Source organism: Rana temporaria, chromosome 1, assembly GCF_905171775.1.
Source record: "Rana temporaria chromosome 1, aRanTem1.1, whole genome shotgun sequence".
Taxonomy (NCBI): domain Eukaryota; kingdom Metazoa; phylum Chordata; class Amphibia; order Anura; family Ranidae; genus Rana; species Rana temporaria.
Genome location: NC_053489.1, coordinates 327,909,504 through 327,981,592, shown reverse-complemented (window position 1 = coordinate 327,981,592; position 72,089 = coordinate 327,909,504).

Genomic DNA, 72,089 nt, shown 5'->3' with positions numbered 1-72,089 from the left:
TTCAAGTGCAAACCGTCTTTAGCATATAGGCTGCACCCCAATGAAAAGTCAGCCCAGTGCTCTAGAAACCCAAATCCCTCCTTCCTACACCAGGTCTTTAGCCATGCATTCAGCTCTCTAATCTCCCCCTGCCTTTCCTGTGTTGCGCATGGCACAGGCAATATTTCAGAGAATATCACCTTGGAGGTCCTTCCCTTCATCTTGCAGCCTAGTTCTTTAAATTGATTCTTAAGGAGCCTCCACCTTCCATGTATACTGTCATTGGTTCCAACGTGGACCAAGACAGCTGGGTCATGCCCAGCCCCTCCCAGTAATTTATCCACCCGGTCCACCACATGCCGAACCCTGGCACCAGGGAGACAGCAAACCATTCGGTTGAAGCGATCCTGGCGACAAATTATTCTATCAGTCCTTCTGATTATAGAATCCCCTATTACCACCAACTGTCTAGGCCTACCTGCACTCCCCTCCCCACCTCTACTAGATGGGTTGCTCTCCCGGCTGTTAGGGGTAGCAGTAACATCTAGGGCTGCCACCTCTGTGTTTGCCACCTCCACATCATCACCCAACTTGGCAAATTTGTTTTGATGCACAAATACAGGACTGGCCTTCCCTTTCTTCACGCCCCTTCCACTCCCTCTAACTGCATTAACCCATCTCCCTATCTGATAATCCTGACTTTCCCCTCCACCCTCCACATCAACCTTACTGACCACTTGCTCAGCGAGCAGAGGACCCCTTTCAAGGTTGTCATTTCTACCCAGTGTTGCAACTTGCTCCTCCAGATCTCTAATACGAGCTTCCAGAAGGGCAACCTGCTCACATCTGTCACAGCGGTATCCATCTTGGAGCTGTTGCACCAATTTTGCATACATGTGACACACTGTGCACTGAGCAAAACCTTCAACCCTGCTAGCACTCATTTCCCAGTTACAATATAATTACTTGTATGAAGATTAAGATAATACTTACAGTTTTAGAAGACTCGTGTCTTAACTCTTGTTTTAAACTCCTGGTTATTAACTCTCCACTTGTAATCAAAAATTCCACTTCTGATCAGAAATTCCACACCAGATCTTAGCAAGGAGCCAGCTCTTATGGAGTTTTTACAGACACTTATATACTCACCTGTTAACAATTAGACACTCCCCTGTTAACAATTAAACACTCCCCTAAATTAGCAGAAAGGAAAAAAAAAGCTGTTTAAAAAGTGTCAGAGAAAAAAAGACAAACAATTGAACACTTGCAGCAGAAACAGTTAAAAGCAGCTAAAAGCAAATCCTGGTTATTAACTCTCCACTTGTAATCAAAAATGCCTTCGGGATGCTCTGACCTGGTTTGTGAAGTTGGACATCTGCACAAAATATACAGCCAACTGTAGCAAAACTTGCATTTACAAAGGAAAAAGAAAATGCTATTTTAATTCCTGGCAAATTACTGCTTCAACCACTGTTTGTAAAATGGATTCCCTTCATCTATACCAGACCCTTATCCTACATGAGGATTTGGTAAATATGTTGATGGGGAACCCCATAAAATGGAGTGTCGTTCCACCTAAAAATACATACCAGACCCTTATCCTTGATGGGGGTCTGGTATGGATGTCAAGAGGGACTCCATGCAAAAAAAAAATTAAAATAAAATGGTGCAGGGACCCAACATTTTCATTATTTTTTTAGATGTTTGCATGGTGTCCCCCAGAAATCCACACCAGACACTTATCCAAGAAAGCATTCTGGCTAGCCAGGAAAGGTAGCAAGCCTGTGGCATTGTTACCATGCTGCTGATGACCAGGGCCTCTTCCCCAGAACCCTTGGACAGGCGTTGTGGGGGACTGTGAGTGGGGACTTATAAGAATCTGGAAGCCCCCCTTTAAAAAAAAAAGGAGGTAATAGTAACCCTACTAATTTATTTTCAACATGCGACTGTATCCATGCAGCCCCTGCATCTGCATACATCTCTATATGCTTGCACACAGCTCAGGGCAGATGCAGGCAGGAAAGATGGCAAGTGTGTGGCCTCCCTCTTGAACCATACTATGCCTAATGCTCTCAAAATGACAAGGGCACCTTGCTAAGGGGTACCTCCTGGCAAAGCATCTTGTTACCATGTTGCTTGCTGATGACTAGGGACTCTTCTCCTCCAGAACCTTTTAATGGGCATTGTGGGGGTCTGTGGGCGAGGACTTATAAGAATCTGGAAGCCCCCTTCAACAGTAGGGGGTGCTAGGGTGTTTAGAGGAGGGGAGGGCTTGCTAGGAGGAAGACATGTTTTGCTGTGGGTGGGGTAAGGTAAAATGAGGGAGATATTTTGTTCTTGGGCAGCGGGGAATAGGAACTTTATCCACACATTGTACATAGAGTATCACAATTGCCAAATTGTTGTCAGCATATTGTCATGAGCTCCTGTTTGTTGCAACCATATCGTTTTTGCATTTGTTGCCTGCATATTGTTACGGATGGATCTTTTCTGTCTGTGTATTGTAAATACTGCCCATTTACTACCTGCATATTGTAGCAGTTGATTAATTGTTGCCTGCATATCGTATATGATTTTCAGTTTGGCCATTTTTTCATACATAGAGTGAAATCACTGCTGTGTAGAGGATCCTATTACTATACCTTTGTCCCCAGTAGGCCTATTGCTATTGGTCACTATGTGCACTACTATTACACTTTAGCGTTTTTTTTTCTAACCATCAATATTATATTTAAATCTCTAAGGCCCCGTACACACGGTCGGACTGAACCGATGAGAATGGTCCGACGGACCGTTTTCATCAGTTCACCGCAGAAGTGGCCTTATGGTCTGATGTGTGTACACACCATCAGTTCAAAATCTGATCGGGTCAGAACGCGGTGACTTAAAACACACGACATGCTGAAAAAAACAAAGTTCAATGCTTCCAAGCATGCGTCAACTTGATTCTGAGGATGCGCGGGTTTTGAACCGATGCTTTTCTGTACTAACCATCGGTTTGGTCCGATCGGGCAGTGGTCCATCGGTTCGGTTTTGAAGCATGTTTTAAAAATTTGGACCGAAGGAAAACAGACCGATGGCCTATACATTGGTATTGGTCCGATGAAACTGAACTTCGGTTCATTCTCGTCAGTTCAGTCCGACCGTGTGTACGGGGCCTTAGATAAAGTAAATCCTCATGGTCAAATTTTTTCTGCCCACTATTTAAATCAAACATTAATACTGCTAATAATTGCAATGTGTAGAGAACTGTGAACAGGGGTTTATTCCAAGCTTTCCAAAAGGTTCTAATAAGGTATGTATTAGACATAGGCAAGTATAAAGCCTGGTACACATGGTAAGTTTTTGTTCGTTCAACCCAGCGGGATGAACAAAAAAAACTGAAGAGCTTGCAGTGGGGATCTCTGTACTAACATTGCATAGTTAGTACAGCAATCTCCCTGCTGTGCTTTTGTGTTCTGACAGGGGGACCGCACCCCCCACCCAACATGCTGGTTCAACAAAAGCGAATTGTGAGATCAGCTTCTGTCAAACAAGGACCTGTACACACGTCCCGAATTTCAGGTCTATTGTGCCAGCTGATTTCTGACAATATTTGGGCCGTGTGTATGGGGCTTTAGACAATGAAGTTGTTTGCATATGAGTGGGCCATGTAAGCAATCCAGTCTATACAATCAATAAATTCTTTGAATTTTGAAATTTACCGGTACATGTTTCTTTAGGGATTTTATGATTATTTTAATTTGTGGAGTGGCAACACCTGAATGGCATACGTCTGGAGTTGCACTTAAATAGCCATATCTGATGAACATTAAAATATCCCAATTTGATCCATGTTGAATTGATCATACATTTACCCTGGTCATTCCAAATGACCTATAAGTGGTAATATTTAAAAAATACATAAAAATATCTTTTGAGTATTGTATTGTACCTTGGCATTTATGTAAACGTTATTGCCGTGCATACTGTCTTCTTGGAAGAAAAAAAAAATCTTGACATCAAAGGATGATACAGGCTGCAGATGGAAAATGATCATATTATTTTGGTTGTCAGACTTTATTTATTTTGGCAGAATATAATTCTGCAGGATTTTAATCAAGACCATATTGCTTTATTTCAGCAGTAACTCTTGGAGACTGCAGGGACAATTCATTCCTTGGGATTAGCAATGCAGCATTTCCTGACCATTTCAGTTACTGCTGCCATTGTAGTCTTCTAACCAGCCAGTACACTGTGCAGTTATGTTGCATTTCACACAGAGAGCATCTGATATTACAGAAAGGTGGTTTCACTGGCTTAACTCTGTAATGAAAAAATAATATTAAAATAAATATATTTACTGTACTTTCTGTGAGGACACTGCAGATTAGAACCGATAACTATATTAAACATTTTTCAGAAGCAAAAAAGAGTAAGCAAAATGAAGAATGCCAGAGTATGAGAGACCAGAATGTTACTGCAAGTTTCCATTTTTTAAAGGGTTAGTCAGAACAAAGAAAAAGTCCAGATTTCTGAGATGCCAATAAATAAAATCCCCTGTAGGTTTCTTATAAATACAATACTTAAACCTTTGCAGCTCCGTTCTCAGGCCTTTGTAGCTCAAGTTCCAGCAACTACAAGAGGGTCTCACTTTCCTTGGCGGATTCTTATTTATGTTACATTAATGAGAAAGCAGAGACGACTCTTGTCACGTCCACACTTACCTGTTATTCTGAATCGGCTGCAAAGGCTATGAATGTGGTTTTTCAGTAGCACATGGTTCCTAAATGCTCTGAAGAGATTGTTCATCCCAAATCACCTTTCAGATAGCTTACTCAGTCACAACTCACATGAGAGAAGATCTGGCGATGTTTATTCGTCGTATGATCCGTAGAATGCAAGTTACAACAGTTAAAAGAACGATTCTTCCATGCAGGTATAGAAGATACACACAGGTCAGATGAATTACAGCATTAAAATGACTGATACAGAAAAGAGGGGGAGGAGACTGAGCAGCATGGAAACTACGGAATGCCACAAGAGACAAACTAGATAGACATTAAAGAGACAGTACATAATAAAAATAATATCATGTAACATGACACCTGTCATACTTCATGTTGTCATGATTGTTACAATATCTTTCTAATTACTGGAGAAAAGAACAGAAGGATCCTGCCAATGAACCAAAACATACCACATGTACACAGGGACAGGACAAGGGGTGGGCAGGAGGGGGGCTGTGGTAAGCTCAATTTGCTACCAGGCTAACAGGAGTAGTGACAGCACCATGAATACTTCTGTAAGTCCAGTGCTGGAAGTGGCAAAAAGTGGAGGAGAGAGCAGGGAGGAGGTGTGGGCAGTGTTCTCTCTCTACTTCTTCTTTCAGCCATTTCGGCCTGGAAATCACCTCTCAAGCCAGCCCAGTGTGAAAGCCCAAGTGCTTTTAAAATGGGGCGGTGTGCTTGCGGGACAGGGAAAATAGTCCTGCAAGCAGCATCTTTGAGGCGGTGTGTTAGAGCGCTCCCAAAATGCCCTGCCCATTGAAATGAATGGGCATCGCTGCCAAAACACCTGCAAATCACTTTGGCATCGCCGCAAAACGGGCGCTATTAACCCTTTCTTCAGCCGCTAGCGGGGGTTAAAAGCACCCCACTAGCGACCAAAAAGCGCTGCTGTAACAGCGGTAAAGCGCTGCTAAAACAAACGGCGCTCTAACGCTAATGCCCGCACCACCCCAGTGTGAAAGGGCTCTTATGGACCTTCAGGGTACATTCACAACAGCGGCAAAATTGGAATGCAGTGGCTGGTGAATGGTGGGATGACAGCAGTGACAATGCACCAATCGTGGCACATCACACTGCTCACTTTTTCGAAATGTCACACAGTTACATTTTATTAACTTTACTGCCTTTCATTACACTGCAGCTAGTAGGATTGCCTCAGACTTTACTGCACTAAAACGCAAAAGTAGTGCATGTGGTACTTTTTCAGAGCATGCCACCACAATGCAGTGGTGTGAACCAGCCAGGTGAGAGACAAGGCACCCCATCATTTCTCCCTAAACTGTGCAATTACATACAGCAGGAGGTCCCACAAAATCACTGTGTACTTTCAGGTCCATGCAAAACCAGATTAACCCGGATCTGGAGCTGCGCAGTGATTTTCACGAATAGATTACTGCTGGGGGTAGAATTCCCTAAGCTCACATATAATGAAGGGGGAAAGGGGGCTCTGTTTGGCATCTTTGCCCTGGGTGCTGGGTGACCTTGTGCCAGCACTGCATGCTTCACTGTTTTCCTAAACCACCTAATATACAGCACTGTAACTTTCTGCACAATATTGCACTTTATTTAATTACTGTGGTTGAAATTAAAGACATGAATATGTTTTATGAATTTAGAAACCCCCGGTTTAATACCCTCTATGCTGTTTTACTAGTATCCAGGTCTCCTGACTGGGGTGGACTTCAATGATCTCCAACTGAGACAGTAAACTAAGCAATACTAAGATATAATAGCCTTGTGGAATAGGGGGGCCTTAAAAAGGGATGTACTGTATTAGAATGTTTTTATTTCTGAAATATAATTTTAAAAGATGTGGGGGTGCCATTTAGTGCAGTAGTAGAGTGTGCCCAAGCTCCCGTGATTACACATCCCCAGGGGGCAGTTCAGTGGCCTCTTGACATTGATTGAATGATGGTAGCTGTCATTCACCCTATGAGCATGGCAACAGCTACTGAACAAAATACTCTGTAGACAGCTAAAGATTTAAGTATTGTAATACAAAATGCTTTTTTTTATTTTCCAGGACTGTTTATTTTTACTTAAAAATGTTTTTTCACCGCTAATACCGATAATGAGATCAGTTAGAGATACGCAAGCTGGATGAGCTTACTGTCAATTAAGCCCTGGTAACACATTTGTGCTACATTTGTGCATTTGTGCTATGCTATGAACCAAAATGGGATGTCTTCTGGCCACTTGTGATACTTGATTAAAGAGGATCTAACCCATGCTGATCCTGCTATTAAAGACAATAGAGTAACACTAGAAGAATCTTTACTGATGCTATAGGTGTCTACCTGGGACAGGGAAAACACTAAAACTTTCATTATATTAACCACTTCCAGACCTTAGGTGTTTTTCAGATTCGGTGTTTGCAAGACTAAAACAGTTTTTTCTGCTAGAAAATTACTTAAAACCCCCAAACATTATATATATTTTTTTCTAACACCCTAGAGAATAAAATAGTGGTCATTCCAATACTTTTTGTCACACCGTATTTGCGCAGCGGTCTTACAAGCGCACTTTTTTAGGAAAAAATTCACTTTTTTGGATTTAAAAAATAAGACAACAATAAATTTGGCCCAATTTTTTTATATATTTTGAAAGATAATGTTACGCCGAGTAAAATGATGCCCAACATGTCACACTTAAAAATTGCGCCCGCTCGTGGCATGGCGTCAAACTTTTACCCTTAAAAATCTTGATAGGCGATGTTTAAAAAATTCTAGAGATTGCATTTTTTGAGCTACAGAGTAGCTCTAGGGCTATAATTATTGCTCTCGCTCTAACGATCGCGGCGATACCTCACTTGTGTGATTTGAACACCATTTTCATATGCGGGCGCTACTCGTGTATGCGTTCGCTTCTGCGCGCGAGCTCGTCGGGACGGGGCGCTTTAAAATTTTTTTTTTTTTTTTTTCCTATTTATTTTTATTTATTTTATTATTTTTTACACTGAAAAAAAAAAATAATAATTTGATCACTTGTATTCCTATTACAAGGAATGTAAACATCACTTGTAATAGAAAAAAGCATGACAGGTCCTCTTAAATATGAGATCTGGGGTCAAAAAGACCTCAGATCTCATATTTGGGCTTAAATGCAAAAAATAAAAAATAAATAAAAAATGTAATTTTTTCAAATGACCAAAAAAATAATTTGTCTCTTTAAGAGGCTGGGCGGGACTGACGTTTTGACGTCACTTCCGCCCAGCCGAGCTATGGGGACGGGCGAAGGATATTTTTCCTTCAGTCTCGTCCCCGCTCACCAGCCGACAGCATCCGATCGCCTCCGCCGCTACCGACGGCTCCGGTAAGCAGCGGAGGGCGCAGGAGAGCGGCGGGAGGGGGGGGGGCCCTCTCCCGCCACCGATAACGGCGATCTCGCGGTGAATCCGCTGCGGAGACCGCCATTATCGGATTCCAGACCGCGCACACTAAAGATTGATACCTCGGTTGTGACAGCAGCTGCTGCCGTTACCGAGATATCAATCTTTAAAAATAGGACGTACATCGTCGTGCGCAGGTCTGGAAGTGGTTAAGATGCTGCTTATGTCTGCTCTACAAGAAGAAATCTGATCTAAATCCTGGGACTATTAGTTTTATGTTCTATGTGCTACCATTTGGGTATTTCACCCACCCCTGATCTATTTGTTTCTGCAATAAACCTTTAAATACATCTATGGACTGCCTTTACTGCAAGATATTTGACTGAGTGACTTTTGGGCACAGATTGAGCCAAGAAATAAAGAGATATATGTTGGATTGTTTTAACATGGACAGTTATCTACAATATATTCTGTAATGTCTGTAAAGAATATTCCGACCCTACCGGTCAATAATGACTCTTTTCAATGATTAGCCCTGGCTAGTGAGTTGTTAATTGATTCTGGCTTCTGAAAGACCTTTCATTGTCTGCTATTGATGATAGATGTGTTGTGACTCTAAAGGTCAGACGTCTGTGCAATGTGTATTGTGCAGGTGAATGACTTATTGTCGGAGACGTAACGTCTGGGGGATAATTAACTCCTCTATGTAATTATTTAAAAGAATGTGATTGAAGCTCATCGTGTGATGTATGGGTGGGGTGTGGTTTTGTTCCTTTGAGTACTGTAACATGCTGTAACTGCTTAAAAAGCTGAGAGTGTACCATTAAAGTTGTCTTTCATTTGAAACCAGAACAGAGCTGTGTGTCTCGTGTCTGGGGGAAATTCTTATGGGTCGTGTTCGTTTGCCTGATTGTGGAGTGTCGATAAGCTGTCTTGGGTCTGATGGAATATCGTGAACATATTTAACCCCTGTCCCATTTGGGGTTCCGTTACAGTGGTGGCACAGCAGTGGGATAATTCCATCGCTTAAAGGACAGCTACAAGGACTACTGGAGAACCGTGGCAGACCAGCCAGCAACCATAAGAAGATGGACGTGATCACAGAACTTGTCCAAATGGATGGAGCTGAAAGACCCAACATAACGGAAAGGCCCAGCGTAACAGACAGGACACCCGAGGAGGCAAGTTTTGATCGGGCTGTTAAACTAAGACTGGCACACTATGGTCCTAACCCTCCCCCGGAGATCATAGACCGAGTTATAGCTGCTGTGGACGCAAATTGGCTACGGCAAAAAGGTTCTGCAGCAGCAGAAGGCACAGCAGCACCAACTGAAAGGAGAAAGATACATTTTGCTGCTTTTAAGAACTTCATTGAAACTGAAGGGGAGATTGATGGGTACCTTGCTGATTTTGAATGGCAATGTGCCCTACACCGGGTGCCCACAGAGGAATGGGTTACCATTTTGTCTGGGAAATTGTCCGGTCGGGCCAGTGAAGCGTTCAGGGCCATCCCAGACAAAGATATTATGAACTATGGACTGGTAAAAGAAGCACTTTTGACCAGGTATGCCGTCACACCAGAGGCATACCGCAGGCGGTTCTGAGAGACGAGCAAGCAGACTGGAGACTCATATACCGAGTGGGCATGCTGCCTACACCGCACAGCATCCCACTGGGTCGATGGATGCCAAACAGAATCCGGGGAAGAGGTGCTGCAGGTGTTCCTGACAAACTGTCCTGGGAAGTCAGAGAGTGGGTCCGGGACAGAAACCCTTTCTTCTTGTCTGAAGCAGCTCGCCTGGCGGACGAATACACAGACGCCCGCAAACTGGACAACTCTGTGGTCAAGACAACAGCTCGGGTGGATTATCGATCAGCGGCACCCCCGCAGGCTATTGCCTATGAACCCCAGTCGGACCGTCCTACAACACCACCTCCAGCGGCCACTTATCCTCAGCAGCCCAGGTTCAACTCCCAGGACTACTCACAGCCCATCAGGTGTTTTGGGTGTAAACAGCTAGGACACAGAAAGCTAGACTGTCCATTGAATCCACCCAGGCAGTCACAGTCATGGAGACAGACAGAAAGGGGGAACCCCCGCACACCTATGCCTGCGGCCAACTGCGTTGAGGAGGAAGAACATTGGGGCGTTCTGCACGAGGCAGATCTGATACAAGCAGCTAACCAGGACAACAGGCAGCAACACAGGCAGACTGTCTGGGTCAATGGAAAGGTAGCCAATGGACTACGCGATACTGGGGCCACGATGACACTGCTACAGAAGAAACTCATCCCAGAGAGCCAGCACACCGGAGACACTGTAGCCGTAAGAGTAGCGGGAGGCACAGTCTTCCGGCTACCCGTTGCCCAGGTTCACCTGGATTGGGGGGTTGGTTCGGGACATGTGACTGTGGGGGTGATGAAGCATTTGCCAGCGGATGTACTACTGGGGAATGATTTGGCCCCCCTTGTTTCGGCGTACGCCCCGATGTGCCCCGCTGAAGCCCACACAGTGACTACCTGTGCCCGACCCGCGTTGCTGGAACCAACTCGCTTGCTGCTGAGACCCGAGTAAGACTACCTTCCCCGACATGTACTGTAGATCCGGCACAATATCACAGTCTAAAATGGGAATGTGACAAGTTGGCCAGTGAGAAATCGGAGATGCAACAACACTACGTCATGTATGAGATGTCCTGTGGCTTGAATATTGAAATGCACAAACAGGCTGAAATTGTCAAAAGATTAAATGGGATTTGCACTCAGGTTGTGCCCTATCTCTCCCAAGAGCATCAACAACAGGTTTTGGGAGCCATTGAGAGAGCAAAGCAAGTGACTGTTCCAGAACTGAATTCCATTATTCACCTTCACCATCAGCTACGACCCAGTAAGCAAGATGGCAATGCTGATGGGTTATCCTGGCAAACAGACGTCATCCCGGCCTCCTAGTTCCGGACATCCCCAAGTTGACCCGAAAAGGATCAAGCCGGGTCTGCCAGAGTGTTCCACAAGGAGGGAGCCATGTAACAGGAGTGACTTTTGGGCACAGATTGAGCCAGGAAATAAAGAGACATATGTTGGATTGTTTTAACATGGACAGTAATCTACAATATATTCTTTATTGTCTGTAAAGAATATTCCGACCCTACCGGTCAATAATGACTCTTTTCAATGATTAGCCCTGGCTAGTGAGTTGTTAATTGAGTCAGGCTTCTGAAAGACCTTTCATTGTGTGCTATTGATGATAGATGTGTTGTGACTCTAAAGGTCAGACGTCTGTGCAATGTGTATTGTGCAGGTGAATGACTTATTGTCGGAGACGTAACGTCTGGGGGTTAATTAACTATTCTATGTAATTATCTAAAAGAATGTGATTGAAGCTCATCGTGTGATGTATGGGTGGGGTGTGGTTTTGTTCCTTTGAGTACTGTAACATGCTGTAACTGCTTAAAAAGCTGAGAGTGTACCATTAAAGTTGTCTTTCATTTGAAACCAGAACAGAGCTGTGTGTCTTGTGTCCGGGGGGAATTCTTATGGGTTGTGTTCATTTGCCTGATTGTGGAATGTCGATAAGCTGTCTTGGGTGCTGTCTTGGGTGGAATGGAATATCGTGAACAGATTTAACCCCTGTCCCATTTGGGGTTCCGTTACACCTAGGGATAAGAATAATCTCAATTGGGGGTCCTGCTAGTGGAGGCACTACCAGAGAGATTGTACTATGGTCCCATGCTTCTATTTTTACAGGGGCCCAGCCCTAAATTTATTACAAATGTGAATTGTGTTTCAGTAGCCTGAAGAGAAAACATGAGAAGAGTCTTTATTTGACAACAGGTGTACACATACATTTTTATAACATAAGGGAAGATTAAATTAAAGGGGTTGTAAACCCTCCTTTTAAAAAAAAAGAGAAATAACAAGCATGTCATACTTACCACCACTGTGCAGTTTGTTTTGAACAGAGTAGCCCCGATCCTCAATCTCAGGGGTCCCGCGGCAGCGCTGGTAGCTCCTCCCCACATCGAGTGTCCACATTGGAGAAGGCTCCCGAGTCCTGCATTTGTGTACATTCACACAGAATGCAGGACTCAGCCACACCCCCCAGCCCGCGTAATTGAATGTGATTGACAGCAGCAGGAGCCAATGGCTGCGCTATTATTAATCTATCCAATCCAGAGCCGAGACAACGGGCAGAGAAAGAGCATGTCTCCGCCGAGGAGTGAGTAAAACGGGGGGCTAGGAGGCCGGTCACTTTCAGAATTTTTTTCACCTTAATACATAGGATGCATTAAGATGAAAAAACACGAGGGTTTACAACCCCTTTAAGGAGTTGGTTTATGATAAACTGTAAGTGAGTTGTTAATGCAACCAAATTGACAGGTAATTGCAATGCAATATTTTGATTAGAAACATACTGCACATAGGCATGTAAAGCTAACAAAGAAATTAACGATAATGAACAAGAGGCATTTACATTTATAATAAGAATACCAATGTAAAAGAAGTATACGCATAGCTTTACAGATGATGGATATGGATAAAAAAAAAATGAATGTAAATCAAATAGATCATGTTACAATAGATGGAATACATTTAAGTACATACAAGGAGAAAAAGTTGAGGTGTAAACTGTGACACTGTTCATATAAAATGAGATGTAAATAGAAGAAAAAGAAAAAGAAAACCTGTGGAAAAAAATGGGTAAAAAAATACATAGGAAATAATTAATAAATAAAGTTTGAGGTAACAATATAGACAGTAAGTGGAAGGTTCAGATGTGGGAGGAGGACTGAAGCAAATTAGGAAAGCAATTGTAAAGCTAGCAGGCCGACAATTGCATACTGAAAAAGGGCAGGAAAAATCGACTTGTATGATGAAAACTGTCAAATGATAATGGAGGTGAAAAATAGAATGAAAATAAAAATGCTGAATAGACGAACAAGAGCAAATGCATAGGAATATAGAGCAGCACAAGAGAAGCTAATAAGTTATACAGAAGAAAGAAGCGGCAATGAGAAGGCAGCAAAAGAAGAAAATGGATTATTAAAAGCATATCAACAAAGAGACTTAGGGAAAAGAAGAGAAAAAAAAGTAGACATTTGTAGAAAAGTGACCACAGAGGAACTAAAAGTCAAATAAGGAAAGACTAACTTGGTGAGGAAACGCTAAATGGAAATACCATAAAAAAGGAACAACAATTTAAATTGAATAAAGATCTAACCGAAAACAAAAGCCAGAGTTAAGATACTAATACAGCATATATATTGGTAAATGGAAAAAGATTTGTAGTAAATGCAAATTACACGGACATGTCATTGTTAGGGATAAAGTAAAAGATTTTTATAAGGTAGCAACAGAGTGTAGCATTATATGCAAGAGAAAGCAGAACTACCAGCGTGGACTGAGAAAAAAGGGGAATAGTGGAGTATATTATTATAAAATTCCAAATTCTAAAAACAATTATAAATTCAATATGGATCTTCACATATTATGGAGACATTTTAGAGAACAATCTGACTGCTTTGAGCATGAAAAATTGCCAAAATATTACAGAAGTCAGGAAAACTGGTAAAACTGCTATAATTCAGATTGGTTAAAATATTTTTGATACAAGAGGGAAATTATGTATTCAGGATACTCTAATGCCTCGTACACATGACCATTTTTCCCGTCTGAAAAACTGCCATGACAGCTTTTGGCCGGGAAAACCGGCAGTGTGTATGCTCCATCACAGTTTTCCCGACATGAAAACCGCTGGGATTCCCGGCGTTTTTTAAGCCGGCAATTTACCTATGGGAAAAACCTGCGGTGGAGCATACACACGGCTGGGTTTCCCGACCAAAGCTCTCATGGCAGTTTTCCTGCCAGGAAACCCGGCTGTGTGTAAAAGCTACCGAGCAGGTTCTTGGTTTTCCCCTCTGTTTTGCCGGCAGACTTTTTTCCGCCGGGAAAACCAATTGTGTGTACAAGGCATTACACTGTTAGTCAGGGCTGGATCAACTACAAGGTGACCTAGGCACTTCTGAATTGCAATGTCTGCGCTGACAAGGACTGCTGATCTATTCTCACTAGCGGCAGCTGTTTACAAGAGAATCCAGATGAGGAAAGAGCTTGCAGGAGTTCAGTTTATGTTCCCTGGTATCTCCAAGACTTGTAAAGCGTTTGCAGGCAAAGATGCTGTTGGAGGAAATAAGAATATAAATATGCAATTTTCTTGTAACAGATCATTAAGCAGTTTGTCTCCCTGTCTCTTAGCATCATCAGCTATGAGAAATTTTTTGGAAGCAAGGGACAAATTACTGCTCCTCACCCATAGGTGTATGCAGCCTATTGCATTAGGGTGTGCAATATACTTCCCTATATCCATTGATATTTTAAGTACTAGTTATGGAACTTTTAACTGATATCGAGAAACATAAGCATTTGATTTTGGAAGAATGTTTTGAGCTATTTTCCCAAGGATTTTTTTTCTACATCTTGTCCCCTTATACATTTTAAAACCTTCATTCCTGTCCTTACCACCCATTTTAGGAGATTAAAGGACCTGATCGCCACTGCTAATCAACAGTGGTGGGATAGGTTTTTTCTCCAACAGTATAATTCCTGTAAAATTTCTCCGAGGGGTCTTAGGAATTTAAAACAATGTAGTTTTTTGCACTAAGACCTGCTCAACGAGTGGTCATATATTTTAGGATTCTGCACCACCAAATGGATGGATATTATCATCCAGCAGAGAGAAAGGAAATTTCTTGTTCTGAAAGAAAAAATCCACTGCTTATGCACTGATATTTGCAAGTTTGTTCCTCATTTACCATAAACCTGGCTACTCACGCTAAAGAGAAATATCATTCGACGTGAGGATGACCTGATTTGTAATAAACTTGGCCAGTTCAGAAGAGATCTAGATGATTATAACCTTAAAAGGGTAATTTGTTGGAAAAAGCCCAGACATAACACTGAAATAGTTCCACTCATGTCCTGCCGTCCTTATGGCAGGTAGCTTATCCAGCAGGGCTCCACCAATCCCAATATGGGATCATTACCAGTCATTTCTAACCCTCAGGTACAACCTGTTCCTTTGGTTCCCACACCAAAGCAACAACGTTATAGCTAATCCCCTAAACGGATCCCCGCTCTCAATAGGTTGTTCAGCCAGGTAATTTCAGGTGGTCCTGCTAAAACCGGCACATCAGTACCCCTATCCACTTTGGACACCTCCAGGCCGATCATAGCCCATTCGAGCATACCCTCAGTATCCCCTGCCTCATCATTCCATCCATCCCCAAGACCCCTAAGTGTGTCTGAGAGCACAACAGTACATGATAATAACCTTGTTTTTTTAGGGACCGGCCTCTCTCTGTGCCTCTCAAAAAGAAAACACGTAGAAGAGGATGGAGAGGGGGCCAGGGTAGAAAGAAGAGAGAAGACGAAAATTAAAATGAGAAAACTGTAAAAATTTACAATTTGTCTGGCATGGAACTATCTCCCCAGATGATGTTCCCTAGAACGAAACGTGTCGGGGGTATAACTGATGCCATTGTCAACTTGATTTTTTGAGCGCTTTTTGCATCACTGCAAATGTGAGTGTATTTCTTCCTTTTTAATAAATACTGTGGAATTATTTGCAGAATTACGCTATGTGCGCCCCTTTTTTCTTTTTTCTCTTTACAATCTATTGGATGGTTACCATGGTATAACATTCAAAATACAATTTGGAGCTTCTTCGTTGAGCCTTCATTCTCTATTTGAACTGGATTTGCTATCTGGGTCTACAGGACTCATACATCTGAGGTTTCATCAAGACATCTAGGATATTCCCTTTATGGTGTAATGACCTCTGACAAGCTTAATTGACCTAGTGGGTATATGCTTATCTGGGTTCAATCATTCCGGTAAGCCTTGAGACATATGGTGGCGGATCTTCTATCAATTTTTCCAGTCACTAAATTGAATGAGTTTATTTGGACTTATTTGAATTTTGTTTACACATTTAGTTCTGTTTTGGATCCTGTTTTTCATCACGGTGGTCACATATGGTGTTGACTATCACTTATTTAATATAATTTATCATATTCATTATAGATTATCTCTTTCAACACATTTTAGCGCTACACTTTTCTTTGCATATAATTTTCATTGCAATTTTTTGATCTATTTTGCTGTGTTAGCTGCTGCATTTTTTCTTTTATTTAGACAGCGCGGTATTGTTTCCCATTTTATGGAACTATCACCCTTTGATTTTTCCCTTAGGGACTTACATTTGCATCCACTACCCATCCAAATCCTTTTACTTTGTTCAAAGATTTGAACAAATTTATTAGAGATTTGACTGTTCAAAGGTTTTATAACATACAAGCTACCAAAAACTCGAAACCTTCAGATATACGAGAACCCGTCAGCCCAGTGTCCACCAATATTTCCCCTGATGATACAGATCTCACTGTTCTACAGGAACTTTATGATGAAAACTTTCATGAGGAAGACTAAGGCCCCATGCACACGAGAAGCAATTACAAACACCTCTAAACTCACGTTTTCAAAGGCAAAAACCGGCGTTTAAAAAGCCAGTTTTTGCCGCGAATTGCACAGCGTTTTGCCACGAATTGCACAGCGTTTTGCCGCGATTAGCGGCGTTTTACTGCGTTTGCTGCTGTCAGTGCTTATCTCAAAGACATTGTAGACCCTCCCAAAGTTTAAAACGCAAAAATAAAAGGCTTCTGAACCCAAAATTTTGCGTCTGAAAAAACGGACATAAACCCAACTGCTTTAAAACGCCAAAAAACATGATTGTGTGCATGGACATATAGGATAACATTAAATGTGTTCAGGGGCAGTTGAAAAAAATGCCCAAATGCCTCTGAACTCGAGTTTAGCAGCGTCTCGTGTGCATTGGGTCTTAGAGGGGCTCAACATGTTCCTACATCCCCCCCATTATACATACCTCCCTATGACCAAAGTCCATTTTTAATCCCACCCATTGCAAAAGCCCCTTGTTACAGTCATTTTATCAAGTAGTTTACACAGAGTTAATTCAAATGTGCAAACAGGATTCTTCCCATTCTCAGTTCAGATCTAATCTCAGCAGTATGGAATGTCAGTCTTTGGAACAGCTTACCAAGAATGATAGTATTATAATCAGATCAGCAGATAAAGGAGGAAGTATAGTCATCCAAGATAAAATTGAGTATTTAGATGAATCTCTGAGACTTCTGTCAGATACTGGCACATACAGAGTACTCGCTCATGACCCTACTAATCTTTTTTTCCATTGAAGCTGCAGACATCATTCAAAGGGCCAGAGAGGATAATATAATCAGTAAATATGAGGCCAATTTTATTAAGAAAAACTTCTATAGCACTCCATACTTTTACCACTTACCTAAAGTGCATAAAAGTCTTAGGCCCCGTACACACGACCGAGGAACTCGACGTGCCAAACACATCGAGTTCCTCGGCGAGTTCAGTGTGGAAGCCGCCGAGGAGCTCGGCGGGCCGACTTTCCTCATTGAACAACGAGGAAATAGAGAACATGTTCTCTTTTCGGCCCGACGAGTTCCTCGACGGGTTCCTCGCTGAAAAGTGTACACACGACCGAGTTTCTCGGCAGAATCCAGCTCTGACCGAGTTTCTGGCTGAATCCTGCTGAGAAACTCGGTCGTGTGTACGGGGCCTTAGTAAACCCCTCGGACATCCTATAGTCGCTTCAATGTATAGTGTCACCAGTGGCTTTTCAGTCTATATAGATCAATTTTTGCAGCCTTTGGCTAAAAATTTACCATCCTATATTCGTGATGGGCCCCACAGTTTAGGTATGTTAAAACCATACACCTGGGAACCCACATATTGGTGGTTGTCCCTATATGTATCATCCCTGTATACTTCAATTCCTCACGATGTTGGTCTTCGAGCAGCTGAACATTTTTTATCTAAAGACCCACTCATTAATTTTAGACAAATTTCGTTCATTTTAGACATTCTGCCTTAAACATAATTATTTTGATTTTAACAATACACATTATCTCCAAATTAATGGGACAGCTATGGGGGCAAATTTTGCACATAGCTATGCTAATTTAATAATGGGCTATTGGGAACATCTATTTCTTTCTGCTGACCATCCCTTCGCCGCCCATATTGTGTATTATGGTCGATACATTGACGAGGTGGTCATAATATGGGATGGGACGTCCGAAGATATTGAGTCATTTGTCCATTATTTTAATAATAATAATAATTTAGGATTGTCATTTACCTATGTATCTGATCAGCACTCATTGGCCTTTTTAGATCTTGAGCTATGCCACGATGAAGGGTCCATTTTTGTCCGCAACTATGTAAAACCCACTGCGGGCAACTCCTTTATCCACTTCAACAGTTGCCATCATCCGAAGTGGGTAAATAATATACCTCGTAGCCAATTTTGCAGTCTCAGAAGAAACTGTACCAGGGACAGTGATTACGATTTTCATGGCGCCGTGCTTACCAAAAAATTCCTTGATACCCAGCACCTTTAATAGACATTATCGACAGAGCAATACTGTCTCTAGCATTAAGACTATATCTGAGAATAGACCTCCCACACGATTCATCACCCAGTTCCATGCCAAACATAAAATAATGGAAAAAATTCTAGTTAATCATTGGCCAATACTTCTTGAGGATCCTCACCTTAAGTCCAATATAGCAACATACCCTAAGGTAGCATATCAGAAGGCCCGAAACATCAGGAGCAAAACTACCCCAAGCAAGATTCCATCCACTAAGGTAGCTACCTCGTTGACTATGATTCCTCTCCATGGTATGTTTCAGTGCAGGAAATCTTCTTGCTTGACATGCCAATTTGTTCAACATGGCCAAAAGTAATTTGTAATTAAAGGTAAAATGTACACGTTTAAGGACTTTTACAACTGTTCCACTGATTACATTGTATATTGCCTTACCTGCCCTTGTGGGCTTTTCTATGTAGGAAGGGACCATCAGGGCCTTGAGGGCACGCTTCGGTGAGCACAGAATATTCATCGAGAATGGACGGGACCATCGTAGTGTCCCGAGACACTTTCTCTGTCACCATAAGAAATCCACTTCAGGTTTGAAAGTGTGGGTACTGAAATCTATTCCAGATACTTTACCTGGAGCCAAACGCCATAAACGACTTTGCCAGCAGGAATCCTTCTGGATATATTCCCTAGGGACTTTAGTACCCGGAGGGTTAAATGAGGAAATTGAAATTCACACTCTCCTGTGAATCACATACTGTGCCATACCCACTTTTATTGCTTACACCCATTTGTATACAGGATACAGTGTTACATTCACTAATACTGTACATATGTCTCAATGCACATAGTAAATACACAATATTCACTGTATCGTTTTAGTATTTATGTATAGGGAGTCTTCGTTTATGTGGAATATCAGTGCAAAATTGTGGATATGTGATCCATTTTAATTAGGTGTAATTAGTTTTATTTAGTCTTAACATTTATATGAGAATTTATTTTACTTAATGTATATGCACATATATTTTTTTAAGTGTATTCTCATACACACTGGCACACATTTATTGACATGTATCACCTGGTGGAGATGCTGTTTTTATGATTGCTCCTATTTTAGCGGTTGTTCCGCTTTAAGACCTTTTTATATTGTTTATATAATATTTTTAGTTTCATTTTTCTTTATTCATTTTTCTTTTCCCATTGCTATTCCCCTTTATCTGATTTTCCTTCCCCTTGGGTCTTGGTATCTTAGCATATTTATTTTTTCTTCTGTTTACTGCCTCTATTTTGTGTGCTGGGACCTGTTGTCCCATTGACAGTCACAGCACATAAATAGCACAATAGCTGCAGTACTGTGTTAGGCCTTTAGAAGGAGCTGAAGGCTCCGAGCGTGTAGCCTAGATTCTCAGTGGTTTGCCTCATACTGTCCTTCCCCTGGTGCTCTTTCTGGTTCCGCTTCCTGTGACATCACCGTCTGAGTTCCACGCTTGTTCTGGCCGGCTTCCTGATTACAACAGGATGAATTTCTACACTCTCCTGCCTACCCGTGAGCCTGGATGCACCTGAGACCGGACCGTGATTACAGCACACAGCTGAGCCCATTTTTTATACATGTTTGTAAGTGAATTTCCTTTTAAACTCAATAAATTGTGATTAACATATTGCACTTAGGTGGCGCTTCCTGTTTTGTTCCCCTGTCTACCCCAAAGCTCAAACACACACTAACGATCACTCACTATGTTCATTCAGAAAGGGAAGGGGCTAGTAAATACATATTTACCGACCACTTCCCTCACTCATTCTGAAACATCTCCACAGCAACAGCCAGCAAGAGAGGAGAGGAGGGAAGACAGAGGTGCTGCAGAGGGAAGGAGTGGTGAACCAGGGCGGTAGGGGAAAACTGTGCTGCACAGGGTGATTAGAGTGTGCCTGGGCACACCCTGTGCGCACGCCTAAGTCCTCACCATAGTATGTTAAAGGTCCCAGACTTTCTGTGCTAATCTGCAATTCTTCAACTCCTAACTATCAGATAAATGAGTTCACAAAGTTACACTGGCAAGCCTTAGAGTACAGGGATGCCTATTTTTAGACTCTGCTTGTACCATGCAACAACAATACTAGCAACTTTGTTTTTTCCCTAGGAAACTGCTAATACTGATAATGAGATCAGTTAGAGATACACAAGCTGGAAGAGCTTACTGTTAATTAGGCCATGTTAACACATTTGTGCTGCATTTGTGCATGTGTGCTATACTGTGAACCAAGATGAGTCCAAAAAAGTGCATTTACTATTTTATGTAATGCAGCACACTACAACACATAGTACTGCTTTATATATGTTGTCGTCTGCTGCAATGCAAGTCTGTTGGAAAGATGTGTTGGGGTGCTATTTACAATGGAAGCAAGTTATGTGTGATACTGTGCATTCTGGTAAGGTTTTATGGCTGTGCAATGGTGTGAATGGAAGCCTGGAATACTAGAGGTGAGCAGAGTGTTGCACAGGTGAACTAATTGTGGCTTGAGTGGAAGGCCCATGGAACATAACCTGCCTAGGCAGATGTTTGACCTTAATCCTGTTTTCATTCATTTTAAAAGGTAAATCATACAGTAGATGCCTCACCCCCAGCACCCCCTCTCAGTCTCACCTGTTACTGATCCAGCACAATACAATTGACTATATAGTACAGCCACTCTGGGCCAGTGTAAGGAATTGGCACTCTCCTTTCATTCCTATGGACCTTACTTAGCATGAGCTCATACTCAAACGCTTCTTAGGAATGAGCAGGAGTGCATAGTGCATGCCAGGGCTCACCTGGCAGCATTATAACAGGTGACTGGGTGCTCCAACTAAATAGTGAACTATATCTCTCTGGTTCAGTGATAGGTGAATACAAGACTGGGATGAAAGGAGGGGGCATGGGCAGGGGGGTGGAGAGGGATTATGACCTAACTGTATTATAACTTGAATATGCTACAAAAAGTGCAGTTGATTTTTAAAAAGAACAGTGGACTGAAAAGCATTTGACAGTGACATTGTGATAATGGAATTAAATCAGAATTTTCTAGGTGAAAATATGATAAAAAGAATCAGAAAAGGTTGGCTTGAATGTGAATGAGAGAAAGGTTAAGGACGAGGTTGTGACCAGGAAAAGAAGCAAATAGAACTCTGTAAAAGAAATATGTTGTTGAGAGAATAGATCACATTTTTCAGCTACCTGCATCCCATAACAAATGAAAACAAGAATGTGTCCTGGAATATAAAAGCAAGAGTAGCTACTAGAAAAGTTGTCAGTATTCACAAAAGAATGCTATAAGATCAAGGATTTTGTAACAGAAATCTAAAATTCAGATTTCTAGTACTATTCTTTTTGTTACATTTGCAGTGGAGTCCATGGTACTAATAAAAGCAGTGGTGGATAAATGTATCAGAGAGGAGAAAGAAGAATATTCAAGAGGATGTTTGGAAGAGAAGCAATAAAAGAGTAATGGAAGATGATGATAAATACAGAATTATACAACTATGAACAGCTAACATAGATGGTAGATATAAGAAACAATGGGCCAGATCCACATACAAATGGACAGGCGCAGCGTATCAGAGATACGCTACGCCACCGTATCTTACCTGGCTTAAAGGAAGAATTCACGCCGTAAGTTACGGCGTAGTGTATTTCTGGCGGCGGATTTCAAATTGGGCGGGTTAGGTGCAGGTTTAATTTAAATGAAGCACTTAGACGTGAGTTACGTCCATCCCTATTCACGGACGACTTACGAAAAAAAAAAAAAAAAATTCAATTTTGACGCGGGAAGGACAGCCATACTTAACATGGCAAGTCTATCTATATGCCGCAAAATACCAGCTTTAAGTATACGCCGGAAAAAGCCGACTACAGACGACGTTAGAAAATGCGACGGCCGCGCGTACATTCGTGGATCGTTGTAAATCGCTAATTTGCATACCCAACGCGGAAAACGACGCAAACTCCACCCAGCGGGCGCCAAAGTATTGCATATAAGATCCGAAGGCGTACAAAGCCGTATAATTTGGTTGTGAGTGTCACCGGCGCAAAAGAAAATAAAATGAATATGAATATAAACCGTGATCTGCTGCAGTACTGTGTGCCCTTGGTGGGGGTTAATAGTGCATAGGAAAAAATGTTACTGCGCTGATCTAATTATCCAGAGGGTTTAGTCTCTGGAAATGTGAGCTGTGACTTAATATAATACACCCTCAACCATAAGTGGAATATATATATCAGGGCCACAATGTGCCCAATCTTAAATGTGAGTAACCTAAATACAAACAATCTGTGAAAATATATAAATTAAATTTAAATCATGCATATGTGACACAGTTTTTGAATCACAAATATAAATTGGTGTATCGGCATACACATCAATCAATATGCCACAGTGCTCCTGTGAAAGAGTGGCTATCGTTGCTGCTACTAGCTGGCTAAATCATGAAAACAATACAGTATACTATATAAAACACACAATGTGCAATGTGCCAACTGCACCGTGAATTGTCCAATAACTGGTATTGGAAACAGGTAATCCCCAAAAAATTATGTATAAAAAAAAAAAAAAAAATATATATATATATATATATATATATATATATATATATATATATATAGTTATCAAACAACCAATAAAAAGTGCAATGTGCTAGCTGCACTCAAAATAGTCCAATGACAAGCAATCTTGATCCTATACAGTAGGTTCCAGCAAACAAAAGGTTCAATGTTGGTGGTGCTGTATACAGACAAGTGCCGCTATCTCTTCCACCCGATAAAAATGTGCCACCATCACCAATGGTTAAAATCAACACTCACCAGACCCCAGATATTAATAGGCTCCAAGGTGGCGTCTTTTCTTTATCCGTCAGTGGGTGTTACCTCCTTTTTTCTTTTACAAGGTATCCTTAAATCCTCATCATGGTGTAGTATGTTAAAAATATATTTATTTAAAAAAGGTAAAAAATAACACTTACAATATAAAGTGCCTCTGACCGGCACTGAGTGTCTTTGGCAGTGTCAACCGTTAAAAGCCGCTGACCAGCATTTAAATGGCGTCCTAGGAGGTGTGCATTTTCTCCGCATGTGTTGCTACAAGGGGTCCTTGCGTGCTAATGTGCTTCACCCTCTATGTGTGTGTCCAGGCAGCCTCTACGCGTTTCGCTATTTGCGTCGTCAGGAGAGATGTGGACACTACTGTTTCAACTGAATTTATACCCTTGTGTTTTACCTGTAAAGCTGCAAAGTTGTCACTGGAAACAGGAAGTCTTCCGGCCACCATCTTAGCTAATGGCACAGGAAGTTCCAGTTCTGCCATCTTACTTCCTGGATACCCAGCATCTATGCAGTCGTTTGCCATTTCGTCTGCTAGTGCTGGATATCATGGGTTGGGATGTGCCCAGCAGCCCGGGTGGCTATGTATGTATAGCGCTGTGCGCGCTATTACCTCCGTTTTTTTCCCCTGTCCATCCCCCTGTATGCAGGCGCTCATCGCCCTGTGTATTTTCCCTTAGTGGCTTATCGCCGCAACAGGAAGTGTGCGTGCGGCCATCTTGCCTCCATCACAGGAAGTGCCCGTGCCGCCATTTTGGTTGCTGGCACCCTATGTTATTCTATGCCTGTTTTGGATATTCATTGATTCCCCATACAGGGTGAGTCCTCAGGCATTTTAACTACTGGAAATGATCCCCGAATAGCAGTCAACGTGTCTGGTTGACGCTGCCAGGGACACTGTACAATAAAACAACTTTTTATTGCTCAAATTCTGTTACTAAAAATTGTATTTACTAAAAATTCAAAACCATAAAAAAGCAGGGAAAATTATATAGTTTTCGTTTCTTATGCTGCAATATTTTTATAACAGTCTGCAATCTAATTTTTATACATATACTGCAACATTTCTATACATAGACACTTCTCTGTTTATATCATTACTAGTATCTTGACCGTATGTTACTAATTTCTTAATACACATTAATGTCTAATACTTAATAGTGAATATTGTTTCTTAAAGGGGAAATGTAATGTGGGATACCCAAATCATCAAAAATCTTCCAAAAAACAATTTACATCTAATTCCACATTCATTCCCCTGGGCTTGGGTTTCGTTCCTCGATACTTCCCTCCTTAAATTTAAGTTCCTCCAATTCTGTTCAATTGGGGGGGTGCCTTCAGACCACCCATGCCGGTTTTTCAGACCAGCAGAGGGGGGTGGAATCACAACCCCCAAGAAGGAGAGGGTGCAGAGGGGGAAGCAAAAAGAAAAAGGGTGGGTTAGGTGAAGGGATCTTCAACCTAACTAACATTGAATTCTCCCAGGAGGAACTACTGGTATTAGATAAGGGCATTAAGTTTGCGCCAAGCAGGGCCTTTAACAGTTTTGAAACCTTTATAGATTTGCAAAAATTTATAAGGAAATTAAATCTAAAAAAATTCTTTGAGGGAAAAGGGGAGAACGCCCATAAGGCAAGTACCCCTGAATATACACATAGTCAATTAAAGAACAAATCCACTTTCAACCCCAAAATCAGTTCTAACCACCATATAGAAGTATTTAAAAAGATGGTGGAGAAGGAAATAAAAAACATCAAACCAAAGAAAAACATCAAACAAGATAGAATATGGCAAGGGATGAGAAAATTAGAAAAACGCAAAGACATAGTGGTGAGGCCAGCAGATAAGGGGGGGGGGGGGCTGGTCATCCTAACCAAACAAGACTACGCGAGTGAACTAAACAGGTTAGTTGATGACATCACCACATATCAACTATTAAAAAAGAACCCCAATAAAGAATTAAAAAACAAACTGAGAGAGTTTCTAAACAAAGGGATTGCGGATCACATTCTGAACAAAAAAGCGGGAAGATACATACTACCTAAGGCCCCCAGAATACCAGTGATCTATCAGGTACCAAAACTACATAAAAATAAATCGAAACCTCCCGGCCGCCCAATAATAAGCGGCATCAACTCCGTTCATTCCAGACTGGGAGAGTACTTCTGTATTCTTACAGCCAGTAGCAGCGAAAGGCGAATCATTTATCAAAGATAGCAAAGATGTTATAAATGCACTGAAACAGGTCCTAGTAGATGATTCCACGCTATTAATAACCATAGATGTGGAATCTCTATATACGAACATAAAACAAACAGATGCACTGGCAGCGGTGGCATGGGCTCTAAAAAAACACTCGGAACTTAAACTAAAACAAAGGAGGTTTATACTTGAAGGTCTGCAGATGGCTATGAAGAATAACTTCTTCTGGCACAACCACAAGTATTATAGCCAAATAAAGGGGGTTGGCATGGGGAACAAGTATGCCCCAAGTGTCGCCAACATTTTCCTGAATAAATGGGAGAGTGAAGAAATTTTCGGAAAATGCTGGCCACACATACAAACATACAAAAGATTCATGGACGATATCCTAATCATATGGAAGGGGAATCGTGAGCAACTAAACAATTTCATGGAGCATATCAACACCAACCATTATGAAATAAAATTTACGGTAAACGTACAATCTGATGTGATTCAGTTCCTAGACCTGGAAATATTCAAGGTCGAAGGTGAACTGCACACGCGAACACACTTCAAAGAAACTGACCGCAACGGTTATATACCGTTTGGAAGCTGCCACCATCCGCAGTGGAAGCGGGCTATACCCAAAGGCCAGTTTATCAGAATAAAACGAAATTGCAACTCTATGACCGATTATCAGATACCAACAAACACCTTGATCGATAGGTTTGTAGATAAAGGTTATGATAGAGAAAGGTTGGAACAAACCAGATTGGAGATAGGATCTCTGAACCGGAATGATATGCTAAAAGAGAGAGTAACCGAACCCCCTAAAAAGAATGATGTCACCTTCATAACGGGATTTAATGCAGACTACAAAGTGTTTGAAAACATCATTAGAAAACACTGGCCCATCATATTGGGAGACCCACAACTCAACACAATTTTACCAACCAGACCAAAATTTGTGTATAGAAGAGCAAAAAGAATATGAGATTCCTTGGTTAAAAATGTACCGGACCCACCTAAAAAGATGATATCCTTCCTTGACCAGAAGGGTTTTTATAAGGGGTGGAAGATGCAAACCCTGTCGCACCACAAAATGACCAAGAAAGGTTGACCAATTTCAATCTTATACCAACAAAGAACAATTCAAAGTGGATAAGCTGATCACGTGCAGCAGCACACACGTCACGTATGTATTGGAGTGCGAGTGTGGGCTGCAATACGTGGGCAGAACCACAAGAAAACTTTCGGTGCGAATGGGAGAACACATCAGAAATATTAAAAAAGGGTTCATACATCATAGTGTGTCATTGCACTTTAAAAACAAACATAAAAAAGACCCCAGTAAAATGAAGTTTTACGCCATTGACAAAATTGAACAGAATTGGAGGAACTTAAATTTAAGGAGGGAAGTATCGAGGAACGAAACCGAGTGGATTTTTAGATTGGACACACTCAAGCCCAGGGGAATGAATGTGGAATTAGATGTAAATTGTTTTTTGGAAGATTTTTGATGATTTGGGTATCCCACATTACATTTCCCCTTTAAGAAACAATATTCACTATTAAGTATTAGACATTAATGTGTATTAAGAAATTAGTAACATACGGTCAAGATACTAGTAATGATATAAACAGAGAAGTGTCTATGTATAGAAATGTTGCAGTATATGTATAAAAATTAGATTGCAGACTGTTATAAAAATATTGCAGCATAAGAAACGAAAACTATATAATTTTCCCTGCTTTTTTATGGTTTTGAATTTTTAGTAAATACAATTTTTAGTAACAGAATTTGAGCAATAAAAAGTTGTTTTATTGTACAGTGTCCCTGGCAGCGTCAACCAGACACGTTGACTGCTATTCAGGGATCATTTCCAGTAGTTAAAATGCCTGAGGACTCACCCTGTATGGGGAATCAATGAATATCCAAAACAGGCATAGAATAACATAGGGTGCCAGCAACCAAAATGGAGGCACGGGCACTTCCTGTGATGGAGGCAAGATGGCCGCACGCACACTTCCTGTTGCGGCGATAAGCCACTAAGGGAAAATACACAGGGCAATGAGCAGACGAAATGGCAAACGACTGCATAGATGCTGGGTATCCAGGAAGTAAGATGGCGGAACTGGAACTTCCTGTGCCATTAGCTAAGATGGCGGCCGGAAGACTTCCTGTTTCCAGTGACAACTTTGCAGCTTTACAGGTAAAACACAGGGGTATAAATTCAGTTGAAACAGTAGTGTCCACAGCTCTCCTGACGACGCAAATAGCGAAACGCGTAGAGCCTGCCTGGACACACACATAGAGGGTGAAGCACATTAGCACGCAAGGACCCCTTGTAGCAACACATGCGGAGAAAAGCGGGGCATGCACACCTCCTAGGACGCCATTTAAATGCTGGTCAGCGGCTTTTAACGGTTGACACTGCCAAAGACACTCAGTGCCGGTCAGAGGCACTTTATATTGTAAGTGTTATTTTTTACCTTTTTTAAATAAATATATTTTTAACATACTACACCATGATGAGCCCCTTGTCTTTGAGGATTTAAGGATACCTTGTAAAAGGAAAAAGGAGGTAACACCCAATGACGGATAAAGAAAAGACACCACCTTGGAGCCTATTAATATCTGGGGTCTGGTGAGTGTTGATTTTAACCATTGGTGATGGTGGCACATTTTTATGACGTCGCACGGACGTCATTTGTTTAGACTTTAACGTAAATGGCGTCCAGCACCATTCACAGACGACTTACGCAAACAATGTGATTTTTTAAATTTCGACGCGGGAACGACGGCCATACTTAATATGGCTTAGAACACCTAGGGCTCAGCCCTAATTTTACGCGGCGTATCTCGACGGAAACAAAGTTAGATCGACGGGCAGCGCGGACGTTCGGGAATCGCCGTAACTAGTCATTTGCATATTCTACGCCGACCGCAATGGCCTCGCCACCTAGCGGCCGGCCTAGAATTGCATCCTTAAGATCCGACAGTGTAATTCAATTACACCTGTCGGATCTTAGGGCTAACCATGCGTAACTGATTCTATGAATCAGTCTCATAGTTAGGACGGCCGGAACACAGAGATACGACGGCATATCAGGAGATACGCCGTCGTATCTCTTCTGTGAATCTGGCCCACAATGCCCCATAAAACCAAGTAACCATTTAAAGTATACTAACTAAAGGCAAAACGTTTTTTGTTTTTTTTGGATTGAGTGGAGAGGGATTAGAACATCTGTCAGTTTAAATAGCTGCCTGTGCCTCCGTTAAGGAGATTTACCCTCTCTATCTGTCCTGTTTACCATTATCATTGAAAGTGAAAATAAAAACAAATCTCCAAATTTTGGGTTGTTCCTAGAAAAGTAATAGCGGGAAATCTTTCAATGAGGACACTAGTTCTGGTGATGTGGGGGTCCCCAGGGAATTCCCTTAATTTGCAGGGATTTCCTTTCACTTGCTGTTTGATTATGGAGCAGGAAGTGACAAATCTCTGCAATGGGACACAGATGGCGAAAAAACAATCTCATAGGGATTATAATTCTCCCTTGCTCTATGCAAAAAAAAAAGAATATTGTATCATACTTACCGTATTTTTTTTCCTGGTGCTCATGGCCGCATACCTGTGACAATCTCCACCTCGTGCTCCTCCCTGAGGGTCAGTGAAGATTGTAAAGGAAAAGGATTAGTGCACCCCCAGCATTCTAATATAGTATGCAGAGACTGAGATTGTATGCTGCCATGGATAGGCACCAGGCAAAGAAAATTATGGTACGGCCTCGTACACACGACCGAGAATCTCGTCGTAAAAGAAACATAGGGCCAAATCCTCAAAACTGCTGTTCAGCCTGCGTATCCCTGTGCCTATCTTTGGAACTGATCCACAGAAGGATTTTTCCAAAGATAGGCATAAGATCTAACATCTGTAAGACACTTACACTGTCAGATCTTAAGATGCAGTACCGCATCCGCCGCTGGGGGCATTTCGAGCCGAAATGCCGCTTTGCGTATGCAAATGAGTCTAATGAGGCCTTGCCGGGCCTAGAACATGGCCGTCCTGGCTTGCCCCCCCAAAGTGCCCGTGCAGTCCGGGATAAGTACGTGGAATATTTCACGGGTAGCGGGGCCATTCCTATGCCAGCCAATCTGTAACTTTATTATTTTGAGCCAAATCATAAAAAAATCTGTCTTACTTGTGTTTATTTTAGCTGTCTCCTAGTTTTTCCTAGTGTACTACTTGTAGTGTCAAGTGTATTTTCATTATGAACTAATAACCATTTCACAGGTAACACCAAAACTAAACACATCAAAAAGTTCTAGGGTATTTAAGAAAAACAAGCCAAACTTTGTTGTTGTTTTTACCAAATTTTTACTTGGTGCATATTCACACACATGGGGCCAGATTCTCAATGGCGTCACGACGGCGCAACACCATTTGCGCCGTCGTAAGTCCTAATCTGGCCCCGGGTATCTATGCGACTGATTCTTAGAATCAGTTACGCATAGATACCCATTAGATCTGACAGGCGTAAGGCTCTTACGCTGTCAGATCTTAAATGCAATTTTTCTTTCCCGCCGCTAGGTGTCGCATCGTCGTTTTCCCCCGTCGCTTATGTAAATTATGTAATTACGCGAGATTCCCGAACATACGCGCGGTCGACGCTGAGAATTTACGACGTTTCCGTAGCTTAAGCGACGCGTAAAGTTGCCCCTGCTATTATAAGGGGCAACCAATGTTAAGTATGGCCGTCGTTCCCGCGTCGACATTTTCAAAAATTACGTCGTTTGCGTAAGACGTCCGTGAATTTACCCGACGGAGCATGCGCAGTACCCTCGGCGCGGGAGTGCGCCTAATTTAAATGGTGCCCGCCCCATTTGAATTGGGCGGGCTTGTGCCGAGCGATTTAACGATACACCGCCGCAAGTTTACAGGTAAGTGTTCCGAGAATCAGGCTGTAAACCTGTAAACCTGCGGCGGTGTAATGTAAATCACATACGTTACGCTGCCCAGGAGCAACGTAATTGTATGAGAATCTGGGCCATAGTCTTTCTCAAATATTTGTGGTGTATATTTTTTTTATTATTATTATTTGCCATAAACTGGCTTTTTTTTTTTTTTAGGAAAAATAAAAAAATAAAATTACATAGCACAAAATATAACAATGTAAACCTCTAGGAAATAACTCAGACATTGTAATTCTTTATTAAATTGTCTACCTGCCCATAATAAGATGGGGTATTGTCACCCCTGGACAAGCCAAAATTTGAAGATGCACACAGTCTTTTTCGGTAGAAAAATGATCCCTATTGTCAACATGTGCTATCTGCCATCATGGGTGATCAATGGACGTGTTTTGTGGGTGCAACCCCTTCTTCCTTTCACCTACTCGAGTAGCGAGGAAGGGGTTGCACCCACAAAACACGGACATAGATATCCCGAGATGGCAGATAGCACATGTTGACCCACTGTGTGCATCTTCGAATTTTGACTTGTTTAGAAAAAGTGCCAAAAATTAAACTGGGAACAAACAAAATGGGGTTTTCTTAGTCCCCCCCCCAAGTCATCAATTATGTCCTTAAAGGTTTTCTCAATAGAGGCCATTTTTTGTTTGATGACATACATCTTCCTACTGCACGCCTTTATTTGGAGGAGTATATTTTGGGTCCTGGAATGTGAGGATTGAGGCATTTCTTCTGCCACATAACCATCCCCTAAACCAAAAACATAAAAAAAGGGTATTAGGAAATCTGCAGGCCTACATCTCGTATTACCTGAAGCTGTGGTGACAGATACTGACCTGTTGTAGTAATTTCAACCACTTCCCCTTCCTCCACATCCTGAGGTCTGGGTGGGTGTTGAGGTGTGGGTTCCTGGCGAGGTGGGCAGTGAGGTGTTGGTTCCTGGCGAGGTGGGCGGTGAGGTGTGGGTTCCTGGCGAGGTGGGCGATGAGGTGTTGGTTTTCTGGGCTCTGAGGAGTGGTGTTCTCCCAGTCTTCTGTCCCCTATGAGAATGAAACAAAAAGTACACTTAGCACACACATATTTGAGGGCAAAAATAGGAATATTAAACATTGCTTGGAAGTGGGGTACAAGTGTCTATTTGGGCAGTTACAAGCGGAAGACATGTTTTTTGGCAAACACTATTCTTGAATACTCACCTTTTTGGGACAAGTTTCACACATATAGACACCCCAAAAATGCACAGGAGCACCTGTGTAGGTCACCCTAAAAAGGTTGTTCTGGTGGCACACACTAGTGCTCTTGAGTGCAGATGTGTAAACAGCTGCTCAGTGCCCTCTCCTTTAGACTGATGTAATTTTGATTTGAATTCTAGTTACAAACACATCAGCTAGACACCTATGAAATCATATTTCTTGAATATAATCAAGCCTATAAAAATTTATTTAACCCTGTATCTTCAGAACACATCGTATGTAGTGGACGAACGGATGTGTCTGAAACGACCGTTATTTTCTAAGGTCCTATATGCAAAAGCAACAACATGGAGCAACATGCAAGTTCAGAAAAACAATAATAATAGGGACACAGGAGAAGCACTTACTTTTTTCAAGCATTCTCTTAATGCTCCTTAACTGTATAGGCTCCCTCAGTTTGAGGTCTGACCACCTCTTTCTGAGCTGCTCCTTCAATCGTTTCACCCCAAAATGACGATTCAGACTTCTTTGCACTTTTTCCATAATGTTGCTCTTCCTTCCATTAGGGTCGGTATAGGGCCCATGCTTGCCTTTGTAATCCGACTTTAGTAAGATGTCCACCATTTCCGTGTAGGACATGTTAGATGCCTTGTATCTGCTCCGCGTTTCTGACGTTTCCTCATCAGGCTCTGGGCTTGTTGTGTCGTCGTTAGACGAATTTATAATTACAGACACCTGCTCATCTGATTCCGCCACGTCGTCTTTTCTGGATGATCTAGGCCTAATTTCAGACACCTGCTCATCTGATACTGCCACGTCGTAGTTTTTTGATGAACTAGGCCTAATATCAGACACCTGCTCATCTGATACCGCCATGTCGTTGTTTTCTGATGAACTAGGCCTAATATCAGACACCTGCTCATCTAATTCCGCCATGTCGTTGTTTTCTGATGAACTAGGCCGAATATCAGACACCTGCTCATCTAATTTTGCCATGTCGTTTGCGCACCAAAATAGAAGGGGCGGGGAAACATCGAGTAAGAACGTCATGGGTGGGTGACGTGTGCAGAGTGGCACGCATGCGTAGTGTATATATAGCTATATAACACACATGTGTCGTACGTAGGTTGGGTGTGCGGAGGAAGACGTTAAAGCGACGAACGTGTGAACGAAGATATGATTTGAACTTGGGACATCAGTGGCCTATACTGCAAAGAGATTGAAGGGCTATATGGGCATAAAGATTACTAGAGTTTATAGACTGTGATTGACATTAGTATATTTGTCTTTGGTTTTGTCTTGCAGAAAATATAAATCCATTCAATGAGAGGGAGTTCCTGGGGTAATTTATTGACAGGTTAAGGGAGCTGCCCGCTATTTGGGTGACAAAAGACCCCAACCACCGGAAGAAGAGCTAAGGGCAGCAGCACTGAATAGCCTGCTCCCATTTGTGCACACTCGCATGCCCCATGTAACAACTGAACAGCTGGACACTAAAATTGGGACCTTGAGAGGCACATACAGGGGTGAGCGTAACAAGGTCCTGGCTTCTCAGAGGTCTGGAGCAGCAGGGCAGGTATATGTACCGTCGTTGTGGTACTACAGAAGACTGTCCTTTCTTGACGACCACCTTGAATCAAGGCCATCACTTTCCAGCCTTCCCCCCAGACAACCCTCCAGAAAAAGCACCAGACTTCCCTCCAGCCTTCCCTCCAGCCTTCCCTCCAGCCAAACCTCCAGCCTTTCCTGCAGCCTTCCCTGCAGCCAAGCTGATCCTTCTCAGGAGCAAGGTGAGCCTTCTCAGGAGCAAGAGGAGCCTTCCATCCTGGGGGAAGACCCTGATTTGGCTGTCTGGAGCCAGGTATAGTATTTAAAATAAATTTATTGTGGAAAAAAATGCTCTCAAATCGGTGTTAATATGTAAAAAATATATAATGGTTGATCTTAAAGTGTTTTCCATATCAATAGACAGTAGTGGCCCAAAAAGTTGGGGAGAAAAGAAGGAAAACTGCTGGGGTCAGAATGATTGTCTTTTCTATTTATTTTCAATCAATTTGCAACAGTCATGAGCTGAAAATTGTGTGCGATTTTTGAACCCAAAACTCAAACTGCGCCTTTTTTAAACACAGGAGGACATCAGCCTGGACGAGGGTCTGGAAAGTGTCAGGCAGGAGGAGGCCAGGGTGAGTGGCAGAGAGGAGGTGGCAGGAGTGAGTGGCACAGAGGAGGGGGCAGGAGTGAGTGGCACAGAGGAGGTGGCAGGGCCAAGTGGCAGTGCCAGGTGCCTCCCATCCGTCTTCCTACAAGAAAGGCCAGGAGGGATATGAGGGTGAGCGAGGCAGCACTGGCCATGATTAGAGAGGCACAGGCGACCCTCCAGCAGCCTACCATCCCTGAAGAGGGCTATGGCACCCTCGTAATGGCCAAAATGAGCCAAATGTCCGCCTCATATTTGAACCACTACTTATAAGTTATTTAGTTACTTATAAGCGGGCACCCGCGATCGCTCATTACAGAGCGAGAATCGGGAGCTGTGTGTGTAAACACACAGTTCCCAGTCCTGTCAGGGGGAGAAATGCCTGATTGTCTGTTCATACAATGTATGAACAGCGATCAGTAATTTCCCCAAGTCAGTCCCACCCCCCCTTCAGTTAGAACACACACACAGGGAACATAATTAACCCCTTCCTCGCCCCTAGTGTTAACCCCTTCCCTGCCAGTGGCATTTTTATAGTAATCAATGCATTTTTATAGCACTGATCGCTATAAAAATGCCAATGGTCCCAAAAATGTGTCAAAAGTGTCCGAAGTGTCCGCCATAAGGTTGCAGTACCAATAAAAATCGCTGATCGCCGCCATTACTAGTAAAAAAAAAAATATTAATAAAAATGCCATAAAACTATGCCCTATTTTGTAGACGCTATAACTTTTGCGCAAACCAATCAATAAACGCTTATTGCGATTTTTTTTACAAAAAATATGTAAAGGAATACGTATCGGCCTAAACTGAGGAAAAATATATTTTTTTATATATTTGTGGGTATATTTATTACAGCAAAAAGTAAAAAATATTCATTTTTTTTCAAAATTGTCGCTCTATTTTTGTTTATAGCGCAAAAAATAAAAACCGCAGAGGTGATCAAATATCACCAAAATAAAGCTCTATTTGTGAGAAAAAAAGGACGCCAATTTTGTTTGGGAGCCACGACCGCGCAATTGTCAGTTAAAACGACGCTGTGCCGAATCGCAAAAAGTGGCCCGGTCATTGACCAGCAATATGGTCCGGGGCTGAAGTGGTTAATCAACCCCAAAATTTAGCTTGTGAGTAGGTAGGTTAACTTTAAAAAAAACTACAAAAGGTCTAATTATAAAGGGACAGATCAGATAAGACCAAACAATAAAGTTACAATGGTGGTAACTTGACACAACAAAATTAAAAAATAAATCATGGAGATGACTAGAAATTAAATAATAATTAAAAATTAAGATCTGTATTTGAAACAAAAAAAAATTCTGGCTATATAAATTAGTCAAAAATATTCATGGGATCAGCATGAAAATGTTACAAAAAGTTAGTCAGAACTCTGTGTGAATATCAGCAGCAAAAGAAGATCATTATTGTTCATTTTTGGACCATTCTAAAGATGATTTAAATGCGCAGCATTTAAACGATGCAATAATTTTTACAGCGTGGCGAATGTGCTATCTCCATTACGAACGATACTTTTACCGAAGGTGCGCTCCCGTCTCATACTTTATTCTTAGCATGCGTGGGTTTCTAAGCATACACACAAACGTGTTTCTCGTCGTAAACCAGCCCGACGAGAAACACGACGAGGAATTGAGACTCCCAACGAGAAAAAAAGAGAACTTTTTCTCGACAAAGGATTTTGTTGAGGAAAACGGTCGTGTGCACAAGGCCTCAGTATTATAATATAGAATATGGTAGGACAGTTATGACCGTTATTGTTTCCAATGTAAGTCTCAAGACAAATCTCGAGGTAAGAGGCCGGGGGGAAGGCATAAGTTAGACTACATGTTCAAGGACTTGACAGGGTATCTGTTGCTTCTGCAGAGGGTGAGGTAGATGTGAAAAAACCTCTGCAGCTTGGTATTGCTTGCTTTAGCAAAGAGATTCAGTTTGGGAAAGCCCCACTGGTTCACAGTCCAATAGAATATTTTTGAATGTATGGACCTTTTGTTGGGATCCAGGAATCTTTTGGATAGGTTGTGTTTAAGTGGCCTGGAAGATAGACTGCTATTAGGTCCTTTAGATCCCTCTCTGATGAAATGATGATTGGTTCCAATTTCCTCAGAAAGGAACTGCTGTCAACACCTTATTGGTGTTGTATGTGTGACACTGCAGCTCTGTTGTCTATCTCTAACTAATTTGCCCTTGATCTGAGAGAACAATGCTGCCAATGTGAGATAAGGTGCCCAAATTTTTAGGATATTTGAGACAATGCCTGATGCGCTGATCACCCATCTTTCTTGAACCAACACCTGGTTGCAATGTGCCCCCTAGCCTATTGCACCGTGGAAACTGTGTTCGAGAAGATATGCCCCAATGGACGTGGCTTCATGAGCATCTCCCTCTTTGTCCACTAGTGCAGACCCCTGTGCATCAAACTTGTTAGACGTATAGACTGGCACAGATGTTTGTTCCATTGCCTCAGGAATTCTAGTTAAAAAGTGCCTCAGGTGCCAGCTTTCCCATGGGACCATCAATATACAGGAAGACATAATCCCTATTAAGCTGAGTTCATAGGACCGTGACTTCACTCTCTTTATTTTCTTGCAGCGCCTAGATAAATCACCTGCTGGACTGAAGAAAGGTGTCTCTTTTGATGATTTACCATTCAACCCTATTCTGATAGTGTTGACAACAGAATCCTCCTGTGTTCCACTAGCTGGACTGGATCTTTCACTAAAAGGAGAATATTGTCCAAATAGTGATAAAATCTGAGACCCAATTCTTGTAAGGAAGCCAGAACCTTCATGAAGCATCTAGAAGTGCAGAGTCCGAAGGGGAGACTCTGGAATTTTAGATGGACCTGACCGACCGCATATCTTAGGTACTTCTGAAACAGTTGCAGTTTGGGTATGTGCCAGTAGGCATCCTTGAACCCCCAGGTCTAATTCTCCTGTTCCAGGGCCTGATTTTCCTTCTGTGACTCGGGAAATATATTTCTCTAACCTTTCTTCAAAGAGTGCTTTACCATCAAATGGTATTTTACAACAAATTTTGTTTCGACACTGTGTCAGCTGCCCATAGTTTTAAGTGAGTAATTCGATTTGTAAATAACAGCATCACTAACGTGATATATAATCACATAAACAAGACAATAAAAAACATATATGTGTTGCACTTGAATGTAAAAATGCAAATCAGTCCATGTGTCTTCAAAACAGCACCAATGAAATGCATTCACAGTGTGAATATGTACAGAAGTTCTAATTCACTCAGCTCCTCCACCACGTGAATAGACCACCACCATAAGTTAGGATGTACTCTTACCAGAGAGTGTTGACCACCTATTACGGGTGATCAAAAGGGGCTCATAAATCTCATATGCTCCATTTGCAGTTGTTCCTTAGCATACAAAGAGCAGGAGGGATCATCCAACTGTCACATGGAAAAACAATACTCCTCTGGTCTCAGCCAAAACAAGGGGCTCGATCCAAACATGAAAACAGGAAACAATGGGGCAAATCCACAAAGCAGATGCGCCGACTTAACTCGAGATTTCTAATTTTACTCCGCGCGTATGTTTGCGCCCGATCCTCAAAACGAAAAATCCGGTTTTTCCGTCCTACTTAAAATAATTACTCCGGCGCATCCTCTGACGCAAATTACGCTAGTCACGCCGCTTTATTTGATAGGCAAAGATGCAAATGAGGGAGATAGGGCGATCCTCAAAATTAAGTGTGTGCGCCGTAGATTACGCCCTGTGCGCCGTAGATAACGCCCTGTACGCACCTGTTAGTTTTCTGGAGCAAAATTAGACTTTATAAAAGCAGCCCTAATTTTACAACAGCCCTGTAAAGGTCTGCTGAAGCAACACCATTTAGGAAGAGCTGCCAACACTTCTTTGCTTGACTTACAGGCGCAGAGAAGGAGGAGGGCACAGAGGAGGAGGAGGAGGGCACAGGAGAGGATATACCGCCCACGCCAAGATCTCTTTGGCATGACTGCGTCTGAGGTCATTGGCAACTTCAGATTTAACCAGGAAGCCATCCTGGACTTAACCAGGATCCTGCAGGATGATCTGAACACCCCAACCCAACGATCCCATGCCCTGCCAGCTCACATTAAAGTTATGGCCACCCTGCATTTTCTGGCCACTGGGTCTTTTCAAAGAACATGTGGAGGTCTGGCTGGGATGGTACAGTCCTCGATGAGCAGGTGTGTGCACCAGGTTGTCCCTGCAATACTCAGATGCATGGGCAGTCAATTTGAAAAGCCCACCCAGGAGGACCAGCGAATGAAGAGCATGGCCGACTTCTATCAGATTGCCCGATTCCCACGGACCATCGGGGCCATTGACTGTACCCATGTGGCACTACAGCCCCCCCATGATACAGAGCACCTGTTCAGGAATCGCAAAAACTGGCATTCCATCAATGTGCAGGTAATCGTAGATGCCCATGGCCTCATCTGGCATGTCTGTGCCAAATTTCCGGGTTCGTGCCATGACAGCTACATCTTTAGGCAGACCAACATATCACGTGAATTGGAGCAGAACGTGTATGGAGACAGCTGGCTGGTTGGTGAGTGACATGTGTGTCAGGTATGACTGTCCCCCCCCATGATGCAGACATCACATGGGGCACATGCATGACTAATATCCTCCTGTCTTTTCCCTTCCAGGTGACTCTGGATATGCCCTGGGACCTCACATGATGACCCCATTCAGGAACCCCCAAACCCCAGGAGAGCAACGCTACAACGAGGCTCATATTCGCACCCGGGCAGTAGTGGAGCGTACATTTGGGCTGCTGAAGTCCCGCTTCAGATGCCTGGACAAGACTGGGGGTACACTGTTGTATTCCCCAGACTTTGTGTGCCAAATAATAGGGGCTTGTTGCATTCTTCACAACTTTGCAATGAGAAGGGGACTGGAGATTAACTTACGTGCTGACCTGACCCCCCACCCAGGCAATCCCCCCCTAGCCCACTCTACCCGGTCTACTGAGGGCACAGTAGCCAGGAGACGCCTCGCAGAAGGCATATTTTCTCAGTAAATGGCCATAAATCATGTCACAATGATATTATTTGTTTTCACTGCAAACGCACATGAATTATGTGACAATGATATTATTTGTTTTCACTGCAAACGCACATGAATTATGTGACAATGAGAATGTTGCTTTGCACAGTAAACGCACATGTTTAATGACACATTGAGAATGTTTTTGTCTCTGGAAACGCACATGATTTATGTCACAATGAGAATGCATGAATGCACACCACTGTGGTCCCTAGCACAGACACATCACATGCACATCGAATTGGATTAGATCCAAGTACCCCCCCCCTTTGGTACTTGGGAGCAGTAACGCCCCGCCACGGCTCCAATTATGTCACTGTGCATTCATACACCATTCAGGAACCTAGGATGACTTCTCCCTGGTCCTGGGGATCCCTTCTCCACCAAAACTGAGGGTGACACCCTTATTTTGTCAGGAATGCCACCCCCCCCACATTCACACATCATTCACACACATAAACCAAATCATAAGTACAGTATAATAAACAAAATTATATAACCAAAAAAAAAATATATACCAAAAAAAAAAAAAAAGTACCCCTGGTATTTAAGTCCGGCGGCGAGTGCTCCGTCTGGGCTGCCCACGGGCAGGGGCACAGGCACGGCCACGGCCACGGGCACCTGGAGGTTCTTCATGGGGGGGGGAGCAGGGGAGGGAGTATCTTCATGGGGGGGGGAGCAGGGGAGGGAGTATCTTCATGGGGGGGGAGCAGGGGAGGGAGGAGCCTCCCCTGGTGTCTGACCTCCGGCTGGCCTGCCCTCCAAGGCCACTGCTATCCTGTTCAGGCAGTCAGTGATGGCAGCCGTATTGGCCTGGCCAGCCCGTGTGTTGTCCTGCACAGCCCGGGTGTTGTCCTGCACAGCCCGGGTGAGGGCAGTCACCTCCTGGCCCACGCCTGTTGTGGCGGTATGCAGGGACCACAAACAGGTGATGACACCCAATGAATTGGTGGCCACATCACTGAGTGACTCCCTCATTACATCCAGGCTGTGCTCCATCTTGGCCATAGTTTTTTTGATGTCACCCAGACTGCGGGTCTGCTGGGCATTGTCCCTCAGCAGACTGGCCGGCAGATGCTCAGACCCCCCCCCTGGTCTCCTGGGTCGCCATCCTGCCTGCCCCTGAGGCTTGTGGCCAGGTAGGAGGGGATAGAGTGACCCTTGTGGGTTGCGGCATGTTGTGGGAGGAGTGGGAGGGGCTACCCCTGATGGTGGCCTGACTGGTGCCAGCCTCTGGGGTAGCCTCTGGGGTAGCCTCTGGGGGAGCCTCTGGGGGAGCCTCTGGGGGAGCCTCAAGGGGAGCCTCAAGGCTAGCCTCAAGGGTATCGTCAAATGTCATTAGATCTGTGGCAATAATGATTTCCCGGCCAATCTGGAGATCTTCTTCCTCCTCCCCCTCATCCTCCTCCCCCTCATCCTCCTCCCCCTCAGCCTCCTCATGAGGGGAGGTTTGGCCACTCCCCTCCCCTGGGGACTCCTCAGCAGCCTCCTGTCTTTGGGGTGGTGCAGCAGCCTGGCCTGATGGCCCAGCAATCTCCTGGTCATCTGTGGAAGACACCAAACAATCACAGGTTTGAGGATCCACACACTTGGCACATGTTCCCTTCCCCCACCCACACATGCTAATCACCAAATAGAAAAACAAAAAGCTTACCTGGCCTCACAGGAACATCAGACTGATAACCAGGCAGGCCCACCACCTGCTCTGGCTCGAAACACCGGGCCACTGCCCATTCCTCCTCAGTCAGCCGGATGGGGCATGGTCCCCCTCCTCCAGTGCCCCTCCTATGCGCAGTGAGCTTGGCCACCTTATTGCGGACCACGCTCCTCAGATCATTGATCTTTTTCTTAATGCCAGCGGGGGTCCTCGTCTCCCCTCCCCCCGCCGCATTTATGTGATCTGTTATTTTTGCATATATCCTCTTCCTTTGGGCCGGGGAGGTGTTCCGGCTATCAGGCCCATGTAAATATCTTCCATATTGGATGATATACCTGGCAAATATTGGCTTTTCAACATGGGAAAAATTCAGCTTCCTGCGTTTGGGAGCCATCACAAACACCACACAGCAACAAGAAAACTCACAGGACAAACACACAAAAATACACACCAAACAAATACACAAAAATACACACAGAAGCAGACAGCTACTACAAAGTCAAATACAAACACACAAAAACCAAACACAAAATCCAAGCAGAAAAAAAACAAACAAAAAAATTAGCAGAAACAATCCAACAAAAATTACACTTATCACAAACAAACAACAACTACTATCTACTACTCCTCCAACACTTCTCTATCACACACAACTTACCAACAAACACTGACAAACTAAGAGCAGAAGCAAATTGCTCATGGAAGGGAACACAGGGAAATACTTTTGCAAATGTAGTGTGTTTGACTGGAGCTAGTTAAGCACAGGGCGATCCTCAAACTAAGTACACTTGGCCTTTTACCTATCTCACTGATTGCGCCAAGCAAAGTTCTGCACATGCGCAGTGAGCAGCAGATTCCTGCGCGCATTCGCAGTACGGCCGGACCTTCATTTGCATGGGGTCACGGCTCATTACAATGAAGCACGCCCACTTCCTTCCCACTTGCCATAACCCCGCCTTACGCCTCCGAATTTAGGTTACGGCAGGCCCAATTTTGTGCGCAAATGCGCTGTGGATACGGCAATTACGACACCAACTTAGGGCGCCGTAACTTAAATGACATAAGTTTGAAAAAACTTATTTTGCGCCGCTGGCTGTGGATTTGGCCCAATGTCTTTACCCAACCGTTTTTTTGTCGCAATAGGACTTCGGGCATAGGCATATTTTCCTGTCTTTACTATATATAGTTCCTGTGTCTATCCAAGCCTCACTTTCATCTCCTACAGAGTGCATCTTCCCAATCATACCACACCTCGCTTTGATACACCATGATGTTATTTAGAACAAAGCCTCATTCCTTTTCCAAATGAGGCACACCCATTGGCTGGTAATATCCTATGGCAGGAACGAGGAACTTGTGTCCCCCATCCCATGTTTCAACCATTTCCGGGGAGGGAAAATGTTAATTGGATGCCGGAGCAGGCTCAAACAGTAGCAAACTTCACAAATTAAAATAAAACAGTATACAAACAAATCTAAATGATTGGCATTAATTAAAACAATATGTTTACATAATTTAAACATACAATTAAATTTATTTACATACTTTTAAAATATTCCTCTAATTATACACAAAATATCAGGTTCAAGAATTGTCCAAAAAAATTGTTTACATCCCAGTCCACATTTAACCCATATGGAACATAACTCTTCAAAAGGTTATTCCATTTGGTTTTAATTTTGGACAATTCTCTAACTTTATAACTACCCCTCCAATGGGAGCTAAAACTCTCTATACCCATAAAAAGAATTCCAGCCAGGTCTCTATTGTGAACTAGATCATAATGTCTAGAAACACTATGATTTGTATAGCCCTTATGAATATTGGCTACATGTTCATTGAGCCAAATATTCAGTGCTTATGTGGTATGGCCAACATACTGTAACCCACACAAGCACTGGAGTAGGTATACTACGTGTGTAGTCCTACAAGTGATAAATGATTTAACAATGTACATTTTTGAAGTTACTTTGGAAGAGAAATCCATCATCTTACTTTTCATTACGATTGCATATTTGACAACCCCTGCATTTGTAATATCTGATGAGGTTGTGAAATAGGGGAGACCTAGAGGGAGGGACTAAAATACTATGTACAACTTTGTCTTTTAATGACGATACCCCTCTAAAGATGATCTGAGGTTTTGGCAGGAGTAGGGGCTCGTGAACGCTATCATTTTGCAAGATATGTCAGCGCTTCCCTAAAATGCAAGGCCAAACAGGGTTTTTATGAACCATAGGCAAATAATAAATAATTGGTGTCCTTGGGGATGAAGGAACCAAAGAAGCCATTCCATCTGAAGGGTTAACAGTGAAGCATTAGAAAGATATGAAGATTGGATTTCTGAAGACACCAATCTCCCTTCTTTAATGGGGTTGGATAAAAAGTATCTCTTAATACTGTATTAATTTTCCTAATGTATTTTTGTGCATCCATAAATGTCTGGAATTTATCCAGTCTTTGGGAGGGGGGGGCAGATTTTAAACCTTTGTCTTGTATAGCCTTTTCTTCTTCAGAGAGAACCTGGGTACTTAAGTTATACATACCATCACCAGTTATTCTCTTTTTCGCTTGAATGTACCTCCCCCTCTGGTTCCTCTCATTGTCCCCTTATTTCCTTGTAGCCTTGTCCCTGTTGGGGAAAACCCTCATACTGGGACCAGGGCAGGACTTAGGGTGGTGGGGGCCCCTGGGCTTGAGTGTTAAAGGGGCCCCCTGGAGCCGAGAATTGGGGGGGATCGAAGTTGTTGAGCGGGGGGGGGGGCGAATTGAAGTTGTTGAGCGGGGGGGGAGCGCATTAAAGTTGTTGAGCGGGGGGGATTTTGCAGTTGTTGAGGGGGGGAGTGCCTCACCTGTGCCAACAGCCGGGGCCACAGACTGTCATTAGCCCGGCTGTCGGCTTTCTTCCCTTCAGCAGCCACAGTCCTCCACACACCACTCCGGTTCCTCCTGCTTCCGTGCTGCCTCCTCTTGCAGTGCGGGAAAATTAACCCTTTTGCAGGACTGTGGGAAGAAGCTGTCTGTGCGGGAAAGTCCCGCAGAATCCGTGCGTGTTGGGAGGTATGCGCAGGGCCGCCATCAGGAATTTTGGGGCCCCTTGCACAGCTTAAGGCATGGGCCCCCTGAAGCAGAGAACCTAGGGGGGGTGGGGGTGCTGCAAATTGAGAAGCGGGGGGGGGGCCTTTACAAAAAAAAGAAGAAATAAAGAAGAAAACAAATATATATAAATATATGTAGCCATCCGGGGCCCTGGGGACCTCTGGGCCTTTTAATAAAAATAAAAAATAAACCTCTGGGCCCTTTAATAATAAAAAAAAAAACATTTATAAAAAATACATAAAAAAGGGAGGTTGCCAAACCCGGGGGCCCTGGGGACCTCTGGGCCCCTGGGGACCTCTGGGCCTTTTAATAAAAATAAAAAATAAACCTCTGGGCCCTTTAATAATAAAAAAAAAAACATTTATAAAAAATACATAAAAAAGGGAGGTTGCCAAACCCGGGGGCCCTGGGGACCTCTGGGCCCCTGGGAACCTCTGGGCCTTTTAATAAAAAATAAACAAAAATAAAAAAATGAAATAAAAAAAGGGGGGGTCGCCACATGGGGCCCTGGGGACCTCTGAGCCCTTTAATAAAAAATATATATATATATATATATATATATATATATATATATATATATATATATATATATATATATATATAAAAAATGTAATTTTTTTTATAAAAAATAAAAAAGGTGGGTTGCCATCCGGGGGCCCTGGAGACCCCTGGGCCCTTTAATAATAATAATAATAATAATAATAATAATAATAATAATATATATATATATATATATATATATATATATATATATAAATAAATATATAATTTTTTTTTTTTTACAAAAAATAAATAAAAAAAGGGGGGTTGCCGTCCGGGGCCCTGGAGACCCCTGGGCCCTTTAATAATAATAATAAAATATATATATATATATATATATATATATATATATATATATTATATTATATTATATATATAAAAATAAAAAATATATAAAAAAAACATTTTTTTACAAAAAATAAATAAAAAAAAGGGGGGTTGCCGTCCGGGGCCCTGGGGGCCTCCGGGCCCCTGGGGACCTCCGGACCCCTAAAAAAAAAAAAAAAAAAAAAAAAAATTTTTTTTTTTTTTTTTTTTTTTTAAAGGGGGCCCCCTATTGGGTGGGGCCCCTGGGCTTGAGCCCAGTCAAGGCCAATGGTAAGTCCGGCCCTGACTGGGACTGTCCAGGGTATGAGCCCTGGACATAAGAGCTATCTGAGAACTTTGGGCCTGTTCAATGATGGTTATAAAGAAAAGCTGCGCTGCAAATTGAACCAACATAAACATTCAATTATGCTACGTGCACACAAAACCCCAGTGCATTAAAACTGAAAAAAGTTGTGCAAAAGTCCATATAGGATGTATCACAGAAGATTGCAGGAAGTGACAGAAAGTTCTCCGAATAGGTGAAGCTAGATATCCAGGCAAAATCTTGTGAATCAGATGACAAAATCCTCCACCACTTATGTACCAACTGCTTACCAGAGCAAGAAATAAATCAGGCATGTAAACACATAGGTCAATAGGGGTCCTGGATAAACTGTCACTCTCTCTCCCGTTTCACCAATCTTCTATATCAGACCAACTTTCTCCATAGATGTAACCCAGAGGAGAAAAACACTCCACAAGCTGGTGATCTCACTTCTACCATTCTCTCTATGGTAGAAGTGAGATCACCAGCTTGTGGAGTGTTTTTCTCCTCTGGGTTACATCTATGGAGAAAGTTGGTCTGATATAGAAGATTGGTGAAACGGGAGAGAGAGTGACAGTTTATCCAGGACCCCTATTGACCTATGTGTTTACATGCCTGATTTATTTCTTGCTCTGGTAAGCAGTTGGTACATAAGTGGTGGAGGATTTTGTCATCTGATTCACAAGATTTTGCCTGGATATCTAGCTTCACCTATTCGGAGAACTTTCTGTCACTTCCTGCAATCTTCTGTGATACATCCTATATGGACTTTTGCACAACTTTTTTCAGTTTTAATGCACTGGGGTTTTGTGTGCACGTAGCATAATTGAATGTTTATGTTGGTTCAATTTGCAGCGCAGCTTTTCTTTATAATTGTATTCTTGTGTGTATCTGACATATAAGCTGCAGCAGCCTTCTTTATTTTTATTATTTTCATTTTTAGTATTATTTTTCACATTATTTTTATAGTATCATTACTATTTCACCCTTTTAGACCTGCGCAGTATCTTCCAATATACTGTTCAATGATGGGCAGGGTAATTATTTGGTTTTCCAGATGAATAAGAACGGTATTGATTCTCATATGTTAGGGACCCAAGTCTCCCTGATGGATGTATTGGAGTATTAGATGGACCAGCAGATTTAGATAAACTAACAAATTGAAGCCAAAATCCAGCTAATACTTTAAAAGCAGTTACAGCAAACTATTGGCTGGATCACCAGATAAAAACTGAACCAAGAAAGCCTAAAAAAGAAAACAAATACAGACATCACTTCCAAGAATTAGTAAGCTACATTGTAGTAAATGTTTCCTTTTGGGTTTAATACCACTTTAACTTGTAAAAGTTGTTCGAAGTTCTTCTGCTGCAGGTCTAAACTATTCAACCACATCTCAGCTTGAGTACACACCAAGAAATAATTTTACCTTCAGTTCTCTCTGCCTAAGGTTAACCTATTTAAATTTTTAACTCCATTTCTGCAGTTATTTTGCTGACAAATACATTATAAAAGCAGTCTCTGCTATGCAATGAAATGATGGGAAGTACATTGTGTCTAGCAGCAAGCCTGGAAGGTTTCTAATCATCTGTTGGCTAAGGGAAAAAGAACATTGCTTGGCTGAGGATAACAAATGGTATAAAAACTATTTGCAGTCCTGAAATGTGTGATGAAATGGTCATGCTAACGTTCATATTGTGTTCTGCTTGCTATTCAATTTCATTTCTTATGAGAGTGAACCTTTCATTGGAAAACAGGGACATCGAAAGTGAAAAGAACCAAAATTGCTTGTACAAATGAAAAATATGATTTATGTTATTAAAATAACACATGAACCAGTAACGAACTTAACATTTTTTTTTTTTTTTTTTTTTTTTAGTAACTGTCTGTAAGCACCTCAATCAAAAGCATCAAGGTGCAAAAGAGAAAACTACTTATGGACTTGTACAGGACTTATCTACATGCAAAGGTCACATAAATAATTTCTGAACTCGCAGTGATATGCAATGGGTTAAGCAGCCTAACACATACAATAAACAACAAACCACTGTTTAATCTTAATTAAAAAAGGATATATATATATATATATATATATATATATATATATATATATATATATTTTTTTTTTTTTAAGTACCGGTAATTAGTGTACATTATCACAAGGACATTACCATTGATGAACTGCATTTAGAAATTCCATGTTAGGACAACTACATCCTTGAGCAAAGTGTGGATTCATGTTTTATTTTTTTATGTGTGGTGCTACATTCGTACATTCAGTTTAAATTACTGCCCATCTCTCCTTTGTTGGCAATCTCGTCATTCTGACAACTGGGCTGGCATTATAACCTAGTGTGATTGTAAAATATTATTACAGAACGCCACAGGTATTTCTTTTTATAAAGGTAGAATAAAAGTAAAAAATTATTTGCACATGTAAGGCTCACAGGTATGTACAAGAAAAATGCTGGCTGGGATTGTGCAGCTTGGCAAACACTTTAGTAGTATTATTATTTGCATACAGGATTTGTATAGCGCCAACAGTTTATGTAGCGCTTTATAATATAAAGAGGGACAGTACAATTACAACACAGTTAAATACAAAAGGAAAAGGGACTTGCTCATGGAGCTTACAATCTAAAGCATGGTCTAATAGTATAAAGCCTTATGCACACGGGGCATCTGTAAAAGCCCCACTAAAAGGCAGAACTCCTGGCAGAAAAATGTTGCTTAAACAGTGCACTAAAAGTCATTTATTGCACATGCTTTTAGGAGAGTTCAGGCAGGTCTAGCATTGTGATTTAATACATTCTATTGAATATGAATCTGCATTTTCCTCTGCTCTTCAGTGACCTCTGTTAGCGTTTTGGCAGAAACACATGCACTTTCATAACTAGCATTAAGGTCAGTGAAAAACAGTTTTAAAAAAAGAAATAACATTTAGAGTTTGGTCATGCATGCATCTTTTTCCTCTCTCTGACCACTACCTTATTAGTTTCACTCTCTCCCTATATTCCACCTCCTCTCTCTCCATTTGTCCAACAGTTACCCATAGAAACCTTCGCCACCCTAACCCTTCTCTTCTCTTCTCTGCTACCAAGCACCTCTTTGACAAAATGTCACCCTTGTTTTCCCCCAATTTACCCACTTCTGTCTACAACAGTTCACTGTCATCCACCCTGGATGCGCTCACCCCATTCACTACACACAGACTCAGGCCCCAACCCCTACAACCTTGGAAAATAGATGAGACCAGAAATTTCAAAAAACGCAGCCAAGCTCTTGATCATCTTTGATGTAAGGTTAAGTCTCAGAAAGACTTCAACGCAACCAATATAAATCTACCCTCCAAAAATACAATTCATGCCACCATACTGCCAAGCAGACCTATTTTATCACTCTCATTAACACCTTCTCATCCAGTCCACGTCAACCCTTCTCTACCTTTAACTCTTTACTTCGTCCTCCACTGCCTCCACCCAATAACTCACTCATTGCCCAGGAGCTTACCAAACACTGTACAGATACTTTCCCGCTTAATACTCATTGGGGTCTATTCACTAAGAGTCAAAAAATATGGTAAAATAACACATGCAGAAACAATTGTACAAGAGTTCAATTCACTAAGAATTTGCCGGTAAATGGCTTATGCTGTAAAATAATGATAATGTGGTAATTACAGTCTATTTTTACCCAATAATTTATCGCACGGTAGCTAATTGTTATGGAGCGAGCTGAGAAGCCAGCCGCTGTGTCCTTAACAACAGATGACTAATCAGCTGTCAGATCAGCTGTCAAAAACATGGCAGCAATTACATTTTTTCAAAACGGTGTTGGGTCCCCCCCCCAAATTTATACCAGACTCTTATTTGAGCATGCAGCTGACAGGCCAGGAAAAGGGAGGGGAGACCAGTAAGCGGCTCCCTCTCCTGAACCATACTAAGGAACATTCCCTTAAAATGTTGATGGGGACCTCTTCCCCTCAACCTTGGCCGGTGGTTGTGGGGCTCTGTGGGGGGTTATTGGAATCTGGAAGCCCCCTTTAACAAGAGGGCCCCCAGATCCTGCCCCCCATGTGAAGGTGTATGGGGTACATACCCCTACTCATTCACCAAAAAAAACAACATATGTTTTTGACAATTCCTTTATTAAAAAATGAGAAATAAAAAAAAATGTCCACCGGTGTAGATCTATCGTCAATCATGATGCCCGCTGCCACCACTGACCCCCTAGAAAAAAAAAACTCCAGTCCCGGCGAAGGCTCCCGCCATCTGACAGCTCTTAAATAACTAAGTGGTGGGGCCACCCAGTGATTTGACTGTGTAGCACTTCCCCTGGGTGATGTCCCCGGCCCAGCATGCTCCGGGTCGGTGAGTCACAAGTTTGTCGGTGAAGTCACAAGCATGCCCCGGGTTGTATTATAGCTATATTGTCTACCCTGTATAATAATAATAATTATTATTATTATGGAGCACATGAATGTCATTCAGATCAGCACATTTTTAATAAAAAAGGCCCTGTATTTAATGCAGTCCAACTGAAAGTAATAGTGGGCGCCAGGGATAAGCCAAATGTACCTGGGTTTGGTTTGAGTGAACTTTACTAAAGTTCAGGTGCTGAATCCAAACCCAACTAAAGTCAATGGGAGCCGAATGTTGAAAACAGTAAAAGGCGTGTTCTAGGATAATAGGCAAGGGATTGTCAAACAACTGGTATGTAGGGCTGGACACTGCAATGGGAAACATTTACCAAAGCAAAACAAATTCCACTTGATAGCAGCAATTTTAATAGTGCTTAAACGCTTGGATACCGCCTAACATTTTAGTACGGTGGCAAAGTGGCCTCTCTGCACTGCATCATGTACCTAGTACCTAATCGCCGTGCCGGCCTAGCCAATCAGCGTGTCCATTACCCCCCCGGATCATTCCTCACTGGCTGCGATTGACAATGGCTCTCGCTGCTATCTCTGAGCCAATGAGAAGGGAGAGAGCAGAGAGAGACTCTGCTCTTGTGCACAGCACTGGATCAAGATTAGGCTCAGGTAAGTATAATGGGTGACTGAGGAGTAAGCTGCATGCAGAAGGTTTTTTACCTTGCATTAACCACTTGCCGCCCGCCAATGACATATTGACGGCGGCAAAGTGGTTGTCTGATCCTGACCGGACGTCATATGACGTCCTCAGGATTCTGAGCCGCTGCGCGCCCCCGGGGGCGAGCATCGCGGCGATCGTTGTTGCGGGGTGTCAGTCTGACACCCCGCAACACCGATCTCGGTAAAGAGTCTCTCACGGAGACTCTTTACCACGTGATCAGCCGTGTCGAATCACGGCTGTTCACGATGTAAACAGGAAAAGCCGTTGTCGGCTCTTCCTCATTCGCGTCTGACAGACGCGAGTATAGGAGAGCCGATCTGCGGCTCTCCTGACAGGGGGGGGCTCGCGCTGATTGTTTATCAGCGCAGCCCCCCCCTCGGATCGCCACATGGACCACCAGGGAAGCCCACCCTGGACCACCAGGGTGGGAAAAAAAGAAAAAAAAGTCTGTAAAAAAAAAAAAAAAAGTCTGTAAAAAAAAAAAAAAAAAAAAAAAGATGCCAATCAGTGCCCACAAATGGGCACTGACTGGCAACATAGCTAAATCAGTGCCGCCCCAGTGTCCATCAGTGCCACCCCACATTGTCCATCAGTGCCACCCTACAGTGTCCATCAGTGCCACCCCACAGTGCCCATCCATGCCCAGTGCCCACCTATCAGTGCCCATCTGTGCCACCCATAAGTAGCCATCAGTGCCACCCATAAGTGCCGCCCATGAGTGCCCATCTGTGCCGCCTATGAGTGCCCAGTGCCGCCCATCAGTGCCCATCAGTGCCGCCCATGAGTGCCCATCAGTGCCGCCTATGTGTGCCCATCAGTGCCGCCTATGTGTGCCCATCAGTGCCGCCTATGTGTGCCCATCAGTGCCGCCTATGTGTGCCCATCAGTGCCGCATACAAGCGCCGCCAATCAGTGCCACCTCATCTGTGCCCGTCAGTACTATGTCATCGATGTCCATTAGTGCCATCTCATCTGTGCCCATCAGTGCCGCCATATCAGTGCCCGTAATTGAAAGAAAACGTACTTATTTACAAAAAAAGTAACAGAAAAAAATAAAAACATATTTTTTTTCAAAATTTTCAGTCTTTTTTTAGTTGTTGCGCACAAAAAAAAAATCGCAGAGGTGATCAAATACCACCAAAAGAAAGCTCTATTTGTGGGGAAAAAAGGATGCCAGTTTTGTTTGGGTACAGTGTAGCATGACCGCGCAATTGCCATTCAAAGTGCGACAGTGCTGAAAGCTGAAAATTGGCTTGGGCGGGAAGGTGTATACGTGCCCTGTATGGAAGTGGTTAAAGTAAAAAAACTTTGTCCCTTACAAACACTTGAGAGAAACATGCAGTATTTTTTTCTTTATTAACAATACCCAGATTACAGATCTACCACATAAGTACAATCCTTATGAAACTGTGTGCACCCAAAATTTTGCATAAAAGAGACATTTTGGAACAATAGGTTTGCTGATGCCTGCTGTGATCATAATTCATTTTCTATAGAAGTGAGAAGATAAAGCATCTTGCAACAATAATTACGTTAGTAGTTAGCTTGTTATCTCTGTCATGTGGGTTCCTTTCTTAGCTCGTATCAGTTTTTCTCACCTTAGGTAACTTTTGTGATTCTTGTGATCGCCTTCCGATGACTAAATTTGAAAAGGGTTAAACATATGCTCCCAATTCCTCTGGCAAACTATTAAAGCTGAACTCCGAGCTCAACATTTTTTATCCAAATATATTTTTTTATAACAGACTAAAAGATATAAATCCACTTTTTGTGCACCAAAGGTCTTTAAAAATGTTTTTTTTCCTTAGATGTGATCAAAAAAATCTATTTGGTTTGGCTTTGTTCCATGATATCAAACTTGCCCAAGAAGTATATGTAAATACTAAAACAATTACCTTTAAGAGCCGGTTCACACTGGGGCGACCTGGAATCCGACTTTATGTCGCCCCAAGTTGCCCCAAGTCGCGCGGTCGAGAAAATGAATGAAAGTGAATGGGAGCCATCTTGACCACTTAAGACCTGGACCTTTAGGCAGGTAAAGGACCCAGCCAGTTTTTGCGATTCGGCACTGCGTCGCTTTAACTGACAATTGCGCGGTCGTGCGAAGTGGCTCCCAAACAAAATCGGCGTCCTTTTTTTCCCACAAATAGAGCTTTCTTTTGGTGGTATTTGATCACCTCTGTGGTTTTTATTTTTTGCGCTAAAATATATATAAAAAAACATTTTCTTTCCTCAGTTTAGGCCGATACGTATTCTTCTACCTATTTTTGGTAAAAAAATCGCAATAAGCGTTTATCGATTGGTTTGCGCAAAATTTATAGTGTTTACAAAATAGGGGATAGTTTTATTGCATTTTTATTAATATTTTTTTTTTACTACTAATGGCGGAGATCAGCAATTTTTTTCGTGATCACGACATTATGGTGGACACATTGGACAATTTTGACACATTTTTGGGACAATTGTCATTTTCACAGCAAAAAATGCTATAAAAATGCATTGTTTACTGTGAAAATTACAATTGCAGTTTGGGAGTTAACCACTAGGGAGCGATGAAGGGGTTAAGTGTGACCTCATCTGTGTTTCTAAATGTAGGGGGGCGGGGCTGCACATGTGACATCATTGATCATGTTTCCCTATAACAGGGAACACACAATCAATGACAGCGCCACAAAGAAGAACGGGGAAGCTGTGTTTACACACAGCTCTCCCCGTTCTTCAGCTCCGGGGACCGATTGCGGGACTCCAGCAGCGATAGGGTCCGTTTGTCCCGCGGCCACGGTCACGGAGCTTTGGACCGGGTCGCGTGCACGCGCCGGCGGCACGCGCGACCCCATGGCTGGGCTTAAAGAGCCACGTACAGCCGTGCCATTCTGCCGATGTATATCGGCGTGAAGGGGTCCTTAAGTGGTTAATGTACACTACTGAAGTTGCTCCGACTTCAGAAAAGGTTCCTGTACTACTTTAATCCGACTTCTAGGCAACTTGTACCCATAGATTTCAATGGAAGTCGCCTCAGAAGTCTGATCATTGTCTTAACTGAAGCAACAATACAGGAAGATAACATACATTTCTCAGGCAAACCCCTCCCTCCCCCTCCCTCCCACAGAGCTGATTGTTGTTTGATTGGCCACTGGAAAGCCTCCTGTCCTGGAGGCGACTTGAAGTTGCCTTGTACTGTCCTGGAGGCAACTTAAAGGGGAGTTCCAGCCATTTGTATGTTTATTAAAAGTCAGCAGCAACAAAAAGTGTAGCTGCTGGCTTTTAATAAACAGACACTTACCTGCTCCAGCGCTCCAGCGTCTTCATTCTCAGTGTGGGCACCCGGCCGTGACAGCTTTTGGCTTCACGGCCGGGCACCCACTGCGCATGCGCAAGCGGCACTGCTCATGCGCGAGCGGCGCGGCCCGGCGCCGCGCCATGTAATTGGCCAGGAGATCGCCTAGGACCTGTGACGTGTCCTAGGCGATCGCCTACAGCAGCCCCTTCCTGAAGGCGATTAAGCTTAGTCGCCTACAGGAAGGAGGAAGTGGGACAGGAAGTCCCACTCTTGCTGAAGCCCCCACTCCCCCCCCAAAAAATTACATGCCAAATGTGGCATGTAAGGGGGAGAGGAGTGGGTTAAGAGGAAGTTCCAAATTTGGGTGGAACTCCTCTTTAAAGTTGCCTTGTAAGTTGCCTGATGATTCATACTCAAGTCGTGTCCAAGTTGCCTCCCAAAGTCGTGCTAGAAGTCGTGTTGCCCCTATGTGAATAGGCTCTTAGTTGCTCCCTTTCAGTCTGCTAAATATGAAAAGAATTGTATCTATTCAATAAGTGCAACAGAAATACCAGTTGATCCTGCCAGAAATGTAGTGCTTTACTGTGTTTCATGCACTCTGCAGTTTTATCACAAGCATGGTTCTAGCCTTGCCTAATTCAGCTCTGGGAACAAAAAAAAACATATTGATTGTTATGGTGATGAGAAGAGGAGGTGATTTATTGTATTCATAACACACTTCCTGTAGGGTAACAACATTGCTCTTTTACACATACAGCGCTCTCGCCCTAGTACAGGAAGTGTGTAACTGGTAAAAAAAAAAAAAACACATGCGATTTCAACATTCAACACATTTGTTTTACATTTTTGCTTAGTTTAAGGTTTAGATACATGTTAAGACTATCAGCAAGTAGCATGGAACAACACATTCGTTTGACCCTTGATGATGTTAGGTGTATAGAACTATTATAGAAATATTACATTGATAACTTGTTTTATAGTGCACTGAAGTTCCATTGTGCCATTATTGGAAATTAGTATGCATTTTACTTAAAGTGTTTGTTACCCCGACATTTCATATTCCTAATCTGGGCCTGTTGTACCATGTACTTGTATGCGAAAGTAACCTTTTCTCTTTGTATTGCTTCCTTTATGTGAAATCCCTGGTGTTCCTGCCAGTCCCTCTGCTTTCCTATTAAAATAACTGACCACACTAAGCTGGAGAACACAGCATGGACAGTTCTCTAGCTATGCTGGGGACTATGCTCTCCTCCAATGATCAGACTTATCATGACACGACTCCCCTGAACAGCCATTTACTGTGAAGCTCATTGTACTGTTACTCCTCCTCCCCCTAGCTCTTATGCAGCTGAGAACAGAGGGAATGTGATTGCTTAAAAAAAAGGTAAAAAAATGTATTTAAATTTTTTTTTATAATACCTATACACAAATGTTTTGATTTTTATTTCTATTTTAAACTGAATAGCCATTTGAGTTCTACAACTACATGCAAATGTGGCCACATGACATTTAATGCAAATATGCTTTTTCTTTTTTCCAGAGCAACGAGCTAGAGAGTTATTTGCCTGCAGGATAAATCTAGAATGAAAGTTCATCCTTACAGAAGCTTAAAGTATGGGCAGTGATGGGCATATATAAATATAGATATGATGGGTAGGTAGAAGTTGGCTGTGGTCACACTGCTCAGTAAAAGCAATGTTTCACAAAGGTACAAGTTAATTCTCGTTCATCACCCTAACACAGGTCTAAAAAAAAAAGAAGACAATTTTCTGTTCAGTAATATATCTATTAGGGCTGTTACTGATTAAAATTGTCGTGTTCGATTAATCGACTAATTTTGATTAATTATAACGCACATACAGATCCAACTACTTTTAGCTAATCTCCTCCTTGCAGGCTGATTCCCAGTGCAGCTACCAACCACTGGAAAAATGGATAGCAGGATACAAAAAACACACAAAGGCAGTACTCGATGGGAATAGCATTAAAGCTTTTATAGACTTCAAGTAGGTAACCAAATAAATATTGCACTGGAGATAAAATCGATGTAGCTACATAAACTGTAAAAATGGTGCGAGTAATACTAAACGGTAGCAAAAGCAGTCATAAGAACATGTAGCTAAGTATGATACTGGAATAAAAATGTGTACAACGATACCACTGCTAAATCCAGATGAGGAGAAGTTAACATCAGTCCGTCAGCATGTAGATGTCCCATGAAGGGAACTATCACAACTCCCATTGGATGGTTGTAGAATCCCAGGTTGATAGAAGGAAGTGATAGAGGGAAGTGTAACAGCCCTTGCGTGTGGCAGATAGTAAGGTCCCGCCGGCATGCAGATATGAAGGCACAGCAAAGGAGCCCTTCAGATGGACGCGGCAAGCCCCACCGGTGTCCGTGACGTCACCAAATCCCTGACGGAACTCCCTGAAGACCCGGAAGCCGGCAGAGAGGTGAGTACCGATCAAAATAATTTTAATCGATCAAAAAAATAATTTATTAATCGAGGAATTGAGGAATTAATAGTTAATTTCCACAGCCCTAATATTTATCTATCAATATCTTACAAGAAAAAACGTAATGTAATGCTTGAAAAGCATACCGTATTTATCGACGTTTACCGCGCACTTTTTTGCCCTGAAAATCAGGGCAAAATCGTGGGTGCGCGATATACGCCGATACCCGCTTTCCCGCGCAGAGTTTGAATACTGCGCCGGCATATACTGAGCGCAGTACACTCGTGTATAGTCGGGCAGTCTTGGCTCCTCTCGCGCTCATGTCCTGGACGTACAGGACGTGAGCGCGAGAGTAGCCGAGCCTGCCCGACTATACACGAGTGTACTGCGCTCGGTATATGCCGGCGCAGTATTCAAACTCGGCGCGGGAAAGCGGGAAACGAGCGGGGAGGACACCGCAGAAGGACGCCGGACCCGACGAAGAGGATACCCGAAGCCGCAGACGGACGCCGGACCCGACGAGGCCGCCGATGGACGCCGCGCAAGACACCAAACTGTAAGTAAAAAAAGCTTTTTTCCACAGAAATTTAGGGGCAACTTTAGGGGTGCGCGCTATACGCGGGAGCGCGCTATACCCCAATAAATACGGTAATTAAAGTTATACTACATGTTACGTTAAAAGTAGAACTCCTGCCTAAGGCCTGTTTCACACTTGAGCAGGTTGCAGTTTGAATAATGCAGGTGCATTTTACATTTGTATATACACACCTTTAAAGGTTTGTTTTTATTTTCTAAATAGAACCTTAAAAACCCCTTTAACCACTTCAATACGGGGCACTTTCCCCCCTCCTGCCCAGGACAATTTTCAGCTTTCAGTGCTGTCGCACTTTAAATGACAACTGTGCAGTTCTGCAAAACTGTTCCCAAACTAAATTTTTTATCATTATCTTCCCACAAATAGAGATTTATTTTGGTGATATTTGATCACCTCTGCAGTTTTTATTTTTTGCTAAACAAACCTTTTCTTTGTTTCTGTTATAAAATGTTGTTTTCTCCTTCACTGACAGGCACTAATGAGCCTGCACTAATGGGCACTGATGGACACTGATGAGGTGGCACTGATGAGGAGGCACTGATATATAGAATTGATGGGCACTGATAGGCGGCACTGATATGCAGCACTAATGGGCACTGATAGGCAACACTGATGGGCACTGATATGCAGCACTGATAGGCAGAACTTATGGGCACTGATAGGCTGCACTGATAGGCAGCAATGATGGGCACTGATGGACACTAATTGATAGGCAGTACTGATAAGGAGCTACTGACGGCATTAGTGATTGGCATCTGAAGGCACTGACAGGCATTACTGATGGGGCACTGATTGGCACATTTATGGGCACTGATTGGCACTTTGATGGGCACTGACAGGCAATACTGATTGGGCACAGACTGTCAGCTGATGGACACCTTTCCTGGGGTCTGCGCTGACAATAATTCTGCTGTTCATCAGCAGCAGACACCCCCTCTTGATAGGGATAGCCGCCGATCGGCTCTCACTATCAGTGCGAACCGAGGGAAAGCCCTTTACCGGCACTTCCTGGTTCATGCTGTGATCAGTTGACAGAGGCTCCTTACCATGATCAGAGATGTGGTGTATCAGAGTGACACACAGCACCAACGATCACCACGCTGTGTGCCACCACGTGTGTGCACCGGAATGTTATTATGCCGGATGTCATATGATGCCCAGTCAGGATAACAGAACCACTGCCCAACCTTCATTCTACTATAGGCGGGAAGTAGTTAAACCATTGAAGTCTTTGGAACCAAGAACCAGAATAAAAAACTTGGCCCTTTCCATAACCACTTAAGACCCCGACCATTATGCAGGTTAAGGACCTTGCCTCTTTTTGCAAATCGGCACTGCATCGCTTTAACTGACAATTGCGCGGTCGTGCGACATGGCTCCCAAACAAAATCAGCGTCCTTTTTTTCCCACAAATAGAGCTTTCTTTTGGTGGTATTTGATCACCTCTGCGGTTTTTATTTTTTGCGCTATAAACAAAAATAGAGTGACAATTTTGAAAAAAATGCTATATTTTTTACTTTTTGCTATAATAAATATCCCCCAAAAATATATCAAAAACGTTTTTTTCCCTCAGTTTAGGCCAATACGTATTCTTCTACCTATTTTTGGTAAAAAAAAATATCCTAATAAGCGTTTATCGATTGGTTTGCACAAAATTTATAGCGTTTACAAAATAGGGGATAGTTTTATTGCATTTTTATTAATAATTTTTTTTTTTACTACTAATGGCGGCGATCAGCGATTTTTTTCATGACTGCGACATTATGGCAGACACATCGGACATTTTTGGCACATTTTTGGGACCATTGTCATTTTCAAACTTTTTACTGTGAAAATGACAATTGCAGTTTAGGAGTTAACCAGTAGGGGGCACTGTATGGGTTAAGTGTGACCTCATATGTGTTTCTAACTGTAGGGGGGCGGGGCTGGACGTGTGACATCATTGATCGTCTTTCCCTATATCAGGGAACAGACGATCAATGACACTGCCACAGTGAAGAACAGGGAAGGTGTGTTTACACACACCTCTCCCTGTTCTTCATCTCCGGTGACCGATCGCGGGACATCGACGGCGATCGGGTACGTGGGTCCCACGGGCACGGTCACTGAGCTTAGGACCGGCTGGGCTTAAAGAGACATGTACAGGTACGTGATGGTGCTCAGCCGTGCCATTCTGCTGACGTATATCGGCGTGAAGGGTTCCTTAACCACTTACCCCCCGGACCATATTGCTGCCCAAAGACCAGAGTACTTTTTGCGATTCGGGACTGCGTCGCTTTAACAGACAATTGCGCGGTCGTGCGACGTGGCTCCCAAACAAAATTGGCGTCCTTTTTTTCCCACAAATAGAGCTTTCTTTTGGTGGTATTTGATCACCTCTGCGTTTTTTATTTTTTGCGCTATAAACAAAAATAGAACGACAATTTTGAAAAAAATGAATATTTTTTACTTTTTGCTGTAATAAATATCCCCCAAAAATATATAAAAAAACATTTTTTTTCCTCAGTTTAGGCCGATACGTATTCTTCTACATATTTTTCGTAAAAAAAATCGCAATAAGCGTTTATTGATTGGTTTGCGCAAAAGTTATAGCGTTTACAAAATAGGGGGTATTTTTATGGCATTTTTATTAATATTTTTTTTACTAGTAATGGCGGCGATCAGCGATTTTTTTTTCGGTATTGCGACATTATGGCGGACACTTCGGACATTTTTGACACATTTTTGGGACCATTGGCATTTTTATAGCGATCAGTGCTATAAAAATGCATTAGATTACTATAAAAATGCCACTGGCAGTGAAGGGGTTAACACTAGGGGGCGGGGAAGGGGTTAAGTATGCCTGGGTGTGTTCTTACTGTGGGGGGGGGGGTGGCCTCACTAGGGGAAACACTGATTTTCTGTTCATACATTGTATGAACAGAAAATCAGCATTTCCCCTGCTGACAGGAACGAGAGCTGTGTGTTTACACACACAGCTCCCGTTCCCCGCTCTGTACCGAGCGATCGCGTGTGCCCGGCGGCGATCGCGCCCGCCGGGCACACGCACGGGAGTCGGGGGCGCACGCGCGCGCGCCTCCGGCGGCGCGCGTGCGCCCCTAGTGGCGGCTAAAAGGTAGGACGTCCATTTACGTGGTCTCGCCTAGGAGAGCCACCTTGTGGACGTATAATGACGGTGCGGCGACGGCAAGTGGTTAAGTGGATAAAATGCACATATGTGAACTACATCAATAGGAAACCATGTTAAATGGACTGTATTGTGTTTCTGCAAAACTAAAAATGCACAAAAATATGTATAGGTGTGAACAGGCCTAAAAGCAGACACCAAAAGATGTCTACTTTTGTTTTTTTACAAGTTGCATCATGTATTATCCCCTTGCCCAGTGAGACTAAACTCCCCTGTCACTTATGTAGTGTGACTAGAAATAGGGAAAGCAGTAGTTAGGACTCATTCACACAGGGCATACTAAAGTGTACGCCCATGGAGGTCCTTTTTTACTAGCACAGGGATGCACAGGTGTTTTGTGCAGTGTCATGCAGGCAGTCTCATTGATGTCTGTTGGGACATAGCAGCCGAACAGACACAGACGCTGCTCCCAATCTGCCAACTGTGTAGGTGTGGGTTTACATCCCCAAACACAGACAGTATAGAAGGACATCCACTGTAGGCATTATTAGACTCTAGAAGCATTGACACAGTGGTCCATACCAGTCTGGTGGACACTGCCAAGCTTGGCTCAGACTGAATGGGAGTACTTTGTTTACATAATGATGCTAAAGACTACTCTATTGCAGTGCAGGGGATGACTCTGATTAAGACCTTGCTACGCAGTGTAATACTGGGCTGCGATTTTTTCCTCTTTTAGGAACTGTTGGGGATGTTGGCAACATTACTTAAGGGTACCTAACAACTTCCCATTAGCAGTCATGAAGTCAGTGCCATGAAATAATGGATATATTGGTGGCGGAAGACTCTGGGGCTTCACAACAGCAGGTACCAACTTAGAAAAAATGTAAAAGGTGATCAATGGGTTACCCAAGTAACCAGATTTTAGCCTGGTAAAAAGGGTAAAGGAGGTACAGGAACAAGTTTTGGATGATCTGGTAGTTTCCCAGTCTCACATAAGCAAAGAGCTGGATCTGGTCTATTCTCATGTGTTAGGTGGTCATTTAGGGGCAGAAAAAAACAAAAGAGTGCATTTGGCATTTTTTTTTTTTTTGCTTCAGTAGTTACAAACCAATTGAAAAATATTATACATTTTGCTCCGAGTGTCAAATGAATATGTCCCAACCACAATTTTGCAAGTCTGCTGAACTCCTCAACTATAACTGAGGTCCCTATTGAGAAGGCCTCTATGAATGTGGTCAAACCCCTGAAAAAGTCTGTCATGGGTTACAAGCACATATCGGTAGTAGACTATGCCATCCAGTATCCGAAAGCACTCCATCTCAGAAACACATGGGTATAGCAAAAATAATTGTTCCAGATATTGTTCTGTACAGGCATTCCTATTGAAATGTTCTACATATCAAGAAACCCCTTTCATATGAAAGGTAAGCAAAGAGCTGTGTCTCATTTGTCACCTCTTTGTACTACCCAAACACTGATAGGCAAGTACATCGAGTCAATCAAAACCTGAAATTTATGCTAAAAAAAGTGGTTAATAAGGATGGAAAAGATTGGAAAATGCATATTTTCAATAAGGGACGTGCCACAGTCCTCCACAGGGTGTTCTCCGGGAAATATTTCTCATGACTCCTGAATATAACCCAGGAAATATGAGAATAAGGGACAACACTTCACAAAAGTGTAAATGAACACATTACGCAGATGCAGGCTAGAACTGTGGCAGTCATAGTTGGGGAACATATGAAGCAATCACAAGAGGTGCAAGCCAGATTTTTTTAGCTGCTCTGCTAAAATCAGAACCTTTAACCTGAAATCTTAGTTTTGGTGCCCATTGTAGAAAGAAAATCAGTAATGTCAACTAATGTCAACTACAAGGTACACCCATTCAAACATAAAGCATCTGTAAAGTGACAGGCATACCCAAGATTAGATCCCAGAGATTCTGGGGGAGATTTACTAATACTGGAGCAATCAGAATCTGGTGCAGCTGTGCATGGTAGCCAATCAACTTTTAATTTCAGCTTGTTCAATTAAGCTTTGACAAAAAAAAAAAAACTGAAAGCCGATTGGTTTCTAAGAACAGCTGCACCAGATTTTCTACTCTATCATTTTAGTAAATTACCCCCTCTGTCTGCTATTTAAATTCCTGAGTTAAAAGAGTTCTTGCAGTAAAACTAAGGCCCCATACTCACGAGCAAACATGTCTGCTGAAACTGGCCCGCAGGCCAGTTTCAGCAGACATGTTTGGTCGTGTGTGGGCGCGAGCGGGCCGAATTCCAGCAAACATTTGCCCGCCGGGCCTTTTCCCAGCAGACAAATATTCCTGGACTTGTTTTAAAACAGTCCGCTGGAATTCAGCCCGCTCGGACATGTACGGTCGTCAGTACAGACCTACCGTACATGTCCAGGCGCCCGCCGTCCCTCGCATGCGTCGAATGACTTCGACGCATGCGTGGAAGCATTTTAAAGGCGGGCCGCCCACGTCGCCGCGTCATTGTCGCGGCGACACCGCGTCATCGACGCGGCGACACCGCGGACACGCCCCGCGTATTGTTTACGCGCGGACTTCTGTACGATGGTGTGTACAACCATCGTACAGAAGCCCTCTGGCAGACATGTATGGTGGAAACGGTCCGACGGACCGCTTTCACCATACATGTTTGTCCGTGTGTACCCGGCCTAAGAGGTATTTTCAAAATATCCCTGCTTAACTAACGTAGTTTACCATGATATTGTGATAGAACTTCACATAATAACCTCACCTCATATTAAATTTAAAAAACCTATCAGGAACCTGAAAGGGGTTGTAAAGTCTCATGTTTTATTACCTTAATGCATTCTATGCATTAATGTGAAAGGCCTTCTGTGTTTCAGCTCACCCCCCCTCCCTTTTTCTTACCTGAACCTGATTGTTTCAGCAATGAGCATGAACCCAGCGGTACCAGCCGCTGTCTCGGGGCCTCATTGGATAGATTGATAGCAGCAGGAGCCATTGGTTCCCGCTGCTGTCAATCAAATCCAGTGACATGGAAGCCGCAGCAGCAGGACTTGTGAACGCCCGCACGGGTGCCCCCATGGAAAGTGGCTCTCTGTGGGGGCACTCGATGAAGAGGAGGAGCCAGAAGCACTGGTGGGGCACCCCATAAAAGGAGGATCAGGGCTGCTCTGTAAAAACCCTTGTTTTTTAAAACAAAAAATTAAAAATTAACCTTTACAATCACTTGAAGCTCAAAGAAAACCCATTTCAAAAGAGGTACAGAAAATACTAGCCCTTAGGGTTATAGTGGAATCTAACATCAAGTGATTAAGCTCAATAGCTATTCGTTGGTGTAAGGAGGACTCCTCTTTCTGGCAGCTGATGACCCTAAATTCTCATATTTGAAATAAGACAAATGTCCTAATGCCAGTGAGGTGTGCGGTTCGTACTGATTCTGGCCTTTGAGAAAGAGATGATCTATGCTACTAAATTCAGGGAGAGTTTAACCTGAAAATTGTAAATGCATTGCTTTGTAGCTACCATTTGACAGCCCCTTCCTATTTTTCTTCTTCTTCTCTAGACCCTTATCATTCAACTCTACATGAGGGGGCATGAAGTGCTATCATTGTTCATTATTCATTCACTAAAATTTACATCATTTAACGTTAATGGCCTCAATGTGCCTGGGAAGCGACATGGAGCATGTGTCTGCTCAACCAACTGGGAAGTCCATAAGCGTTTGGTATAAGACATAATTATCAAACACGTGGCCCATTTGAAAAAACAACACTCTCTCCAGTGCCAGATTATACATTCAAATCCGAATGTTGGAATCCCTCCAAAAAAGACCCCTTGAACTACATGACACGAACTCCTTGCCTTACGGGAGAGATTGAATTTGCTCCTGTTCCATGATCTTGAACAGAAACTTGTGAAGGTAAACCTATTCTTCTGCAAGTTAGGGGTGCGCATCTTCGGTGGTCTCACAATTCGATTCTATTACAATTATCATGTCAACGATTCGATTTGATTCGATTCCGCGATGCATCACGATTAGAAAGATGGAGGAGTCTGGAGATAGGGAAGGAAGAATCCATGAATAGGAAAGGAAGGATGGAGTAGTCTGGAGATGGGAACTAAAAGGGTGGAAGAGTCTGGGGATAGGAAAATAGGAATCCATGAATAAGGAAAAAAGGATGGAGGATAGGAATGGAAGGCTGAAAGAGTCCAGGAATATTATTAGATGGAAGAGTCTGGGGGGTGATAGGAACTGAAGGATGAAGGGGTTGGTCCAGAGATAAGAATGGGTGGGACCTCAGATTTGTTCAGGGCTGCATGGGGTGGGGGTTGGAGCCTATGAATGGAGGTGAGGTGGGTGAGGGCTATGCAGTGGCCATTGGTTTGAATGAGGAGGTGGAAGAGGAATGGGCTGGGAGCCATATCCGTCTGCTGTGTAATTTGAGTGAACAGGAGTAGTTTGAGACATATATATAAAAGGTGGGTGGGTGGAGTGGGCGAGAGATAGTGGGACCTGCGGGAGGAGGAAGGGGCTGTGAAGGACATAACGCAGTTTGACAGCCAGCTGATGAATATGCTGTCATATATGTGTTAAAAATAGGGCTGTTACTGATCAAAATTTTTGTGTTTGATTAATCGATTTTTTTTTAATCGATTAATCGACTAATTTTGATTAATTATAACGCACATACAGATCCAACTACTTTTAGCTGATCTCCTCCTTGCAGGCTGATTCCCAATGCAGTTACCAACCACTGGAAAAATGGATAGCAGGATACAAAAAACACACAAAGGCAGCGCTCGATGGGAATAGCATTAAAACTTTTATAGTCTTCAAGTAGGTAACAAAATAAATATTGCACTGGAGATAAAATCGATGTAGCTACATAAACTGTAAAAATGGTGCGAGTAATACCAAACGGTAGCAAAAGCAGTCATAAAAACATGTAGCCAAGTATGATACTGGTATAAAAATGTGTACAACGATGCCACTCCTGAAGCCAGATGAGGAGAGGTTAACATCAGTCCGTCGGCATGTAGATGTCCCGTGAAGGGAACCATCACAACTCCCATTGGATGGTTGTAGAATCCCAGGTTGATAGAGGGAAGTGTAACAGCCCTTGCGTGTGGCAGATAGTAAGGTCCCGCCGGCATGCAGATATGAAGGTACAGCAAAGGAGCCCTTCAGATGGACATGGCAAGCCCCGTCGGTGTCCGTGACATCACCGGATCTCCGACGGAACTCCCTGAAGGCCCGAAAGCCAGCGGAGAGGTGAGTACCAATCCAAATAGTTTTGATCGATCAAAAAAATTAAAGATTAATCGATGAATTAATAGTTAATTTCCACAGCCCTAGTTAAAAACAAAATAAAGTGGGCACTATATGATTAGTTGGTAGCTAGCACTTTAATAGACCATAAAACAAAAAATGGTGTGCACTGCTTTGCTGTGATAAATGTACAAAAAAGTCTTAAGTAGTGAATAAATATAGTCCTGAAATATATTTATATATAAATTTGATCTGATTGAAAGAAATATTCTGTGTATTCAAAGTAATTCCAGTGCTGAGTGTGCTCTGCTGTGTTCAAATCATTCCTGATTTCTGGTGAATGATTTGAACATAGCAGAGCACACTCAGCAATGGAATTACTTTGAATACACAGAAAATGTATTTCAGTCAGATCACAGATTTATATATATATTTCACTACTTAATAAGACTCTTTTGTACATTTATCACCACAAAGCCCTGCACATAATTTGTTGTTGTATTGCCCTATCTGCATTCTGCATACAGTCTGGCACCTCCCTTACCATGTCAAGTCTTCTCAGTGTCCTCCCAGCGGCCCCCTCACCTGGCTCTACCGCTCTTCAGGCTCTCCTCCGGCTCTGCCTCATCCTCCTCCATCACACCTCCTGCCGAATACGCTGTGGCCACCCTGAACCCTTCCAGGGCCAAAAGCACTGATAGCTCCACTCTCCTCCTCGGAGCTCCGTGCTTCATAAGCCTCCCGCCACCACTCTTAGCAGCAGGAACAGCAACAGCCACCACAAGCTCCGGCCCCAGCTCTCCATGTCCCCCTCAAAACGTAAACAACGTGGCGCCGCCCTTCCGCATTCTGTCATCATGACGCCACCTGGGATCGATGTCTATTGGCTTGTGAGGGGGTGGGACGATGAGGGGAGAGGGAAGGTGATTAATGGATGGTGTCACTTGGTTCTGCTGCAGTCTGTCTCCTCTGAGCCTCTTGCGACACAGGGGGATGGCGTCAGCAGGAGGCGGAAAAAACAGCACAAAAACCTTGGCTTGCTTCGACTCCACTCGGAGGCAGGACATGGCGCGGCAGCACAGTGCGAGGATGACGTCATCCTCAATAATCAATTATTTAAAGCTACAGCATCGATGCCGCATTGTGGACGGCCGAATCCCCATGCATCGATGCAAAGATTATATTCAACACCCCTACTGTAAGTGCCCTCAGGGGTTCACAACTTAGGACATGTCAAAAATATCTCATCCAGCTCCATAGCTAAGGGATTTCAATCTTATTACCAAAAGTAAAAAAAAAACAGTCCTCACAATCCTTGACTTTGTCTGGGAGAAGGCAGCTCATCATAGATTGATTTCTTCCAACGCTGTCTGTGGGAGTCAGTGAGAAACTTGAGAATTCTATTTCAGAAAAATAACTACATTGGCTAAATTGGGTAATTGGGTAAGGCCCCAGGACATGATCGTCTGTCAGTGCCATATTACAAAATGTTTACTGACTGCCTCTCGCCTTATTTACGCCACACCTTTAACTCCATTGTGAAGGGAAGCTCCATTCCAGCAGACTCCCTCATGGAAAATATGCTCTCATGGATTTCAACCTCATATTCTTCTCCACAAGCTGCAGTATGAATCAATGAAACATGCTCTAACTACTTTAAGTTGGAAAATGGTACCAGACACTGGAGCCGTTAATATGCTCAATCAGGAAGAATCCAGACATCACAGGACTTCTCAGTAAGTCAGGCTGTAACGAAACCCCAAATGGGACAAGGGTTAAAGCCATTTAGGATATTCCATTCCCGCACACAAGGCAGCTATCGACACACCACAATCCGGCGAACACGACCCATACGAATTCCCCCATTAAGGAGACACAGCTCTGTTTGAGGTTCAACAGAAAAAGACCAATCTTTATTGAGAAAGCAGGCTCTTATATACTCAAAACGAATACTGCAGTAACCCAAATGAACAATGACCCAACTACTTGAAAAGAAAAGAGGTAACAATATCCTCACATGTAGTGTGCATGTGGATATTATAAAGTAAAAAGAGGGTGCCACGTCCTAGTATAAATGATAAAGGAGGGAACTAGGGGCTAGTTTTTGGACTTTTTAGGCACGATTTGGTTGGTCAGAATATATATACAAGAAAATAATTTTTTCTAAAAAGTAGATTTGTTTATTTAGATATAAAATATCATAATGTGTAGAAAAATACAGAAGAAAGAGTATTGCCGTTTCCAGCACAAAAAACCATCTAACAGGCTAATCTAGGCAAGCCTATCCATGAACATTGACAGGAATATATACATAAATTATAACAAAATATCAACAATAAAATTGAACACTTCCAAAAGTATTTGGAATAAGGTGCATGAATGTAATTAGTGGTCCTGTCACGTTGTGGAAATGCAGGCAGAGAAATGTCTGCGGTGGTTTGGCTTGCTGCGTAGGTGGACTCGACCGGTTTCGCGCTTTAGCAGCGCTTCCTCACGGAGTCAGCAATGTAGTTTTAACTATAGAACAACATTAAACAATAACACACAAAAAAGAAAAGTAAGAACAGTATATCAATTTGGATAATAGCGCTGGTGAAGCAATAAAATAAATAGATATACATATAAATATATATACGGGCAAATGAAAATAGGAAAGAAAAAGGAGGATAAGGAAGAGAGAGAGAAAGGGGGGGGGGGGAGGGGAAGGGGAAAAAAGGGGGAGGGAAGGTAGAAAGTGAGGGGGGAATGAGGGAAAAAAAAGAGGGGGGGAGGGGGGGAGAAGAAGGAGGACATGGGGGGGTGAAAGCAGGGAAGGGAAGGGAGCATAAAGTCCTGATAGGTGAACGCAACCCCAGAGCATTTCCTCAATGATACAGTGGGAGCGAGGATAGGTATGTATATATATAGAGTATAGAGTAATTTTGGGAAGGAGAGGATACTAGAATAAAAATAGCTGGTATAGGTACTTACAGATAGTGTTGGTTGGTAGGGGGATCAATATATAAATTTTCTGTCAATAAAATAAGATAAGAAATAGACTGTGTCCGGGCTGCTGGACGTTGTAAAAAGTGTAGGGAAATGACCCGCACAAACTAAATAATAACAGTCTGAAAGGTAAAAGATAGAAGATAATGCAATGAATAGAATATCGAGCTGGTATTGGATAATAACAAAAATAATAAAGGGGACATCCTACCTTCAATGAAGGAGGACAGGGCTTGAGGAGAAGAGAGAAGGCAGAGAGCGACCACTACCCTCTAACAATCCTCAATACATGTAACATTTCCTGGTAGTAGAAATGAGAAACCAGAGCTGGATGCCGGCTGGTAGCCAAGGATTAAGGCAATGATAAGCCTAGTATGATAAAGAGAAATATGTAACCTATTAGTTACAAAAAGCAGCCTCGAGGTAAAAGAAAGGGGGGGGGTGATAGGAAGGGGCATACCTGGTTCAGTAAGTGCGATGGCACTCTCCTCCATGAGTCTCCCGAGAGACTGCAGCAATTCTGGCTTGTGTACGGGGGTTTATATAGGGACTCGCTCAGTGCGGAGAGGACGTAGTGCACGAAGGTGCGTGTGACGTCATCCGCAGCAGCCGCGCATCTCCTCATCATGTGTGCGCGCCGCAGATACAAACAACGCGGCGCCACACATGAGAGGCATCGCTCCAGGATGGAGAGCTCCATCTAGTGGTGCGAATACAGATCTATGTGTAGTGATCTGTGATGCGCGGCCAGCCACTGCATCGAAGTAGGGGGAGAAAAATATCTCAAAGGGTAGAGTGAACCGTGGCAGGACTAAAAGGAATAAATAGATAATGAAACAGATAAAAACTGACATAGTGTGAGAAGAGCAGGGGAAAAGAACATGGATAATTGCCCGTGTATATATAATGCTAAGTACTGGTTGCGATATACATGATTATTAAGAGGTGACGCATAGGATTCATTAATAGTTGGAAATTCCTTGAATAGATAGAATGATAAGGAAGGGGAAAGAGAAAAAAGGGGGGGAGGGAAAAGACAAAAAAGGGGGAAGAAAAGAAGGAGCAGAGAAGGGGGCTCCAGAGGGCAAAAAAGCAGAAATAATAAAATTTAGTAAGCCACAAAAACAGTCATATCCCAATGATAGCATGCCAACGGGGTTAAACAAAATTCTGCACAGTGGTCTCAATATGCACATAATTAAACGCGACACATGAGCCATACATAGATGTACATATATTAGTATATTTATACATATATAAATAGATGGAGCTTGTGGAGACATTTGGTATTACATATCATCCCATAAAGATTTATATTGACAAAATAATGATTAAGGTATATATCTCTGGGAGTTAACCCCGAAGTGTCCATAGCTAGTATATAAAATTGCAAAAACATTTAGTATTACATATAAAGATTTAAATTGACAAAATAGTAGTTAAAATATATATCTCTGGGAATTTGCCCCGAAGTGTCCATTGCTAATCTATAAGATTAGGTGGTATTTGTGATGTCAAAAAATAAAAGACTGAAATGCCAATTTTAGGATAGAAAATTAAGTAAGGAAATTTATAAAAAAGGTTTGTACGATTGTGCCTCGTTGAGGCCGGGGGCATAGAGGGCGTTGAGGCGTTCTATCCACAGGGTTTCTCTTTGCAATACCAACTTATCCCAGTTACCTCCTCGATCATTTTTAGGGATCACAGCGAGAGCAATAAAGGAAACTACCTTATTGCTGAAGCTGTGATATAAGTCTAGGTGTCGACTCACAGACGTCACCATTTTTCCTTTGTCGGAATAATAAACGTGATCACGAATCCTGGCTTTGAATTTTCTGATGGTTTTACCCACATAGAAGGCCTGACACTGACATGTCATCAAATAGATAACTCCCTCTGTATTGCAATCGGCATGGAAATTGGGTTTAAATGTTTCCCCATTGGGCAAGATAAAACTGGTGCCTTCAGTGATCCATGAGCAAAATGAGCAGTGTCCACACCGTGTAATGCCATTAATAGATGTTCCCCTATTCCGGTTTGATATATAGTGACTTGATGTGAGTTCATCACGCAGTGATCTGGATCTCCTAAAGGTTACATCAGGCTTGGGGCCTATGTATTTTTTTTGGATGGGGTCACTGGTGAGTAAGGTCCAATTTTTCATTAAAATGGTACGCAGTTCTTTGTGGTGACCAGAGAACTGCGTGATAAATCTCACTGGTTGGGGGGAGGGATTCTCTTTGATTTTGTATAGTAGGCTTGAACGGGTTCTACGAAAGGCCTTATTGAAGGCCTTGCGTAAAAGAGTTCTACTGTAGCCACGATCAAGCAAACGTTTTTTTAAAAGGTTTGCCTGTTCCAAAAAATCAGTGGTTAAAGTGCAGTTTCTGCGTAGGCGCAGGTATTGTGCATAAGGTATGCTTTGAATAAGGTTTGATGGGTGTGCACTATCAGCGTGCAGTAGGGTATTGCCAGCTGTTTCTTTTCTATAGAGGGTTGATGTTAAACGACCCTGTGAGTCTTTCAAGATTTTTAGGTCCAAAAAAGCTACTTTATCCTGTGCACTGGAATATGTAAATTTGAGATTGTAACTGTTAGTGTTTAAAGCCTCAACAAAGTCATGCAATAGAGATATTGATCCTGTCCAGATTATAAATATATCGTCAATATATCTTAGCCAATTGGCCACAAATTTGGTATAGATGGATAGGTTTTCATCGGAAAAAATGAAACGTTCCCACCCCCCCAGGTACAGGTTCGCGTAAGCCGGGGCACAGCAGGTGCCCATAGCTACGCCCTGTACCTGGAGGTAGTGGGACTCTTTAAAAACAAAAAAGTTCCGAGTAAGGATAAACCGTAGGAGGTCAATGACAAAGTCATTGAGCTTCCAAGAATGATGGTCTTGTTCATTGAGGAAGGTATGTGCTGTCGAGATGCCCTGCTCGTGAGGAATACTGGAGTAGAGAGCCTCCACATCCAGAGTCACGAGCAAGGCATCCCGAGGCACAACCATATCCTCAATTTGTTTCAGAAGGTCTAGGGTGTCTCTTGTATATGACGGTAGTGCTAGTACATGTGGCATGAGGATAGAGTCCACATATCGGCTGGCATTTTCTGTCAGTGATCCGATACCGGACACAATCGGTCTTCCCGGTGGGTTTGTGGGGTTTTTGTGGATTTTAGGGAGCGCGTATATAGTAGGTGTTTTGGGATGGCGTGTATTTAAGTAATCATAGAGGTCTTGATTAATTAGACCGTTATGGTGGGCCGATGCCAGAATGACTAGAAACTCATCTTTGAATTGAGCAATCTTGTTTATGTGTATCCAATTATACCAATCTCTATTTTGGAGTATCTTAAAAACCATTTTTTCGTAGTTCTGTTTAGTCAGTAAGACTATATTTCCACCCTTGTCTGAGGCCTTGATCTCAAGGTCAGGGTGGGATTGTAATAACTTAATGGCCAATCGTTGTTTTTTAGAGATATTGTGGTTTAGAGGGTTTATCTCAAGATTCTTCAAGTCATTGATGGTAGATGTAAGAAAAGCCCATATATTGGGATTGCTAGTGAGATCAGGGAAGCGTTGGGATTTGGGTTTAAATTTGTTTATTACCGGGGCAGTGGGAATGATGACGGGACTGGAGTCGGGGGAGTTAGGTTCACTCTCCTCCAAAAGTAACATTAAGTCTCGTAAAGCTCTAAAATCCTCCATGGAAAAGTTTTTTACTTTTTCAGAAATTTCTCTTTCCTCAATGGTGCGGAGACGATCACCATCGAATAGGAATTTAAAGGTTAGGTTTCTTGTGAATAGATATAAATCTTTTATAGTCTCATATTTGTTGAGACTCATGGACGGACAGAAGCTAAGGCCTAGGCGTAAAACCCCAAGCTGCTCGCTAGAGAAGGTATAGGGGGTAAGGTTGATAATATCTAGATTGGAGTTTGATGTTACGTTTGGGATGGCATGGTTGGAGGAATCTGAAAATTTGAGACCTGGGAGACAACATGTGGATCCAGAGTACCTTGTCGGGTACATAATTGCAATTGTGCTGCTGTTGGTTGTATATCAAGGGAAATATTTCTCCTGGGAACCCCAGTTTGTATATCCATGTTGGTGTTACCAGCAGTTGTTCCTGGAGGAGGGAGGTGAGACACATTTGGGGATTGCAACGTTTGTATAGCTATAAGTGCGGTGGCACCTGTATAATTAGTTTGTGTTCTATTACCACCACCACTGGAAGAAGTGTTTGTTTGAGGGGGGTGTACAAAAGGAGTGTCCCTGATAGGGGGGCGCTGTTTAGCTTTAGGTGTAAAAG